The sequence below is a fragment of the Dreissena polymorpha genome, chromosome 1 (assembly GCF_020536995.1).
Source record: "Dreissena polymorpha isolate Duluth1 chromosome 1, UMN_Dpol_1.0, whole genome shotgun sequence".
In the NCBI taxonomy this organism is placed as follows: Eukaryota; Metazoa; Mollusca; class Bivalvia; order Myida; family Dreissenidae; genus Dreissena; species Dreissena polymorpha.
In genome coordinates this window covers 198,750,263-198,822,031 of record NC_068355.1, presented here as the reverse complement: position 1 = coordinate 198,822,031, position 71,769 = coordinate 198,750,263, and the positions used below count along the sequence as shown (strand labels likewise).

Below are 71,769 nucleotides of genomic sequence, written 5' to 3'. Positions count from 1 at the left end.
TAATAAAACTGACTGCGTCATTATAATACCAAGAGATACCGAAATATACTCATGACGCATTGAAAATGCTGCAATGTAAAGTCACTATTCGCAACATATTTGATCGTACCATTTAGATCACCCTGTAAATTAGTTCATGCGGACAATGGTTTATACGCTATGCTTTACCTAAGTGGACATTGGTTCCTTCGTTAATATAACACATGAGATGAGGTGAAGTAAGGGGAGATGAGGGAATGGAAGGAGAGGTCAGGCGAGGGACGTAATTGTAGGGTACGGGTCGGTATGGTATGGTATGGTATGGTATGGTATGGTATGGTATGGTATGGTATGGTATGGTATGGTAGCTCGATTTTTTTTATACAAAAAAGTCGATCTAAAGACGTCTTTGCTTTGCGTTAACACTTTCAAATGATGTCCATTCTTAAATGGCAAAATGTTTTACAATTTAATTTGTTATATGTTACAACAAAATAATAAACAGTATATATAACGCAATAACGCGAACACATTGCAAGATGTACCACAACCCTTTGTATAAACGTTAAAATGAGAGAATGCAATAAACTATACAAGTAAATAAATCCGTGCGTTTCGATTGATAAAAGATAAACACGTGATAACTTTTAGTTAGTTTTAAATTACACTTCATGCACCTAAATAAAATTGTCGGTGTTTAACTCCATGTTTGCAATTAACTCTTTGTAAATATAATTCTTGTTAGTTAATATCTGACGTGATCAACCGTTTGACACACAACTTTTTTTTATAACGAAGCTATTTTTACAAATGCTAATATTTGATGAGAAAACATTCTCGGAGTAGGGTCCTCGGTAAGATTGTAACATACGTCCGTATTTAAATGTATTTGGATGTAATGTGGACATTAATTGTTCACGAAAAACATCCGCGATATTAGTCATAATTGTTTGATTTTTTTGACAATCTTTTTCAACAACAAAAACAAATCAAATCAATGGCGAAAATCTTTAAAAGAATATATTTCTTCTTTATCAAATTCTGTTTTCAAATATCAAGCCTCGCTATGGCTTAGTTCACGACATGTATGAAACAGGGACACTGTAACTGACCCGTCAGAATGCGCAATGAAGCCATTCTGTCGACAAGATTAGGTTACAGGTAGCTTAGTCATAGTTTTAGCTTAGATTTAAGCCAAATTACTTAATATCTGTAACTCCTAAACAAAGCAAAATCAACATCACAGTGAAACACCCCCCCCCCCCCCAAAAAAAAAGGCTATCAAATATGAGAAAAAGTGGAGCGTCGAGCATCTGTAGGCGTGCTCTGGTTCACGAATCATAAGTTATTTTAGCTGTTCCATAAAACCTGAATTAGTGACATCAGTGATGACCGTTCAACGTCCATGTCATGGCTTTGTCAATTGTGGGCGTACAAGTAGTAGTTAAAACAACATATTTTGTAGAATTTTTTTTTTTATATACAATTATTTTGAGAAAGAAAATCCAACAATAACATAAACGCATCTTTAAGATTTGGTCACTTAAACAGGTTTTGTCGTGTAATGGTTGATTTCCTTTCAAGATGGACTTTGGTGCGTTCTTGGATTATGTCTTTTGAACTTCTCAATGTATACTCCTGTATGTTTTACTTTTTTTCTGAGTTGAATCAACTAGCACAGTTGTCCCTTTTGCTAACGTATGCTGCGTTAAACGTTTAAGCATTTTAAGTCATACAACTAATGCATAAAATAAATTTGCTTTACTTAGAGCATATACAGCAAACAAAGTATTCATTAAAACAAATGTTCAAAGCATCAATTGGTTACTTATAAAATTTATTTATCAGATATGATCTGTTCATGCGACATAATACAATATTCGAACCGCTATCCGCTGCATACTTTTCAACATACAATATTCACGTTGTTTGGCAAACACTTTTCCGGATAGTTCTGACAAAGTGAATAGAATGCCGTGTTATTCAGTTCGGTTATATAGGTGGTCCCTATATTATATGCATCCGTCTCGCTGTGGCAGCCCCCAAAGGTATGCCCGATGTCGTCAATGTCGGCAATATCTAAAACCAAAACGGTTATAATTTATTTGGAAATTTCTTTAATATTGACTTTAAATAATATTCTGTTTGAACATTTTAAAGAATTAGAAAAATACTCAAAACAAACGCAATGTAAAAGTGTCTAATTACTAACTAGAACATAACCTTACATTCGTCGACACTTAGTAACATGAATATAAAAAACTTAATTAATTTAATGTAGTAAACCTGAAGGAATGCAACTGCCAACTGTCGCAAAAGGAAGCCAGTTTCCAGAGGCCCCGCAAACAAACGTTGTGTCTTTCGATAGTCCGACTGGGTAAGTGTAGTTAGTTAGGCAATAATACTTGCAGATGTTCGTGTATTCTGTTTCAAAGCCATTGCATACTAAGACACCGTTGGAAATCGAGGGCAGTTGTTTGCAGGGGTAAGCTGCATATAAAGTAAGCATGACAATTATATCAGTTAGCATTACCACACACTATTGATATTTTTACGCTGAATTATAAAGTCACATACGCTTTTTTTTTCAAGATTACAGCAGTCAAAACTTGTTGCTTCAAATCTATAAAAGTTGCTTCATTTTGTTTTAAGTTATATTAAATTAAAAAAGGATTGGATGTCGATGCATTTGACACAATAGCCTCATTAAAAGATATTCAGTGGGGGATAAAACAACGTCTAAAACAATTGAAAGATATATTCAAATGACAACAAATATTAGTTCATGAGATGAAACATAAGATCGGTTTGCAATTGATAAAAAAGACGTACGTTTGATGCGGATAGTGAAAGTGCACTCAGCCGTCAAACCATTCGAAGGCTTTACAGCCGCATACTGCACTGTGTGCACACCCCATGGAAACTCGAAGGAGTTGCTCCGGAAGTTGCTAGTGACAACAACTTCAAATCCGTGCGGATCAAGAAAGACTGGGACTCCCCATGTTTGTACACTGGTCATATTTGACACGAACACTTCTCGATCAACTGGGCAACCCTGCATGACAGGGGGTTGTATATCTGTACAATAAATGATACATCATATGCATCAACAGTTAAATAAATGATAATTTTGAAGCTTAAACATGTTTTTATTAGTAAAATGTGCAGTTTAAACCAATGTTTGCTTGTGTTGTGTGGTTAACAATTTCGTATTTTGAAATTCCAAATAGCCATTGTTAAATAAAAATTACCACCTTCTAAAACAACTTAAATCAATATGTCTATGTGTGAAAGAGATTGTTAATCTTTGGCAATAGACCTCTTTTAAACTACCAAACAATTGCTTGAACCAGCATAGTAAAATGAGATCTCCGTCATACGCATATGTTATAAAGATTAAGCATTTTACCTATTTCGCAGTTCTTCCCAGTCCACCCGGTTTCACAAATGCATTCATAGTCACCAAGCATGTTTACACAGGTGCTGTTGTTTTGACAGTGGCTCCCACTACATGATTCTGCGTCTGAAATACCCAAGTCCTTTACACAACCATAAAGTGAAAACCGATTATCAAATAGACTCCAACAATAGAACCGTTGTGATGACCGTTTTAATTCACGAGCTATTCTACACAGATGACTTATTTAAATTTGAAGATGGTTCAAAAGTCTAGTTGTGTATAGGCTCAGTACAAAGTGCATGATTTATACAAATATATAAATGTTCAACATGCCAGTGATCTAAGCATTTAAAAATTGATGACGAGGCAAGTCAAATACGGTAATAATGAAACTCCAGAACTATGATAAGAAGAGATGTTCTTGTTAACACAGCTTGTTTTATTAAAAATAAGCGATTAGTTGGCTATACACAACAATACAAACAACACTACAACTGTAAGCATAAACAATTATTTAAGATGCGGTCACCGCACTAGATATGTTAAATACATATCAAGATATGTGGGTATATTTATTGTATATAACACGGTTTTAGATTTAATATGTATAAGTATCGCCCAGCCAGGTCATATGGCAGAAGATTGTTTGGTATTATACGTTCAAAGATTAAACACATCCGGTTTGAAAATAAAACAAAATTACTTAAAATACATAAATCCTTAAAACTTATCATAAAACAATATAATTTCCTTACACAAACACTGTGGTAGTTCCCCTGACCACACTCCATATTTTGAGCATGTACGTGTTGCAGAGGTCTGGTCGGTCATGTTGTAGCCTTGATCACAAGTGTACACAACATGGCTGCCGTACTCGAAGTCGCTCCCGGTAAAATTCCCGAAGGAAATCTCACTAGGCTGTCCACAAGTAACAACTGAAATGAGATCTTTGATTAATGTTCATAAAATAAAATCAATGACAAACGCATCAACTTCGAAAAGAGTCCCAATTCAAACGACGGTATTAATTTTCTTAACAACATTAAACCACAACCAAAAACATGCTTCACGGGAATTGAATACAGCTTCAATGTACGATTTGAAAAATTAACACCTCACATCGTTGAAATATGTTAACACTCGAAACAATGAAAGGTAGACTTGATAATAAACATACTTGTTTCACAACACGTTCCAGTGGTCCCATCACTGCAATTGCAGAATGTCTCATTTAAACTATGCTCAACATACGTTCCGCTATTGTAACAAGTCTTGCCACAAGATTCGGAGTCTAAACATTCGTTTGAGGTACAGGGGCATGGTAGCTCGTTCACACATCGTGACACCCGATCCCTCTGTCTGTATCCACCACCACAGGTTGCTGTGCATGATGACCATAAACTCCAGTCGCTGTAATAGCAAAAGCAAATACTGGTTTCAAACAATGCACACCAGGAGTCATCTGCCAATTGATGCGGGGACTAGCAGTAATGTTAACAGAGCCGCGCGATGCATGGTTTGAGTTCGATTTGTAGAATGATATGCTGAGAGAGGATATTGGTAAGTAGAAGTTTAACCAGGAAGTATTTAGACATTGAAGGTACGATATGGGCTTAATTACAACACCTACTTCCACGAACTGGGATTGTAAAAATTTTCAAACACGTCAGAAGTAAAAAAAAAAGGCGCAATCTGAATGGTTAAACACATGGCCAATCAAAGCTCGTCTCGTTTTTATTTCCCATATTTCCGAAGCGATCTGCCACTCTCACATTGAGATGTGATTGACATCTAACAACTGTATTAAATGGTTTCAACCGTACCCGACAATCATTTGAGGTTTAAGACGTCGGCTTAATGCTGGCAATGCTTAAAGCTTTATTGTATTGTGGTTTCATTGTTGGGGTCTGCTCACAAAACGGGGTATGCAGTGTTTAAGTTCATATGCGAAATACTAAATACATATCGATTAAGAATGTAGGTTCGGGTATTAAATACGAAAAAAATCACATTAAAAAATGCATGTGGTATAGTTAACGTTGATAAACGCAGTTACTATGATATTAAACGAGAATGAGGATAAAAAATAAAGATTTCCGATTATCGATTTAATATAGCGATTAATATAAAGTGTATTTGGCTTAAACAGATATGAATGGATTTTGTATGTTGTATTTATAGATGTATTTATAGTTATCCGGAGTAAGGACCGCGCAATTGCAAAATCGGGAAAAGTGAAACTGTGATTGATTGTAATGGAGATAAACAGATCATAGACGAAATACCTGTCGGAGTGACGTGTATGTTGAAGCACGGAAATCAAACGTTCCGATTCACATGTAGTGAAAAATTAGGTACGTTTTGTCACAATAAATATTACTCTTTATGACTTTATAATGATTTTTTGTATTTTAAACAAGAATTTGTTTTTGTGTTTTTCATAAAAAAAATCTACAGATACTTTTTTATTTGGATAGTTTCTGTCTTTCGCCAAAAAACTGTATTGTGATTTTAATATTAAGCTTTGTTTTTGATTATTTTATTATAGTTTAGTTATAAAGTTTGTTAGCCCACTTGGACTTACGACTATATTCGATAATTCTGTAGTTTACGCAATCGTTCGACGACTTGCCCGACATAAGAACTGTTCTTTCTGGGTACAATATGATGCAGTATGGCCCCGACCTTCACCTATATACGAGTTAAATAAACTTCACGAACAAAAAAAAGGAGTATCTTTCAGATCGTCACAGACGCTTTTTTGGCAGTGTTGGGGATGCTATTGGAGGCGCTTTAGGCTCTGCAATGGGCGGTGTTTCCGGATTCTTGGGCTCGGCATTTGGCGGTCTTACTGGAAGCGTTGAAAAGGTTTTTAGAAATTTTGGCGGTGGTATTTCTTCTATCTACTGCCGCATTTTTTGCAAAAGTAAATTGTTAAGTTTTCTTCATTCATCATTTATTAATCTAACTGTGCATTATCGTGCAGCATTCGAGTTCTAAATGACATTTGCTGATCTCTACACGATATTTATAAAATGCGAATTGCTCATAGCGAAATGTCAAACAAAGAATCAGTTTCGAGATTAAGTCACTAAATCTTATGCTGTATACTTGTTTATTTTGAATTAGAATTAAGAAATTACACAAACTATGCATACTACGTATACGCAAATAACATATCACGGTTTAAAAACAGAAACTTCTGTTACTCTATAGCTCAATCGCACATTCTCGGCCCTTTCCGTCAAACATCGGATAAGTACCTCGAAGGAGATAGTATGAATACACATTTCGGAAGCGGTATTGCGGTCTACCTACGCGGGCCTACGCGAATCAAAATTACATAGTAAAAACAAACATGGCCGGTTTTGCGAGTTGTTTACATTTTGCAAAGATGAAAATGGGGATTTTCTATGCTCTGAAGCCAGAGCAAGTACAAACTCTACAGGAATTATGGACGCCATCGTTGTCATTGTTTTTGTTGTTTTAACATTCTTAGAATGGTATCACGTGGGCGGATTACTTTCAACCCGTATTTCTCTCCCGAGTCCGATTATGATAATCTGCGAGGGGTACCGAATGTCTATAGCTATCTTGGGTTATCATTCAGTAAATGTCGTTTAACAAAAGCAAGTGGCATTACGCAAAACGAAATATTGTGTATCAGACAAAAGGTACGCGCAACATCCATCCATACAAACTAAATCGCACTACTTTGTTCGTTCATTTTGGTGAGCTATCGTGAAAGCAGACGATATCATTCTTCCCTTCAGATCTTTTAATTTTAACTCAGTGTGCAATAAATTATTTTGGGGGCATTAATCAAGAAACAAAACACGCGTCGCGTGCTTGATATGAAAGAACATAATTATTCTTAAAACTCTTTGTGTAATGATATGCGTTTAAAATATTAGATGTTTCTCTATTTTTTGCAGTAATTGAGTTATAATCTCCATTTGATTATTTCTCATTTAAAGCATACGACATCAAAATAACAGAAGACAGCCAGTCGGAGATTACGTTTGATAGTGATGTGTCCGAAGCACATTAGTGTACTGGGTGTATACAAAGTCTTCGCTGGCTCTAAACATTGCTAGCGCGGACAAATCATTTGGTATTCTTGTAAATACCTCAACCTCCATTGCCGTGTCACTCTCAGGGTTAGTACTTGCGTGATCCTATTGATGTTCCGTCGTTATATTGTATATTTGCTACAAATGCTCGTTATCGCCATTATTTATAGAACATGTATGGCTAAGGATTTTTGTTTGCTGGCATTCTCACATCGTTTCAAACTAGTAAAACGTTAAACTAGTGTGCATATGGCGTATGTAGTATAAATAAAAGTGTAACAAAATTCAGTTTAAATCGTGAAAATGTTAATATCTTAATGCATGTGATGTATTCTATCTTACTTTCAGAGAGACAGTTTTCAACTCATCAAATAAAATAACAAGCAATTCGTGGGGTTTTGTTGCCTTGGTCCTCAACAGCGCACAACTGACAGTATATTTTAATGGAGAACATCTGTCCACTAAAGCTTTCCGAAATGCAAGAGCAAACGCGATCAAAACAAACGATTATATGACCATAACCGGAGGTACGTTGACCAAATACCTGAATGTTTGTGAATAATAATGTCAAAGCACTTAACCAAGGAATGTTTATAATGTTTTGCATTATGTAAAATACAAAATGGAGAATGACAGTAGTAGTACATTTCGTATGTATGCATGTATGTGGTTATTACAGGTGACATCACATTTCAAAGTGTTAAATTATAGAAGTGTTAAGAATGTGATTAGGCAATTAAATCAGTTAAATTAACGTATAAGACAAATATATATAAATATATTATTATTTATTTATTTGTGAAATCAGACTCTTGATATGATATGTATGTTAATATATAATTATATTGATGATAACTTCATTAAACATATATCTAAATTAAGCATTATGTTGCAGACGGCATGATTACCTCACCATATCTTTTTTCGGGCATTAAGACAGCAGCTGATATAGCCAACATGAAAGAATCCAGCGCATGTTTATTGCATTTCACGTCTTTTCTCTACGACCCAGATTTCTTCTCCAAAGGCACCAACCACACGATGTTGATTTCGTCCAAATGCGACTGTAAGCCAAAACTTTCTTGAGAAAAACAACAACAACACAAACAGCAACAACAACAACAGATATATAATATACAGCCTGTTTTTCTGAAATCAGAAATTAAATCGCAAACTTGAAATAAATCAATCTTCAGATGCCAAAAACGCATCAAGTTCAAAAGCTGTTGTACTTGCTCGTACTTGTCAGTGGTTCGCTTCTTAAGATTCGTTCGGATAGACGCCTAATTGAAAGACATATCCGAAATTTATAGTCATTGTCACATTTATTTTTTTTAGGAGTCGCAGCATTTAAAGATTTTATATGACAGATTTATACACGTGTTAAAATGCAACACATACAAATTTTCATTTAACTACAGCTTAAAGGATTGTTTCCTATGATTCGAAAACCCATAAATTAATACGTCCTATTCCGATAGTTGCTCTTTTTGTTAAAAGAAGTTGTTTGGACTTCCAGCACACGACGAATGTTCCAACAAGCCATGTGGCAACCTTACGTGTGTGAATAAACTGCATGCTTTTGAATGCAAATGCAGGTAATTGAATACATTGTTAGTTTTCAAATAATATTGCATCTAGCTTCAAACCGCTGTGTGGGACAATCAAATTCATTAGTGCATCTTATGTCCAGCCGTTTGGTTTTCATGATTTTTATGCAATACGTAAGACAATAAAGTGAAAATAGCAAATCTAACCAATACATTTGCATATCCTTAATTTGTATTACCATATGTAGGATTCTATTGAATTCGTATATACATGTACATCTTTCAACATTAAGCATCGTTTAGCAACCAGTTTATTGTAACTCAAATTCAAAAATAATACGCCAGATTTGTTTTAATTTATAATATACAATATGCAATATATTAATCTCTTTTTATGCTGGAGCAATACATATAACTAATGGAAGCTCTTTGTTTATGGGTGATTGTTTTTAATGTATTTCAATTACAAACTATATACATGTATTTACCACAGCAACGGATACAGTGGGACGCAATGTGAGGTTGCTCCAGATTACTGTGCCTCAAATGAATGTCAAAATGGAGCCACGTGCACCAACGGGCCAGGCAAATACACGTGCCAATGTACTCACGGATTTTCTGGAGAAATGTGTAACATCAAAGCAAGTAAGAAACGTTACTTTCACGCTCAATCTTTTAAATGTTATTTATTTAATACGAACACAATCGGACTACATTCATATTTGTTAACCATTGTAGTTAATGGACAGTGGTCGGACTGGGGTGTTTGGAGCAAATGTTCGAAGACGTGTGGTGGCGGTAGCAAAACACGCAGGCGTTCCTGCACGCATCCTCCTCGTGACCTGGAGGGGAACGCTTGCTCTGGCAATAACACTGAGTCCGAGAAATGCGCCAAAAATGTTTGCCCAAGAAGGCGTGAATACTGCATTTACAGTTTTATTTCGCTGACATTAACCTGATACTTGCAAAGTATATTTTCGTCCTATATTCATACTTATTTTGTCCGTGTAGAATAAACACCCCGCAAGATAAAGGTCGTGAGGGTATTTAATTTAAAAGACTTACTTGAATGTTTGAAAGTTTTTGGGAAGAAACCCCACTTATGTGCTGGTATAAATAAAGCTGACAAATGAAACATTCTTTCAAATTCACCTGCCGTATCAGCCGTAATTATATTCATGCAACTAAATACAAAATAAATTACTATGACGTTTTTATTGGAATTCGTAAAATGTAAAATACAATTAGCATATATATGCATATATATCAATAGATGGAATAAATATTTCTGACTTTCAGTTAATAAACAGAACTTTTCCGTTTTCCCCAACATTAAAATATTAAGGTCACACGTTTGGGACAAACCATTATTTCGTACGCATTCGGCACTTACTGTGACGTCACTTTCTGAAAATAAATTATTGTAGTATATGGTGTCTCTGAATGATGCCTATATTTAATAGGTAATCACTCATCTACCAGTGCATTGGAGTGTTCAAATAATAAGATTCAAATACGTCGAAGCTAGGTTGAATATCGTTTTTAATTTTTTTCAGAATGCAGATCATTATACCAGACTATTGGGTCATTTTTAAACTGTACTGAAAACTAAGACGGACTTCACGCGTGTGTTTTCAAATGTCAACCAGGTAGTTTATATGTACATATATATAATAATAACATTAATAATATAGTTTAATGGGAACTTCCAGCTTCTTCTTTTGATCAAATTATGATAACCATATGAATACAGAAAGGCTTAAACCTTTTGAGCATACGCTATTTGTGTCAAAGTAAAAATATAACTCATGCATTTGATCTCATACGTGTTTCATAAACATTCATAGGCTTGATATGTAGTCCAATTTAAGACGGCGATTGATGCTTCGAATTTGTGCACTTATGAGGCGTGGAAAAACTGATATCCATGGTAACTGGACTGAAACTAGAATCAATTAAATCGTTTTCCAAAACAAATGAATATTGCTATCGCAACAGGAAGAAAAGAGAAAGAAATGGTGTTAATTAGTGTTTGTTGTTTACAGGATATTTCTTTGCTACTTCTCCACTTGAAACGTACGAGTGCGGTCCAGCGACGAATTATGTGTGGACCCATGAAACGGAAGAAAATCCGCACCCAAGACTCCCGAAATGCGAGAGTAAGTGAAAATGCATACTAATCACAATACGTGTTAGTAAATGTCGACTTTTACTTCATGAGTAACGTCGTAGTATGAGTTTTAAATAGTGTTATCGAAAACATTTCAACATCAAATTGTTTATGTAACTGTCAACATAAAAATGGCATTAAGAAGGGAAAATCAACCTTATTAATTAATGGCAATTACAGATAAAGCCGTACGGGCTGAAACAAAGAAAACTGTTTTTGCAATTGTTATATAGTTTTTACAAATGTTTAAGGGGCAAATCCACCAGAAAGTATGAAGGGACGATCGCAAAGGAAGCAGTCGATGCGATGCGCTTCGAGCGTGTCCACCGTTCACCATCGCATCCGGTTACAGGGAAGGTGCGCTCAGTCGTTGCGAAATTTGCCTTCTTTAAAGATCGTGAGGTGGTGAGGCGTCAGTGGCCGGAGTTGAAAGGTACACCTTACAATGTGTTTGAACAATTTCCTCCTGAGATTCAGGAGAAACGGCGGCGTCTCGTTCCGAAGATGAAGGAAGCCAAGAGGGATGCAAGCGAGCCTGGATTGCGTATGATACGCTGTATATTGATGGTCGACCAGTGAACCAATAGGACTACGCAGGAGATGAACTTTCGATTATTTCCTGGAACATTCACGGGCTAACGAGGGACAAAAAAGAAAGTGCTGAATTTGTTAATATATTAGGTAAAAATGATATTTGTTTTATTTATGAATCTTGGTGTAATTCAAACTCTAACATTGATTTAAACGGTTATATTTCTCATAATTTTTATAGAAAATACCAACATAGAAATGCGAAACGTAGTAGCGGTGGTTTAATATTATACTACAAGGAATACTTAAAAAATGGAATTGAAGTAGTTCAGAGCAGTTACGATACAATCGTCTGGCTTAAGCTTGAGATTTCTTTCACACAGAACAAAACATTTATCTATGTGGTGCATATATTTGGGGTGAAGATTCGCCAATTTATAACATTTTTAACGTCAGCCTTTTTAATGCATTAGAGAATGATATTAATGTGTATAGTAATTTAGGAGCAGTGTATATTTTTGAGAAATATTTACATAAACGCCTTAAATAGTTTTAATAACGAAAAATCGGAACTAAATAGAATTAATCTATGTGAATGTAAATCACATTATAAACAGATAATAAGGAAGAAAAGGAATGCTAACTTTAAGAAGCAAATGCGTGAACATGAACGTATGAAAAACAGTCAGCCAAAGGATTTTTGGAAACACTTCAAATCATTTTCAAGTAAAAACTCTGGAAATATAACGTTAAATGATTTTCGAGATTATTTCATGAATTTAGGGGGAAATTTATTCGATTGTGTTAATGAAGATGCAGAGAATTTCAATATTAACAATGATTTTAATATACCGAATACTGTTTACCCTGAGCTTGATAATCCGATTACCACAGAAGAAATCATTACTGCTGTGAAATCGCTGAAACGTAACAAAGCTTATGGATGTGATAACTTGTTAAACGAGTACTTTATTGAAACTATTGATATTTTATCAGGTCATCTATGTGAGATTTTTAACAAAATTATTGATTCGGGCTTTTTCCCCGAGAAGTGGACAAAGGGAATTATTATTCCATTACATAAAAAAGGTTCAACTACTGACGTTAATAATTACAGGGGCATAACTCTTGTTAGTTACTCTAAAATATTTACTACAGTTTTAAATAAACGTATAGAGCATGTATGTGAACAAAATAATATAATTTCCGACGCCCAATTTGGATTCCGCAAGGGGCGCTCTACAGTTGACGCTATATGTATTCTCTTGTCACTTGTTCAGGATTATTTGTTTGAAAACAAAAGGCTTTACGTTATTTTTGTTGATATGATGAAATGTTTTGATTCAATTTATAGAAATGGTATGTGGCTAAAATTGTATAAGTCTGGAATACAGGGCAAAGTTTTAAGAATTGTTAAGGATATGTATTGTAATGTAAAATCATGAGTTAAATCATGCTCTAACTACTCTGATTATTTTAATTATGTCGTTGGTTTACGTCAAGGGGAGGTAATGTCCCCATTATTGTTTTGCCTATTTGTTGAAGATTTAGAAATGTTCCTTCAACAAGATGTTCAATCTGGTATGCCTATTGATGACATTGTTTTAATTCTTTTGCTTTTTGCCGATGATATGGCGATTATTGGTAAAACACCTAGTGAAGTTCAATATCTTTTAAATAAGCTCTGTCAATATTGTGATTCATGGGGTTTAAATGTAAACATTGAAAAAACGAAAATTATGGTTTTCCGGAAACGTGGAGGCCTTTTAGAATCTGAAAAATGGCGTTATAATGGGCACCAAATTGAAGTAGTTAATTCTTTTCATTACTTAGGTACTGTGTTTAACTATACTGGTAATTTTCACCTCAATCAAGAGCACTTAGTGGGTAAGGCACTTAAAGCTATGAATGTTTTATTAAGTAAGTGTAATAAATTTGATTTAAAACCTAGAACTTATTGCCAATTATTCGATGCCTTTGTTGGATCTACGTTAAATTATGCAGCAGAAACATGGGGATATTCAAAATCGAAAGAAATCGAAAGAGTACACTTAAAATTTTGTAAAAGAATACTTAATGTTAAACCTAATACTTGTAATGCCACAGTTTATGGTGAATTGGGTAGATACCCACTATATGTAAATAGGTACATCCGTATGTTAAATTATTGGTTTAAGCTTATAGCTACAGATAATATTATTTTAAAAAAGGTTTACGAACAAGCACTTGATAACTGTTCGAAAGGTCACCGTAACTGGGTATATAATATTAAGCTGATGTTGGAAAACCATGGTTTTGCTGATGTGTTTAATAACTTTTACAGCATTAACCCTAAAGAATTCGTAAACATTTTTAAACAACGTGTGATTGCCACCTTCAAACAAGAATGGTTTGGTACCCTAGAAAAGAGCTCTGTTTTAGAAATCTATATGCAATTCAAACAAACGCTGGAGTATGAAATATATCTTGATGCTCTTCCAAAAAGTCTAAGATTTTATTTTTGTAGACTGCGCATTTCGGCACATCCATTACGTATTCAGACAGGTAGATATGCAAGAAATAATACACCGAGACAGGAACGACACTGTTTAATTTGTAGCACAAACGATATAGAAGATGAATATCACTTCGTATGTGTGTGCCCAAGATATGAAATAATAAGAAAAAAAATATATCAAACGTAAATACTATATAAGGGCATCAGTATATAAATATTTAGAATTACTTAAATCAAGTAACAGAGCAGAACTTATTGTTTTAACTGATCGATTGCAACAAATGTAATTGTATTACATTAAAATTGTTAACTGTGATTAAATACGCATAATGCAAATAGTAGTTGTATTAATAAAAATTGTTAGCCGCGTCTGTATAAATATATTCTGCAAATTCATATGTATATTCATTACTAGCTCATCTTCACTACAGAGATGGCATTGTCATGTATGTTTACTTCACACCTTTTTCCTTCCTGTTGATTTGTTGTTGTTATTATAATTATATATATTTTTTAATTTTTTTTTATCGGAAATGCGGAAAAGAAAATGTCTTAGCATGTTGACATGTTATTTGTAAATGTATGTGTTTAGACGATGTACTATGTACAAGTCTTGAATAAAATGTCTGTCTGTCTGTCTGTCTGACGATTTGCGATTTCAACGGATGTCCCGTGTTCCAACGCAAACCTGGCGTTAGTTAAGGGGACAATGGACGAACGGCTCCAGTCCGCACAATGTGTGATAAACGGTAGCTGTACACAGAAAATACAGGCCACCTGCGAGCAGTCGTCAAGGAAGCGAAGAGCCACACAGACGATTGGCATAACGATAGTACTGCAGGCCAACCTGCTATTTGATGGATCGGGTCTCAATTTGGATGAAATGATCAATGGGAAGGGTGAGTACTATGGTTTATTTTGTAAATATTTATACATAATATATTTTTAATTGTTATTGTATGCCCTTAATGGAATCTTAATTTTAGTTCGTAATTTCCTTTTGATGACCAGTGATCGGCATGCTCTGCTAAAGTATTGGCAATTCATTCCTGCATTCACTTATAATAGTGTTTATTTGTGATCAAAGTTACTTTTGTCGCAATTTAATCATAATGCATGTCAGTTTTTCTGTCATTCGATAGTTGAGCATCTTGTTAACAGGGTACAGAATCAACGGGGTTTTCAAGGGTTTACACACTGGCTGGACAAAACGTAATCACACCTTAAGAGCTTTATTTTAGCAAATATCTTAAGTTATTGAAATACATTTGCAAAATTCTTTAGTGCATACAAGACAGTTTTTCTTGCAGTTTGTACCGATATCTTAAGGTATAAAAATAAATCCTTGAATACGTCTGAAATCGGTGACAAAATTCCACGTTGACTGAAGCATAACCGTGTATTAAAAATCGAATTTTCAATAAGAACACAATAAAGTAATTCGGATGTATTCTGATGTATTTCACATTGACATAAGCAGAATAGAAATCTATCTTTTATGCACTAGTTGAAATTCTTCAGAAAAATTGTTCAAAAAAATTGTTTGAAATAAAGCATCACTAACTGCCGTGTTTACACCCATTAAAGTTAAAAGGGGGAACCCCATAAAGTCACGGGATCCTGCACCCTGATTAAGTATACCACACACGATGTGTTTGGCACCGCGCAATATGTAAATATCGGCAAATCACAACATGGTTTCCTTTTGAAGTTAGGTATAATATACGTAATTAAGAAGTATGAGATGTGATGATATATTTAATTTTGGTTTGTCACACATTTATATTCACTCATATCTGAAAGTCTGCAAATAGGCTGGACGTGGGCTAATCCGAATTAGCTGTATGTATAATGCATACACGACAGGTTTTCTTTTGCATTCAAACCTGTGTTTGATTTTATGATGGGAACTGTTCAAGTTTCGGTAAATTGACGAAAGTGGAAAAAATAAATTCGGTTTTGCAAATTTTCGTTGAATGCATATTTGCGAGAAAACAGTTATGCTGCACATTAACCATGCTCTAAAATATCCATTACATGCATTTTTGATGATTTGAAAACATGAAAATTATACAGCGTTACAAACGTGAAACGATTTATTATAAGCACGGAGGTGTGTATGGAATCCCAGCTCGTATACAAGAATGAACTAAGCGCTTCGTTAATCCGCTTGTTGGTTCCAAACATGCCTCGAACACAATCTGTGACCGAAAGTGCAAAAATGGAGCAACAAAGTCCAGATGCCAGCGATTTCACTCAAAGTCAATCAATCTTGGCAATCATATTGAATATTTTTAAAGCCTTAGAAGTATCCCTGGATAAGACGACTACAGTGTTATGGCCTAAATACTGATCGCATTACAAAATTTTGCGCGCACTCTGCCGTTACAGTATAATGTAAATATATGCTTTTAATTTCAGAGCCATCTTCAGATTGTATAGGTCTGTTCTTTGTCGTTGCCTACTTAGAAAACACCACACAAACCGTGTTCAACGAGTCAGAATCGATGTTCACGTTTACAATTGGCGGCATCACCTACGTTACTAACAGCACAAGCGTCGCTGTAACTCCATCTGTACAGTGTCCCAGTGGAAAAGTGCCTCTGGAATATTTGTGTGGTAAGAATGATTCAAAGATCCTTATTTCCGTCTGAAAAAAACAACAGTATGGTTTGAATCGTATAAAATAAATCAGAAACACGAAAAGTGAGCATGCTTATTAAATCGATGTTTATTTTTGTGTGGGCATCGCTGAACTAATTCGTGTCAAGGCTCATGTTTCAAGGGGAAACAGTGTAAACCATTCTAATGTACTTTGATGTTGTTTGACAAAGACAATAAATGATAGGGACATTAACTTTAAATAGTCTTTTTTGTGAAAACTTAATTCCGTGTAATCGAGATCAGCCGGTGCTGTGTATACAATGGAACTCGAGACGACACTTTACATCGCAATAGTATTTCTAGCTTTAATGAAATGTCTTCCATATATAACTCGCACATTTTAAGCTTTGACGACACCTCTTGTACATGTACGTTCATTTAGCTGGGTTTGTGCATAATAATTAATATAATGTATGTTTACCATACTGAGGGTTTGTTTTAAAGTGACCGTCCCTGCCGGTTCATACTCCAACAGTGTGGACGCCGTGGTCTGTCCTATAGGGACCTTTAAAGAAAAGCCAGGCCAAATGAGTTGTGCACCGTGTCCTGCTGGTACCACCACTGAAGGCATTGGCTCGGATAATGCAACCGATTGCTCAAGTATGGAATGCAAACTTATTATTAACAACAATATATATGTTAAGTGTAAAATGACATTATAATTATAAAATATATAATGTCAGTGTTGTTGTTTTATCTTAAAAACTCAGCGATTCATTTTTGTTCAACGATTCTGCTCAAATCATCAAATAAAAGACCAAACCAGTATACCAACGTGTTTGAATAGGTTGAATTAGAATCAATGCGATATTATAACTTTGTTTATACAAGCATCAAACGATCTTTTGAAGAAAACTAAACGCCATTGCATGTATAATTGCTATTATATACGTTCTAAATAGCGGAGTTTCAACTTTACAAAACCTCTATTTTGTATATGTGCTGAGTACGCGTTTTGATACACTAAAGTGTCTAATTAAGGGGTTGATAACATTAATTTCAGTAACGGATATTGGCTCTGATACATCGGGCAGTACGCCTGCCAACATGGTACCTAAGCAGCAAAACACTGAGGACAACGGTATTGACATACGTTCACATTACTTAAGTTTATTTTGACTGTTTGTACTTGTTTGTACGAAAGAATAATGCTAAACTATGTATTTACACCCCATGCAAACATGTACTATGCGTTTTATAACAATGAAATTGCGTGTTAATGTGTGCGGTTGACCCATTTTACTGGGTGTTTTACGAGAACAAAACAATTCTAAGTGAATATATAATTAGAACTGTATTAGCCGAAAAACAGGAAATGGAAGAAAGATGTAAATGATTGCATACTTTAATAATAAATTAAATCCCTGGTTGGTTTGACTATTTTGTATTACCTTAGGCCACAACAAATTGATGATGTGTTCTACGGATTTTAGCCAACCAGAAATTGAGCGAGCGAGCGAAATAAAAATAAATTTACTTTTATTCCATTTTTTTAAATCGCAGGCGAGCGAAAAGCGAAAAATAAAAAATATTGTTTATATTAAATGATACTGTATTTTAACAAAGCACATGTATTGGTCTAATTTGAGTGCAAAATAGACTAGTATACATTCTAGTATAATGACTAGTACTATTATATATATATATTTATAACAATAGCAGTGCAACAATAATTTTTGAATAAAATGAATTTTAACAAGCAAATTTGATGAATTGATATCCCCCTCATATATACTTCTGGACACAAAAGTTTTCTGGACGGATAGACAACGCCAACGTGCATCATCCTCTTATCCATATATATATACTCATACCAAGTTTCAATGAAATCCGTCAAAGCACTTCCAAGATATGGCTCCGGACACACACAAAAGCATTTTTTCAAGATACAAAGGGCCATAACTCCGTTATTATCCAATGGTGTACAATGCCATTTTGCGCGCATCATCCTCTTATCCAAATATATACTCATACCAGGTTTCAATGAAATCCGCCAAAGCACTTCCAAGATATGGCTCCGGGCACAAAAAAAGCATTATTTCAGGATACAAAGGGCCATAACTCCGTCATTAACAGATGGTGTACAATGCTATTTGGCGTGCATCATCCTCTTATCCATATATTTATATATACTCATACCAAGTTTCAATGAAATCTACCAAAGCATTTTCATGGCGGGGGATAAAAAAACATACTTTTCCTAGAAACATGAAATCACGAATGACTAGAATCAGCTTAAATCTTAAGGCAAAACACATACAATCTGTAGAAAAGAAGTAAAACTGGTAAGACTGAACACTTATATTTTTAAAGTTAAAGTATTTGCTGTTTAATCCAATCCATGATTTTTCATTTTCAATCACAACATGTCAACACTAATACATCATATGAAAATAATTTTGCTTTGGTGTCATTTTCAAACCAAAACCAAGTAGGAATGGTTGAAGGCCTGAATGAGTTCACTTGACTTTTTTGCTTTTTAACAAACTTCTTCGCGCCCCAAGTTTTTGCCTCTTTTCCAGAATGTCGACAAGACACACAAATTGGTCTATGGAATATTTTAAATACAAATTTGCAACATATGCATCGTTGTCATCTAACAAACTGCCAGGAGTTCCACAGTGGATGCATCCCGATGCAGATGCTGCTGCGAGGAACAAAGCACCGAAATCATCAGTTATGCAATGATTGATTGCAACTGGCGGAAAAATTACGTTTCCATTAACATCTTTCGCGGACACAACGAGGCAGACGGACGCCGCCATTCTTTTACCATAAACCAATCAATATCGGAAAGCGTTATAACAATCTATAGCGTAAAGTACGTAGGCTAAATTAAACTAAATCATTTGACGAATATGTGCGCAGCACAAATTGTTGCTGCGGGCGCAAAATAAAAATTAAAATATTTTTTATTTCGTTCTACGAATTTTAGGTGCGGGAAATCTATTGAACATTTAATCAATTTGTTGTGGCCTTGGTGTACACTTTCCTAAAAAAATGTTTGGCGCCTTAAATTGCGTTTCACACCCGCCTGGTGTTTATACACGTCTATGCCAAATTAGTTTTATTTATAGTTCATCTCAGCCTCAAGGAATGATTAAATACAAGAAATAAAAAAAATTCTAAAGGTTTTTACGAAAGCTTTTCAGCTTGAACACATTAGCCTTATGGCGTATGACACCGTTAGCAACGTTTAATCAAAGCTCTGAAGGCACCACAGTTGTTGAATGTATATAGGAATGAATGCATTTAATATTACAGTCACAGGACATGAACGTAGGCCACTCGAACACCCACGAAAAAATGCAAACACCAATGTAATTCATTTTTCATTGTCTATAGTGGTGTACGCACGAGAACAACTAAAATATCATATACATGCATCAATATACACTACGTAATGAGCGTACATAATTTCTCTTACTTTCAGGTAAAGCCAGTGTTGCTGTAATTGTGGGAATCGTGGCCGCGGTTGTGTTTGCGGCTGTATTGGTCACCGGTTTGCTGGTGTATAATACAAGAGCCAAAATAAGTAAGTCTTAAAACCTGATGTATAAAGGGACTTGTTTACAGTTTGACATAAAGACAATTTTCAAAACCATTGTCATAGATTGAAAATATTGAAAATATATTGTATGCATTACATTAAAACAAGCAAATAAGTATTTTAATGACTCGACTGTATTGACATGAGCAATAAAAAGTCAATAACTATAATCGAGTAAGCAGAATTCCTAGTATTCGAACGAGGTCGAGTTTACGTCGAGTGATCAATTTTTATAATTAAATACGACAAAACTAAGAAACTCAAAGACTGAAACTGCTTAGTAAGTGTACAAAGTGTTTGACAAGACATTAAATTACTTACGAAGGTATCCATTCATGTTTTGTTAAAATGTATTTATGCATCACATATCAATTGTTTTATCTTTCCGATTTGATTAGTTTACTGATATGTTAATGACATTATTTAAGCAAGCACATTTTTTTTTATTTTAGTGTACGCAGGATACGACAAAGTGAGGTCAGTTTGCAGCCATTTCCTCTGTACAACCTGCCTGTCAAAACTGAGAAAATGGAGCCAGCCAAAGACACGTTCATGAACAGATATAATTTCTAAGTGACAAATAGCAACAACTTCGAAGGGATATATATATATTAAGTGATAAACCGACACAAATTATGTGAGTAACAAATACAACGTTTAAGTGATAAACAGAAACAACGTCTGAGTGATAATCTGATCCAACTTCTCAGTCATAAAAATTTGCAATTCTAAATAAAACACGTTAATAAAAAGACGAAACGCAATTTGCTAAAATTGAGAGTGCTTGTAATCGTTGGAAAGTAACACGCTGGTATATGTACCGTTCATGATAATAAGCAATCTCACCGTAACCGACTAAACGAACAAGGTACTGAAACACGCAAAACAGACGTTCTCTCAGTGTTTATGCCTTCGTGGAATGTATATTACTGTAGCCGTCATCTCAAAGATTTTGTTAAGAACTTTGTTTGTCATACATGATTGTTTGTTTAACGAATATATTTATTCGAAATATTTACCATTAAGGTTAGAAAAAAATAAATAAAAAAAATAAAAAATAAAATATATATATATATATATATATATATATATATATATATATATATATATATATATATATATATATATATATATATATATATATCCTAATACATAATGCCAGTAACGCGGTCTTGGTAGTTTTCAGACTATACTAAAGGGGTCAATATTAAAAACGGGGTCTGTATACAACTACGCGTTCTAGGCACCTATAATTACTATGAGGGGGGTGTAGGGGAGGTGATGCAATCAAATGTCACAATAAGGTCTTTTTATCGAAAACCACAATCACGTCTGAAATTGAAATTGTGTATACCTCGCAATTAATGTTGCTATATATATATATATATATATATATATATATATATATATATATATATATATTCACACATATGGCCAGTTACGGGGTCTCTGATTTAGAAATAGGTTATGGGGTTCCCACTTTAAATACATGTATCTCCATACCCTTTTTTATCCGATATAAACACGAATTAAGGTATATAGGGGTACCTACTATTATTATTGTATATAAATACGTCATTTATTTAACGTCTTATACAAGGAAATATATAGCGAACTTATTTGCGAGGTATATACAATTTCAATTTCAGACCTGATTGTGGTTTTCGATTTAAGACCTTATTGTGAGATTTGATTGCATTACCTCCCCTACACCCCCCTCATAGTAATTAAAGGAGCCTAGATTGCGGGGTTGTATATAGACCCCGTTTTTTATATTGACCTCGTAAGTACAGTCTGAAAACTACAGAGACCGCGTAACTGGCACTATGTATTGGTATATATATATATATATATATATATATATATATATATATATATATATATATATATATATATAACAAAATGAGTGTTGTTACCAACCTGTCAAAGAAGACGTTAACTGATGCTCAGATATCCCTGCTGTCGAAGGGACTGAAGTTCATACCGACTAGAAAAACAATAGACAAAGGAAAATTACTTACAGACTTGTCAGCGTGGGAACGCCGTATGCGCTTAAAAGAATATTTCTATTCAGAAGACGCTGAACATAGAACCAGGGAAGATGAGCATCAATACAAAAAGAAGACCTCGACGTGGACTCCAAAGGCTGGCCGCGACAAATGGCAGGACACATATATACAAGCGGTCAAAGACGACATCATTTGCGGATTAAAACGAAAATTTAAATATAATCTAAGCAAATCGGAAGAACAGGCAATCAAAGAATTACTCCACGACGATGACATAGTAATTCGCCCTGCCGACAAGGGGTCGGGGATAGTGATAATGGACAGGGAAGACTATGTCAAGAAGATGAAGTGTGAAATGTCGGACAGTGAGACATACGTCGCGGTGACGGATGATAAAACAAGGATTGTGGAAAACAAAGTGAAGAAAGTGGCCGATACCCTATACAAGAAGGGGTCGATCGACAGTGACCTTAAACGGTATCTCACCAGCGGCGGTGGAACTTCCGGTAAGCTTCAGGGCAACCCGAAGCTTCATAAACCTGGGATGCCTCTCCGCACTATTGTAAACGACCGCAATCACCCAACAGAGATGGCGGAAATAGTGGAGAATGAATTGCGCAATCATGTGACGTCACTTCCGTCGTATTTGAGAGACACATTCGACTTACTAAACAAAATAACACAGCAGCCGTTACCAGACGGTACCATCATATTTTGTTTGGATGAAAAGGCTCTTTACCCCAGCGTACCAAGAGAAGAAGCCCGTGCTGCAGTAATTGAAGCTCTCAATCGGCGAATGCAACCGGAAGTACCAACCAACGACATGATCACAATGATGGACACTGTTCTAAATAACAACACCATTTCATTCAATGGAGACCACTACATGCAAAATGAAGGAACTGCTATAGGATCGCACTTAGGAATGAATTACGCATCGACCTACATGGGAGCCTGGGAGAGGGAGTTATTTTCAAAATCAAATAAACATCCAATAGCCTACTTCCGGTTTGTTGATGATGTTTGGGGCTTGTGGACACATGGTTTGGAGGCTCTAAAGACATTCCATGCGGTTGCAAATGAAATCCATCCACGCATACAGCTAGAGCTCCGCTACTCCACAGAGCAGCTCGAATTCCTAGACACCATGACGTCTATTCGAAAAGGAAGGCTGGTTTCAGACCTATATACCAAACCAACAGATCGGCACCTCTACCTGCACATGGACTCGTCGCATACCGAGTCTACGAAGAAGGCCATTCCGAACGGCTTAGGTGTGAGGCTGAAAAGAATATGTTCGGAAGAGACGGACTACAAAAAACACAGAGATAAAAGAGCAACTACAGAAGCGAGGATACAATGGCCGATTCGTCGAGACAGAGCTGAAGAAAGTTGATAGCAAGAAGCGAGAAAATCTGCTGCATACGAAAGTGCCTTCAAAAAGTACTTCCAGGGTTCCGCTCGTTATCACTTTCTCCAGAGCGCTACCAATGTCGGCCATATCCTACGGAAACACCTGCCAACACTCCACATTTCAGATCATATGAAAAACGTATTTCCAGAACCCCCGTTAGCAGCATTCAGAAAAGACTGCAACCTTCAAGACATATTGGATCATAAAAAGCACAACCGGATGTTTTTCCGAGTTCTTAACAGGAGCGGACCTTGTGGGGCACAGAGGTGCGCAATCTGCCCATACATGATGGAGGCTGAAAAGTTCAGCGACACCACCGGCAAAAGCTACAATGTGCGGAACGAGGTCACCTGCAAATCCACCAATGTAGTCTACGCTGTACACTGCGAACGGTGTAAGACCTTCATATACGTAGGAGAAACGGGAGATACCCTGTACCAGCGACATCTTCTTAACCTGTCCCGGATACGGACTCGACACAACGACCCGGTAGCCGAGCACTTTTACACAAACGGCCACAGCGTCGCAGACTTCCGGGTCATGGGACTCGAAAAATTAAATGGAACCGACGAGTACCGGAAGACCATCGAACAACTTTGGAAGCGCAAACTGAGGACGTTTAAACCATATGGACTAAACACAAAAGACTAAAATTGGCGCGCAATGTAACGTGCGATAATATAACGTCAATTCCGCTAAAGATGATATGCTTATTCACAAATAAACGCCGCTGAAGAAGACCGAGAGGTCGAAAGCTACGGCAAATTTAATAAAAGCGTTTATATATATATATATATATATATATATATATATATATATATATATATATATATATATATATATATATATATATATATATATATATAACAAAGTCTCTATTAGCCTTGCTGTATTTAAACAAAAACGCTGTATTATGTTTTGCCGAAGCTTTCGACCTCACGGTCTTCATCAGCGGCCATTATTTATTTTTTAGATGTTTTGTTATCATATGTTATAACAAAACATCTGAAAATAAATAATGGCCGCTGATGAAGACCGTGAGGTCGAAAGCTTCAGCAAAACATAATACAGCGTTTTTGTTTATATATATATATATATATATATATATATATATATATATATATATATATATATATATATATATATATATATATATTGTGTGTGACAGTAGTAAGAACAATGACAAACGTAAATTTATCCTATGTATTTTGTAACACTAAATGACACTGTATGTAAATGCTTTATTATTATGATATATTCATTCTTTTAATAAAACTTATATTTTTTGCATGTGATATTATTGAGTTATTGAGTATGTTGAGTTTTTGACATCTCGATGTATCTGTCATGATGGCGGTTTGGATTATCAACGTACGTGCGCCCGTGTGTGCGTAAGTCCGATTGGGTCCTAACTGAAACTACTTTAGGCCCTGACCATTTTTCAAATAACTTGCTTTAAATGATCAAAAAGTGGACACATATTACCTGTGTAAAGCTCAAATGACTGATGTGAGCATTCAATACTTGGGGGCCGTCCATAAAGTATGTCACGCTCCAGGTCGGGGGAGGGGGTGTTAGAAAGTGTGACAGTTTGTGACATGGCGGAGGGGTCAGGCCAGTGTGATGCCACACATTTATTTTTAAAAAATATTTCTAATTTATTTATAATTTCTTTAGTAAAATTTAAAATTAATGTTCAAATAATTCGTGAAACATTTGAATTAGTTCTATGTCAAAATAAGTGCGAGTTTGTGACGTACTTTGGGGGGGGTCAAAGATTTTGTGACAGGGGGGAGGGGTTAAAATGGTAAAAAAGCGTGACATACTTTATGGACGGCCCCTTGTTCGCATTATAGCTCATCGTATAGCAATACAGGTTAAAATACTTTGCAAGAAATAGTCGACGATCGTGATTGATTCCAAACTCTGCAAAGTTACCAAGCAAGCATTATACATTTAAAACTTAATTAAATATGGCACTTATACCTTGAAAACGCTGTATAAAAAAAAAAAAAAAATAGATTTAGCGTTGATTTCCCGGTTATAAGTAGGTCAATTTCAGTTGTTAATGCTTCCTAATTAGATTTGTATGGTTTTTCGAAAATAGCATGGTATTATTGTGAGTATTGGTAGGTCGAGGGAGCGTAAATTGCAAAAAAAGACAAGGAGAGAAATCGGAAAAGCGTTTATGAGATTTTAGTGTTAATATGTGGATTTATACATAATGCGTATGCTATTTGTTATTCTATAACAATTTTCTTTGGAAAAAAATTCTTTTTGTTATTCTATTATAATTTTCTTTGAAAATTATTATTTTGTCAAACTTTGCACAAGTTCTGTATGGCCGTTCCATCCCAACAAACGAATGCGTTTTGTGATACATAGTGTTAAATCGGTGTTACTTCTGAATAGTAACTTAATGATTGGCAACCAGAGTAAATTTTTGGCATAATCGCCGACGAGCCTCTTGAAATTTGCGTGGAAAGTCATAATAAACCGAAAGGTAGTCCTGCGCAATGGATGCATGTTCCTCATAGTTCAATATTACCGTATTCCTGAAACCTAACAATAACATGTTTAACTTGGTTTACTTTGTTCGGGTTTATTGGCCCGAGTCGGTATGCTCTAGCGATTCACTTTTGGCGACTTAGTTTTTCGTTTAATCCATTTATGCCTCGTGGTCTGCCCCATCCTGCAAAATTGGATCAATTTATTTCTAAAATTAGGGATGTCTAGTATATTAATTTCTATATTTAGAATATTTCTTGCAGAAATTCCTTTAAGCAAACAGCGCAGACCCATATAAGACGCCGCATCATGCGGCGTCTCATCTGGGTTTACAATGTTTGCCACGGCCTTTTTTTCTAGACGCTAGGCATAAATGGGTTAAGTCAACAATTAGCTGTTTGCAATTTTCGCCAAAGTTTCCAGTAAAGCCTCAAAATAAAAGATTGTATCGCATCCATCTAGCTTAACCAAGTATTGTTGACTACAATTGACAATGTTCATGAAGGTTTGCCTAGTTTTATTTTGGTTTCTCGAGCGCGCTTTTCCGCTCCTTTCCCTCGTCACGACGCTTAACTTTTTCTGCACGGGCATAAAATCAGAACAATATTTTATTAAAAAGTTTGCAATATAAACATAATTTCATATATTTGCAGAGTGACACCAATTTTACTACAGTTACCAAGCACAGCCTATCAGGCCATTTCAACATTAAGAATCCATGTCTAGATTTGAAATAAAATCCCTGAATCCATTACAAAGAACAATATTACCAAAAAACTTAAAACCAGAAGGGACACCAATGCCAGGGCATGGTAGATAGATTTCATCGAACACATGAGTTTAAAGTGGGTTATGTTTCATTATAATACTTTTTCACAAACGTTTACGACTTCTTTATTATTTACACCAGTTATATCACATTCTTTACATAATTATCACAATACAGCGCATTCCGTTTGTCTCACTTTTGTCAAAATGAACATTGTTGCTAGAATATGCCTTAAACCTTAATTACATATACTTTAAATGTTACAAACAACATATCCCAATGCGGCAGAACAACCCAACTAACTGTGATGACAACTCATCATTTCAATATTGTAACAAGAGTTCCGCGGTCGGAGACATATGCCCCCAACAGGCTTTGAACTAGTGACCTAAATTTTAATAGGGGTCACCTACTGTCCAAGGCAAATGCACATGTGAAGAATCAAGCTAATCAGTCAATTCCTTGACGTGTTGATCAGAAACGATTTTCACACTTACTGTGACAGTGACATTAACCTTTGACCTAGTGACCTCAATTTCAATAGGGGCCATCTACTGCCCACGGAAAATGCACATGGGAAGTATCAAGCTGATAGGTCAATTTGTTGACGAGTTATTGATCGGAAATGATTTTCACACTTATTGTGACAGTGACCTTGACCTTTCACCTCAATTTCAATAGGGGTCATCTACTGTCTAAGGCCGATTCACATGTGAAGTATCCAGCTCATTGGTAAATTTGTTCACGAGTTGATCACAAACGATTTTCACACTTAGTGTGACAGTGACCTTGACCTAGTGACCCAACTTTCATTAAGGGTCATCTACCGGTACTGTCTGAGGCCAATGCACATGGGAAGTATCAAACCAATCGGTCCCTCCGTTCACAAGTTTTTGATCAGAAACGAAATGGTTGACCGACAGACATCCAGCAAAACAAAATACCCCCTCTTCTTCGAATTGGGGAATAATAATCCGGAGTTTGTTTAATTTACAATTGATAATAATTACAAACATAACACATATGCGTATTTGTGTCAATTGACCTGTTTAAAACAACAGGTCAATAAATATTTATTGCACTTAAAGATATATATACTTTTACATTCTTATTTACTATCCATGTATACATTTAAAAGTGTAAGCAGGTATATAAACTGAGCAAAATACCCCATGGAAGTGCCTGATATTCCTGAAACTAGACCTTTAACTTACTGGTATATTAATAACCTTCCAATTAGTTAATCATTAAAACATGTCTGGCAAGAACTGCACTATTTAACCGTACTATCTGCCCATAATTTGTCATATTAGGCACAATTGTTTCATCTACAAACCTTACAAAATATCCAGGCAATGCAACAATAAAACATGTTTATTAAATTAAAAAATTTGCAGTTTTGTTATCAAATAAAACTAGCTTTAAAAGTTGCATTGTTTGTCAACACACCAAATGAGACATACAAAATGTTGTATATGAATTGCAAAACAGTTTTGTTCATAAACCTTTTACATCCCTGTTGTCTTTGCTTTTATTTGTAACTTCTCAACTTTATGTTTTAAACATTCTACAAAAATATAACTTTAATTTAGTCCATTTATAATGTTTAATTTTTCCCAATTTCATGGTTTATCGCGCTTTTTTCCCAATTTCACGGTTTGTCGAGCTTATTTTCCCAACTCAAATGGCGCAGGCTGTAACAAATAAAGGCAAACAAAAACTCTGTTAAATTACATAACATATTTCTAAAAAAAATCTGAAAACTTATTTGTTTATTTCATAGAATGTTTAAATTTATATTTAAAAAATGCTTAAAAATCGTTTTCTCTAGCTTCAGAGAATATTTTGCAAATTCAAAAGTAGGACATAGGTTGCAGATGTTTGGTTGTTACATTTACATTTCAATGTCTGGTCTGCAGCCAAGCTCTCCTGTCCCCTTGGAGCGGTGGTACCAGTCTGTTGTCCCCTTGGAGCGGTGGTACCAGTCTGTCGGTGGTCACACATTCGTTGACAACATGCAGGGCGCAGGGGTGCTGGGAGGGCACCTGGATATGACATTCAACATGCAGGATATAAAATAAAATATAATAATATTCACTTCCTAGCATTCGGTTATTGATATGACATGCACATAACCATATCAATGAGATCAAAGATCTAACCTAACAATGAAATGAAGATAAATAACATAAATAATGCTTCACTGGTAATCGAGATATCCGATGTCGAGATAACGAAAGTGGACTGTAGATGAAAATTCAATTAAATGAGTAATCAGTTAGTAAACTTTGGGGACACTCTGTAGTTAACATCATCAAAATATGATTGCAAGGCTCTTAAAGTCAGAATGATAGAGATGATGATAATGACACTCCAGATAAGCAGCATACCATTTCCAACTCAAGGGAACACAACAACAATACAAAAAGAAGTTAGAAACAAAACACAAATCTGCAAAGTTATTCAAAAACATTTAAGTCCATTTTGGATTAATTTTGTTGGGAATGAGGTGACAATAGCTTTATGACCCGTTTTCAGCAAAATTACTGGATATGATGCAAAGCTATGGTCTGTAAACAACAGTTTAGGCAGTTGTGAAAATGTGTTTTTACACGGAAAACATTACCAAACTATCAATTGCATTTTATAATATGTAAATGGGCAAGTATTTTATGACATACATGCAGCCAATGGACCGTATATATAAATAATCAACATTAAACATCTTGCAAGACATCATTTGCCTCTAATTAATATTCACAGGGTGAAATGTTGACTACAAAAGGTCATGAAAAAGGCTTACTATAAGAACATTATGCTCAGGTAAGCAAAATACATGTGTTTGTATACCTGTTTGGAGTTGTTGTTGTTGTTCTCTGTGCTTATTGGGGCCTGAGTGTCAGGTGAAGGCAGGCTGGGGTCCTGAGCATCAGGTGAAGGCAGGCTGGGGTCCTGAGCATCAGGTGAAGGCAGGCTGGGGTCCTGAGTGTTAGGTGAAGGCAGGCATGGGTCCTGAGTGTCAGGTGAAGGCAGACTGGGGTCCTGAGTATTAGGTGAAGGCAGGCTGGGGGCCTGAGTGTCAGGTGAAGGCAGGCTTGGGGCCTGAGTGTCAGGTGAAGGCAGGCTGGGGGCCTGAGTGTCAGGTGAAGGCAGGCTTGGGGCCTGAGTGTCAGGTGAAGGCAGGCTTGGGACCTGAGTGTCAGGTGAAGGCAGGCTTAGGGCCTGAGTGTCAGGTGAAGGCAGGCTTGGGGCCTGAGTGTCATGTGAAGGCAGGCTGGGTGCCTGAGTGTCAGGTGAAGGCAGGCTTGGGGCCTGAGTGTCAGGTGAAGGCAGGCTTGGGGCCTGAGTGTCAGGTGAAGGCAGGCTTGGGACCTGAGTGTCAGGTGAAGGCAGGCTTAGGGCCTGAGTGTCAGGTGAAGGCAGGCTTGGGGCCTGAGTGTCATGTGAAGGCAGGCTGGGTGCCTGAGTGTCAGGTGAAGGCAGGCTTGGGGCCTGAGTGTCAGGTGAAGGCAGGCTGGGTGCCTGAGTGTCAGGTGAAGGCAGGCTTGGGTCCTGAGTGTCAGGTGAAGGCAGGCTTGGGGCCTGAGTGTCAGGTGAAGGCAGGCTGGGGGCCGCAGTGTCACGTAAAGGCAGGCTGGTAGTGTTGGCATTGTTGGTTGCGCTGCTGTCTGATGGCTGGTTCACTTCGCTCTGTGGATCAGTGATGAGTGTTTAGTGAGTGGCGAAAATTAACATTACATAATAAACAGAAACAAAGTAAAACTTCAGATAGTCACAGCATTAAGGCTGCAGGGCTAACAGTGGGACATTTGAGTGACATCATTACCAAGTGGTCAATAATAGTTTCTAAATCCATTTCCATTTGTTTAAAATGGAAATGCAGTGATAATGGGCAATATTTATTCAAATGGTAATTTTTGTGTGGTCATGTACATGATGTTACCTTTTTTCTTTTATAAAAAGGACACACATATGTAATTTATATGGCTATGCATCTTATTTGTCATACTAACCAAAAGTGTGACAATACTAACCAAAAGTGTGACAAATTAACAATACTAACCAAAAGTGGGACAATACTAACCAAAAGTGTGACAATACTTACCAAAAGTGTGACAATACTTTAACCAAAAGTGTTACAATAATAACCAAACCTGTGACAATAATAACCACAAAAATTACAGGCAATGCCAAAAAAATACCCATAAGTGAAATCTTAAGGATGTTTTGGGGAGTATAAAATTAATTAATATTTTGTAATTAATAAATTTACTGGTAAACAGTGTAAATGATGCAAAGACACAGGGATAATAGAACAATACTTTTATCTACAATTCAGCAATTCAAAATGACAAAAAAAAAATAAACTATCAAAAACATAAATGCATGCAAAACAATTCCCCAACTAGAATTGTTTAAACAAAACAATAAACAATAATGAGATTAACATTAATGTGAATTACTATTTTCATCCAATATCAATCTGAAAATGAATGGCATTCATTAGAGATTCCCTAAGCCAGTGAATTAAAATTCTTGCTCATTCTGTGTTTCACTGGAGTTGCAAGCTATTTGGTCAGATCTTATTATGGTATATTCTGACAGTGCATTGTAATTATCAAAGTGATTGATCGCTAAAGGTTAAAAATATCCAAGCTGATTGCGAGACGATGTTAAATGAATTTAGGCTTAACTAATTATTTACTGCCTGCTTGCAGTGATTTTTTTGCCCAAAAGTACAGTCCCTTACAGGCTATTTCCCAATTGCAAACAGTAAAAACAGGCTGTTTCTCAATGGCAAAAAGTAACATTTTTTCCCAAAAAATCTGACCAATATATGTCAAACTTTTCCAATAAACGTAATTTTTGGCTTATTGGGTTTATTATACGGCTATTTAATTCCCTGGCACTTTATAATATAAATTTTAGAATGCAGTTAAAAATGCACTTACACAAAATTGGTATACTGTTATTTATAATCATATTAATAACGTTTAGTTTTGCCAATTGTATGGTCTATAGGCTGTAAAATATAAAGCAAAACAAAATCACTGGCTTGGTCTTATTGTTACATAAACCACATGTTTGCATGTACAGATTATATAATTGCAATGAATAATTGTTATTCTTTAATTTCTATTACATGTGGTAAATACATTAAAAAATATTCTACATAATATTGTAAAGATTTTTTTAATTATATTTTATTACACCATGATAAAATCATTCATTTGAATTGTGATTAGCTAATAGCAGTGACAATTAATTTTGTTATTTCTATATATTTACAATATTATGGTTTAATTATTTTTCAGTATTGAGGTTAATTCCTGAAAAAAGAAAAAAATGACATTATTACAAAGAAATGAAATGCCAAAAATACAATAAATGGACTACGCTCTGTGAAAAAGGGGTTAAATTCATGTGCCTAAAGTGTCATCCCACATAAGCCTGTGCAATCCACACAGGCTTATCAGGGAGGACACTTTCAGCTTTATAATATTTTCTTTTAAAGAAAGTCTTTTTTTAGCAAAAATCCAGTTTAGACCAAACGTTTCGTCCCTTATTAGCCTGTGGGGACTGCACAAGCTACTCTGGGATGACATTTTATCCACATGCATTTAGCCCTCTTTTCAAAGAGCACGGCCTTAATGAATGAATTAAGAATCAAAACTCTTCAAAATGCCTGTATCTGCACAGTACCTTCTTTTTGTGGCAGCCCTTGTAATTGCTGCCAACCTTTTCCTGGCTTTTTTTGTCCCTTTGAACCATAATGTAGTCCTATGTACTCATATTGAGGTAAACTGAAAGTAAAAATCAGTCTAAGACTCTTTCAAATGGTGATTGCTATGAAAATAAAAATGTATCAATTATTCTGTTCTTGAAATACTAGTCACATGGTCCAATGAAAGCTGAACATTTAGCAAAAACATTTGGAACAAAATTGAAATCTTATTACACAGATCTATGGTAAATTGACTTTATTTAACAATATGATAACAATAATTGAACAAAAACATGTATGAAATGAAAAGTGAAAACACCCTGAAAGCATAGGAAAATATCAATCAACGTTTTAAATCATGAAAACATTTTCTAGTATATCAAATTCAAACTTTAGTAGTAAGTTCCTCAGAAACAATCACTTTTTTTCCCTAAAACATTTAATCTTAAAAAGGGCTCTCAGAGTTAGTTTTTTCATAAGTGGACTAACGTTTAACTATTCACCTATAAAATTTAATGTTAAAAAAAATTGCAATTGCAAGGATTCAAGACATTAAACAAGTAGCAGACTAATTTTGAATCACTGGTACTATCCACTTTGTTTGTAACATATCAGTTTCTCTTGGTATATTAACCGATATAGTATGGTATGCTTATTTAATAATTGATCAGATGTCATTGGTCGATGGGCTACTGTTTATTTTACTTATTTTTCTTTACATCATTTGTATAAACATTTCATAATTGTAAGTAGATTGCTAATAGCTGCGGATAAAACTGCTGAAATATATTAAATATACTATAAATAAAAAGTATGAACATTATTTGTGGCTTTTTTCACAAATGCGGCCATGTTGGCTCAGGAGCATATTGTCGCATAATTGATGTATTTCATGTCGCATAATTGGTGTATTTCATGTAATTCCTTGTTCGGTGTAACTGAATACATAATATCTGTCTTCATGAAGAAATGCATAAATGGGCATCATATGTCGTCGTCAAATTAGACGAAAACAAGAGTTCCGCGGTCGGAGATGACCGCATTGAAGCCGGATTTTTGATTTAAATGACAGGAAAGTACCTTTCGTGTTTTTGTCAATGCAATACTTAAATTACTGAAATATTGTTCAAAGGTCAAAATGAAATGTAAGTACTTTTCAAGGCATGAGCAAACCTTGTGTTATGTTTTGAATGCATGCATATACATGAACAACAATAACATTTAAGGTCACATATATGAACTTGAATTGACAATTAGGAAAGTTTGATCTCAATTTTTTTATTAGCAAATTAGTAACATATTGTTTGAAGTTTCCATCAATTTCATTATCAAATGTAAGAAAATAAACTTAGATGAAATAATACTATTTATTGTTTTGCTTTCACATACCTACACAGAAATCCAGACAGCCTTATGATCACTCCAAAAGGTTTCTATCACACAAGTTCTAGCAGATAGATTGGACACATAAATATGATCCAAGCTTGAATGATAGTCTGAGATTCTAGGTCCAAGCATACCAAAGTTATAACAATTTTAACATTTTAACATTGAAGGTCACAGTGACCTTGACCTTCAAATGAATGACATTGAAATGAGCAGTGGTGATCTTCTAGTACTGGCCAACCTTTATGTCAAGTTTGAAGACTCTAGGTACAAGCATACCAAAGTTATAACATGGAATAAGAACTTTAACATTTTTACCTACCAAAGTTATAAGAACTTTAACATTTTTACATTCAAGGTCACAGTGACCTTGACCTTAGAATGAATGACCTTGAAATGACCAGTGGTCATCTAAGTGTGCTTGCAAACCTTCATGTCAAGTTTGAAGACTCTATGTCCAAGCATACCAAAGTTATAACAATTTTAACATTTTAACATTTAAGGTCACAGTGACCTTGACCTTCAAATGAATGACATTGAAATGACCAGTGGTCATCTTCTAGTACTGGCCAATCTTTATTTCAAGTTTGAAGACTCTAGGTACAAGCATACCAAAGTTATAACATGAAATAAGAACTTTAACATTTTAACATTCAAGGTCACAGTGACCTTGACCTTCAAATGAATGACCTTGAAATGTCCAGTGGTTACTTACTAGTTCTGGCCAACCTTCATGTCAAGTTTCAAGACTCTAGGTCCAAGCATACCAAAGTTATAACAACTTTAACATTTTTATATTGAAGGTCACAGTGACCTTCACCTTCAAATGAATGACCTTGAAATGACCAGTGGTCATCTGTTAATCCTGGCCAACCTTCATGTCAAGTTTGAAGACTCTAGGTCCAAGCATACCAAAGTTATACCATGAAATAAGAACTTTAACATTTTTACATTCAAGGTCACAGTGACCTTGACCTTCAAATGAATGTCCTTGAAATGACCAGTGGTTACTAACTAGTTATGGCCAACCTTCATGTCAAGTTTCAAGACTCTAGGTCCAAGCATACCAAAGTTATAACAACTTTAACATTTTTTATATTGAAGGTCACAGTGACCTTGACCTTCAAATGAATGACCTTGAAATGACCAGTGGTCATCTGTTAATCCTGGCCAACCTTCATGTCAAGTTTGAAGACTCTAGGTCCAAGCATACCAAAGTTATACCATGAAATAAGAACTTTAACATTTTCGAGCACGCCGCCACCCCGCCCGCCCGCCCGCCCCCCCGCCCGCCCGACAACATCAATCTATAAGCCGAGATTTTTTCGAAAAAAATCCGGCTAAAAATGCAACAAGTTATGGCCCATGGCTGGGTTCACTAATTTGTTATGTCTATTGTAAGCACATGCAGCACTGTTAATTTGTGTATATTTTCATGTTAAATGACAGGTGCCAGTTAAACAAACGTGGTCTCGCTTAATTATTGGCATATATATGCACAAGATATGTAAGTCACACATAAAGCCATCCCGTATCAGGTAATTCAACTCATGTTAAAGTAATCATCCAGACAGCCGTCACCCAATTTATTTGTCCATTATTGTATAAATTGGCATCTGCGTTGTATGAAGGACAGTCTTACTAAAACGGCCGAACATACAAGTCGCATTATTGCTGGCTTTCGCGGGATGGGCCCATTGCGGGCTTCGCATGTATCTTGTATTTGACAAACATTTTGGAAACGTTGTGTTGTGTTAATAAGCAGAAATAAAACGCAAAGAAATCAGAAATGAACTTTGTTGGTTACTGTGTCTTTTCCACGAACGATACGTAATTACGTGACACAGTACATTTTATGGAGCCGTGTACCATGGATACGACCGAAGTACGATCACAAGTGCGATCACGTGCCGAAAAAATGAAAACATCACAACCACAACGCGACATGAATTCAGGTCAGTTGTTTAAAACAATTATGGCAAACTTGGAGAGGGAATTTCAAAATTTATAAAGTAGAAAATGAAAGTAAAAGGCGTCATGACAACGAAATTTTTAAGAATTGTTTTAAAGAATTTTATGTAGTTAGATGTTAAAAATAATAATGATGATAATAAATTATGTACGAACAAATTTTGCAAATATAAAAATCATGCCAATTTTGCATTTATCGGTACATTTTTATAAATAGCGGTGACTTGAGAATAAAAAGAGATATTTGAGTTTTACATTATTTTTATGAGTTATGGAAATCATTAAATTAAAGGTGTACACACAGAGAGTATTTAAAGAATTTTTATCTATATTTTTGGTATTGTTAGAATATAGGATTATGTACGGACATATGGGTTTTTTTGCTTACCAATACATTTTAAAATGTTGGAATGTTTGTAAATTTTCATTAAATTAAAATGTACGAGGAAAAATAAGAGTTTTTAAAACAGTTTTGTTTATTATTTTAATAAAGAAAATTTGTGGATGATTGAATGATAAAGAAAATTAAAGAGGACGAATAGATAAAATTATTGGAAAATTTAAAAATAGTTTTCCGAATTGTAAAAGAAAGAAAATAGGAAATAAGAAAAATAATGTTGATTGCGAATATGAATAGGGCAGACACAAAAAAAAAATATTATGTAAATATGTATATACGTCATTGTGTTGATGCAAATATATGTAGGATAACGGTAATATTGAAGGTCTTGAGTAATTTTAAGTAAGAATTTAATGCGATCTGACGCGTATAGCGCAGTGAAAATATAACGATATGTACGCATTAAATTTCTAATATAATTGTTTAAGGGTTACAATTATATTTTATGAGCACGGCTGACTGATCAGCGTTCGGACATACCGAGCCCGAGGTTCTGATAACCTTAGCGTCCTCATGAGTAAGAGAATTTATCCCTGTGCCATCGAAGCAAATTACGCTATGGACAGAAGATGCGATGTCGCATAAGAATTATTTGAGTAGATCGATTAGGAGCAAAGACCTGAATTTTGAAGTATATCGATACGTGTTCTTATATTATGAATGCATATATATAAAAGTCTGCCTTGCCATATTTGCGCATTTTTACAAGTGCACAGGTCACACATGTCAATAAATCTATGCCCAACGGCAAAACTTTAGTAGTAACGATGAGGTTTATGAAATCATGATATGAACAGGTACGTCTATCACTACCCATTACTCTAGGGCAATAAAGTGGCGCACGCCTGTCAAAAATTTACTGGCTGCACGCGCGTAAAATGATTATGCCTAAGGCGGTACACAAGTCATATTAAGTAAATGGCTTGTCAGATGTCAAACTGTCATGTACTTATCCGAAGTATGTTTTGAGGAATTGACTAATATTTTTTCGTTGTAAAGAATTTATTTTTTTGAATAAGATATCACAGTAAGTTGTCATGACGATATTTAACAATAACTAAGGGGATATTTATAAATGTTTGCCATGATTTTGAACAACTGATACTTGTATCACCACGACGCAGATAAAAATATCGAGATTTGAAGACAACGCCGAAGAAGAGCGACTTCGCGAGACAACGCCTTCCACAACGAATAGAAGAAACAAACAACATAATTAGAATGGAACATCACGGCGTTTACTCTCAAAGTGAATACCTGGTTCTATCGCTAAAAGAAGACCAACGCCAGAAGATTTCGAAGGACAACAAGTGACGCAACACTGGACACAATACTTGTGACGTTAAACACTATAGAGTAGATGCAGCCGTTCAACTGTTTGACGTGCGTAGATAACGCATTTGGAAGGATACTTCCGAGGCCTAAGACATCAAGGAGAACACTGCTATAGTTAATACCTCGTGAGCATTATGGCCAATAGAAGATCTTAATGTCCCAAGAGAAATGAAGACGCTGGAACCAAGAACAAAAGTACAATCAACAACAACAGAAACAACAATGCGATCACAAAGGTTTTTACAAACGTCACAATTGATAAGCAACGCGGTACGCATCAACACCATATCCAGAGACAATATCACGATGGATTCAACAACAGAAACAACGACGTGATGACGGCTGGTTCAGCGACAAAAACAACAGAAACCACGATGACATATCCAGCCTCGATGTGAACCTTGATACGCAGATGAGTGCAACCGACCACGTGTGATTTGCCTACACAGCTTGGCGATAGATAGAGCTTCTTCACGACAGCAATGGTAGATAACATCACCCATGAATCAACATAGACAGAAAACAACAAACCAAGACATCTACTTGACAGCAACAGGTACATATTCAACCCGGGCAATACCTTCTTCGAATGGACAGCACAGGAGGTCACTAGTCAAACAACGCCTGTAGTGTTACGTGGACAATCGATCAATGTCATTTAACATTGATACATGATATTGTAAGACACTAGTCATTCAGGATTTGATCTTTCTAAAGATTTTAAATCATAAAATATAAAATCTTTCTTTAATGAAAATGAGGTGTGTCGCATAATTGATGTATTTCATGTCGCATAATTGGTGTATTTCATGTATATTCCTTGTTCGGTGTAACTGAATACATAATATCTGTCTTCATGAAGAAATGCATAAATGGGCATCATATGTCGTCGTCAAATTAGACGAAAAAAATGCACCAAGTTATGGCCCATGGCTGGGTTCACTAATTTGTTATGTCTATTGTAAGCACGTGCAGCACTGTTAATTTGTGTATATTTTCATGTTAAATGACAGGTGACAGTTAAACAAACGTGGTCTCGCTTAATTATTGGCATATATGTGCACAAGATATGTAAGTCACACATAAAGCCATCCCGTATCAGGTAATTCAACTCATGTTAAAGTCAATCATCCAGACAGCCGTCACCCAATTTATTTGTCCATTATTGTATAAATTGGCATCTGCGTTGTATGAAGGACAGTCTTACTAAAACGGCCGAACATACAAGTCGCATTATTGCTGGCTTTCGCGGGATGGGCCTATTGCGGGCTTCGCATGTATCTTGTATTTGACAAACATTTTGGAAACGTTGTGTTGTGTTAATAAGCAGAAATAAAACGCAAAGAAATCAGAAATGAACTTTGTTGGTTACTGTGTCTTTTCCACGAACGATACGTAATTACGTGACAATATCTTTTTACCATGGAGGGGTGGTATGAAAAACATTTCCCATAACTTTTTTATTTCATCGACACGGTCTTAACATTTTCGAAAAACAATATTTCATTCATAGTAGATAATGATGAGAACAAAATAAAACACACTTGTGATTATGACCATAAGTCTGCTACTACAGAAAACAAACAAATCACAAACATCAACTTACTGAAATATATGTGAAAACCAAGAAGATGTGAGACCATGGCAAGGGCAAGGAAGCCCAGCACGAAAAAGACTGCCAGCATGGCGAGCCACACCTTGTGGGGGACACTTTGGAGGAAGATTTTAAACTCGGCCTCTCTGAAGTGTTGCATGCCGTCAAGTTCTACAATCATGCAAAGAGATCGATTTTGGGGTACTATTTCGACTGGAAATCAATCTTACAATGAAGTAATTTTATCCAAAGAGAGGTGATTTAGTAAGAGGAAGTGGAAATATTTCTGCAGATTTACAGTTATTACAAATAAGCATTAGAACATTCAACCAATCTGCAAAATTGACAGAATTTTATATAAAAAAAAACAACGTCCTTTGGCAACCTGTTATACAATTCTTCTACTAGTACTTTGATACTAACACGTACTAGGGATGATGAAGAAAATTAGAAATACCAGGCATTGTTTCTCTCTTACAAATAGGATTTATCCCAATAGAAATTAAACAATATTAAACAGATGTGAGCAAAACTTCTGCCACAAAAATTGACAATTTTGATGAAATAAATGAAATTTGCGGTAAACCCCTGAGAAGTATGGCTTGGTTTATTGTTTTCACAGATTAGATCAATATAAATCCTGTCAAACATTACTAAGATATAAAGTATGCATGCAGTCATAACATCTAGACTGTGATAAAAACAGCTTTACCCCGGTATGGCTGCAGAAAGTTCCTGCTAGCTTGATCCATGAAGTAGGTAACAAACTCAGTCACAGCAATGCCAGTTACCATGCCGATGGCAACAACAGCGCTTACAAGTGTTGCTATGAACCATCTGCACAAAAATTGCCACGATTGTATACAAAACTTTAGGCAAACTTAAGCACTGTTGTACACCAATATTTCAATACTTAATAAAACAAGGGCTGTTTGTAAAATATGCATGCACCCCAGATGGGCTGTCAGTTGTAGTGGCAGCCATTGAGTGAAAACGTTAGAAACCATTTTACTGCTTCAGGCCACTGTGACCTTGACCTTTGACCTAGTGTCAGACTTGAAAATCTATCGGGGTCAGCTACCAGTCATGATCAATGTACCTTTGAAGTTTCATGATCCTAGGCCTAAGCGTTCTTGAGTTATCATCCGGAAACCATTTTACTGTTTCGAGTCACTATGACCTTGACCTTTGACCTAGTGACCTGAAAATCAATAGGGGTCATCTGCCAGTCATGATCAATGCACCTATGAAGTTTCATGATCGTAGGCCTAAGCATTGTTGAGTTATCATCTGGAAAACATTTGGTGGACTGACCAACCGACGGACCGCCCAACAAGGGCAAAACAATATACCCCCTCTTCTTCGAAGGGGGGCATAATAAATACATGAACATGAATCCAAAGATTTGTAAGAACCATTTCATGGTTTGTGAATTTTAGTACTAATTTCATTTTTGGTTGTTTTTCTTTACAATTTACATATTTACAAAAACTAAAAGCAATCTAAGTAATTTTATTTTAGTGTTGTATTATATTCTTTCCAGTTTTATTGTTCAAAGAAAATTGTATTTCAGTGAAAGTTTTTGTATTTCTCATTGAGTGAAAGTATAAGACAGGCTGCAACATGTGTCCATAAAATGCATCTGTCTTCCAGGGCATGTTACTTTTCCTGACATTAAATGAAAAAGGTGGCAGAATATTCACAAATGGTTTTCATTGAAATACATTAAACATACCAGGTATATCATAAAGGTACAATTAGGTCCCACAACAAGAGCTGTCAGAGGACAGCGCGCTCGACTATTTGAGTGCTTGAAAGTATAGCGTAAGCCATCATGGGGAAATTGTTAAATTATTCAATAAGGTAAAGGTAATAGTTCAGGTATATTTTCCACAATCTTTAAAACATTTGTAAAGACATAAAACAAACTAATAAGATTTTATTTCAAGTTTGATAGCAATAGCTTGGGTGGGAAGTTTGGACGGTCCTTCAAAAATAAAGTAAATAAATATTAATTTTGTTTGTTTTTTTTAACCATGTTTCAAAGAAAAAAAAAATTTGGATTGGGTACGGGGGGGGGGGTGGGGGGGGGGTGAGAGGGGGGTATAATGCGGGGTGTGGTCATTTATTAGACGATCTTTCAAAAATCAAAAATAAAAAAAAGGGAAAAAAAAATATTTTGGGGGGGGGGGGGGTAGGGGGGGGATGAGAGGGGTATAATGTGGGGTGTGATCATTTATTAGACGATCTTTAAAAAAAAAAAAGGAAAAAAAAATATTAATACATTTTTTTTTGGGGGGGGGGCAGGGATTCTGGGTTGGGGCGTGGGGTATTGTTTGTCAAAGTATTAATAAAATCTGATCATAAATAAAGAAGTTATGGCAATTTAACTAAAATTTATTCTTTTGACCTTGAGTCAAGGTCATTCAAAGGTCAAGGTCAAATTGAAATTGCCAGGTACAGTACCCTCATGATAGTAAGAAAATATTTGAAGTTTGAAAGCAATAGCTTTGATACTTTAGAAGTCAAGTGGATATAAACACAAAATTTAACAAAATATTCAGTTAATAAGACAAAAAAGGGCCATAATTCTTACAAAATGCTTGATACAGTTGTCTGCTCTTGTTTATAGGTTGGGGTCATGTTGGTAAAGAAGTTTGCAAGACATGAAAGCAATATGTCAAGGGACATTGAACATGTTTGAGGTGGTACGCAAACTTTAACATAGAGTTATCAATAATATGCATATTCTAAGTGGAAAAAGGGCCATAATTCTTACAAAATGCTTGATACAGTTGTCTGCTCTTGTTTAAAGGTTGGGGTCATGTTGGTAAACAAGTATGCAAAATATGAAAGCAATATGTCAAGGGACATAGGAAATAATTGGGGTAGTAAGCAAACTTACATTCATTTGCACGCTAATGCTAACGGGAACGCCGACGCCGGGGTGAGTAGGATAGCTTCACTATATATATTTCATATAATAGTCGAGCAAAAAATGACACTTTTTTTCTAAAATAATTAATTATGACTTTGTCCAGCACATATTTTGATGACATAATTATGCACAGATCTATGACCTTTAATCGTTTGTGTTTTTCAAGTGTTTTTCCTAGAAAGAAAACATGCTTTCCTGGCCTTAATAACCTGAATAAATTTAAGAAGTTGTTTTTATAATTTATTAATTTAAACTATTGGTTTGACAGCCTCTTGACAAATTTTTAAGGTGATAAAATACAGTACCAGCACTATTCCCAACTTAGTGAATAAAAACACTGTTTGCATATATTTTTTTATTTATTGAACTTAAGCATAAAACGAAAAAGAAAATTTGAAGTTGACCGTAAATACTCAATTTTTAATTTCATTCATGGTTATTGAACAATTATATTTTCACGAGTGGCATAAACTTTGCTCATACGCTTAAATGCACAAAATAATATGCCCTATCTTTAAAACTTGTATAGCACTTCATGGAGCATTTGAAAATTCTTGTTATCTAAGTACAGTAAAAACTGAAGAGAGTTACTGTCTTAATTATGACCACCTCGTAATTACGACCAACTTGCTAAGATGACCACCCTTTTTCAGTCACACATTTTCCTTCTGTATTTTAATGGTTGTTACACTCACTAATCCGACAAAACTGCTAATCCACTATCACAACTACTTTAAACAGTACCAATAAACGAAATTGCTCTTAATTGACACCCACTAAACATCTTTTGGCACCTTACTTGATTGGGTGTTGTGGTTTGATTGGGTTTTCGTACAAAGGCATTGTGACCCAATTAACAACAATATTTGTTGGCATAGACTGCGATAAGTCAGAATTTGGCCCTTGTTATTTGTTTAATGCCTGGATTCTTGATTGATCAAAAGCTAATATCAATGAGTTTTTGATGGGTTAATTTGTTATTGTTTGGTACACCCTTCGATCTTAAAGAAGGCCAATAATTTAACAATTAGGATCATTGAGAAGCAGGCCCGTAGCCAGAGTTTTGAAAAGGGGGGTGCGAATTTTCCCATGGGGGGGGGGGTGGTGGTCCTCCCCCTAGAAACTTTTGAAAATGAAAAGTAAAATCCTGCATTCTGGTGGCTTTTTATCTGTATTCAGAGACTGGAGTTATAGAGCATTTTTATATGAAAATTCACTTTCATCGACTATACTCAAAGACTTATCAACATGAATATGATATAACATACATGTATTCCCCACTGCCGTTTTTCAATAACCACCTTTTTCGATCAGTCACGGAAATACATTATTTTATACCCGAAGCTAGTATGCGCGCACACACTTTGTTTACATATGCAACAACACATTGATGGAATATAAAATCAACAATAACAATAAAAAATGTCATTATTTATTGGAATCTTAATAAAATTGGTGTATTGTACCATTCCAAAATTCTACCATTCCTACATCAGGCAAATTAAAAGGAAATATTTGACTTTTTTCAAAACAACTGTTTGTCTGCACTATGGATAGTACCCGAGGCCTAGCATTGCTCTAAACGTGCTAATTGTGTATTGTACAACAACACTGATTACCCAAAACTGGGTCTTCTCTTAGCTGCATCAATACTAAACATAAATCAAAATGTTATACTGGTTACTTGTAATTTTTTAAACTATTTTTAACAAATTAGTTATCTTTTTCTAAACAAATTTCAGAATATAACAATTAAGGCTTCATAAAGACCCTATAACCACAAACTACTGGTCCTATCGCCTCAAAGTCCTTATAAATGTATACCAGGACGTTACAGAAAAAATGGACTTATTTTCCCATATGTTCAAGATCCTTCACAGTTAATGAACATTAAACGTTAACGACCACCTGATCATATATGTTATAACGTTTTAAATCCATTATAACAACTGTTTAAGAGTATAGCATATTTCCTAGTGTAAAGCTTGACATAATTAAAACATTGTGGGTAATTCTGTATGTGGAACAGAACAGATGCCATTAGGTTTTGGTAAACTACAAAAACACTACATAAATTTGTAGAAATGATTTGTTTTCTGGCCATACAACAACAAAAAATTATCCTGTCTTGAGCATAGCTGATTTTTTTTTCCTGAAAACCCTTTAGGTGATCCAAAAATGGTTGTACGGGGATATAACAAAATTACAACGCAGTCTGTTGAAAATGCTGTGTACAATGCATTATAGTTATAAATCGTGGTATAATGCAAAATTATTAACCAGTGACTCATTACTCTTCGGCAATAGTCGACGGGTGTCTTTTGATTTCCGTCATTTTCGTAAGCTGGCATAACATTCCGCTTATAAGTATCTAAAATGCACCCTCTTTCCTGTCGGTAGCATATTGAATTCAACATTATTGTAACGCTTAAATACGAAGACTCACTGGATTCCGGGTAAAGATAAATAATCGTTTTTGCGTCAAATAAAGTTGGGTGCATCTTATTGTACAAATTTTTTTTTTCGTCTAAAACATAGGGTGCGAACGCACCCAACGCACCCCCCTGGCTACGGGTATGGTAAGATGGTTTTGTTCATGATGGATCTAAAAATTGCCCTGTGTGCCATATCATTATTCAAAATGGATGCGAGAAATCGGAATGAGTTGTTTTATAAAAAAATATTGATTTAATAAACGCATGTGATGGGAATTCTCAACGGCAGCTGGTCAAAAATACATTCCCATCAAGATGCTCTTCATTGCTTACAGGGGTTTTTTTTAGAAAAAGGGGAAGACGCTGGACGCTGGGTAAAAGGGGAAAATCAAGCACGAAAGAGACATATTTGGGGAAAAAATAAAAACTGTTCATTTAAATGTCTATAACTCGCCTACAGACTTCAGGTTGTTGTTTTTTTAGAAAAAGAGGCATGTCTCTGACCTTTTTGTTCTTAAACACATGAACAAGTATGATACTAAAGTCAAAGTCCTAAATAAAGTTGCAGGGGTAGATCTAATAATGGGAAATGTTTTCAACTGGGGCCGGGGAACGATGTCAATATTGTGATTTCAATTTCATGATGAATGGGTCGACGATCTAGATCTGCTACAGTATTGGAAGGGAAAGGTGCGGTAGCTGCCGATTGTCTACTTTCACTTTCACAATAATCCGACAGTATTAATCGATGTTGATTACATGTACCTCCGAATCCTGCTGGGTTTCAACGGTTTTTGATGATTCTTTCTTAAAAAATGCCTCAACGCAATTTATATTTTCCGAGTCCGAACGTTTTATTTTGTTCGTGTATGAACGCCAATTGTGAGACTTTTTTCTGTTTTAACGTTTATATCTTGGCTTTCACATAACCCGGATGAAAATTCGACTGGTTTCCGGTAATTAATTGACGAAACACCCTTCTCGCGCAAGACCGGAATCCAGTAAAATAGTCACATGATTAATACGATTAGTTGCCCGGTTTCCATGACGTAATTGAAGAGCTATGTATAGAATCACTGGAATTCCCAGATTTGAGTGTTCGTCGGGAGAGAGAGAGAGAGAGCGAGATTGTTGTACATGGTACAAATTGGATAAGTGTCGACTTCCCAATGAAAAAAAAACAACATATCTTTGAGGGTAAAATATAATATTTTAGTGAAAAATTATATTTTTGGAGGGGAAATGGTAGTTTTAGGGGAAAGATTCTGGTAGGGGAAGACGCCGAATATCGGCGTCACTTTCTTAGTAAAAAAAACCCTGGCTTATCCCAGATAAGACGCTTGGGTTTCAACATAGATATGGAACCTTAAGAAGTTGAATGTAGCAGATTGAAAAACAGGTTGTTAAAGTGAAAGGCTTTGCTAGGCGAACAGCAATTGTTGTAAACCAAAAGGATAGTATATATAATGAAAATAATGTGTCTGTTTCACTTCTTGTTTTAAAAGCTTGTTGAATATTTACGTTTTTGTCTTACCTGTCAATCAAATTAATCAAAACTCAGCAATAGGACCATCTTGCTATTAAGACCACTTTTCAAAAGTCCCACAGGTGGTCAAAATAGCGAGGTTTCACTGTACTTTAGTCTAACAGTCTATAACTTCTTAATGAGTTAACTGTTACCTGTAGTTTTTGCCACCAATACAGTTATTCAAGAATTCGCAGTGGTGGTCATATCTGTCGATATATTTATTGCAGATTCTACAGTGCCTTGATTTTACCCCTCTGAAATATAAAATAAATAAAAACATTCAATCAGAGAAATGAAATGTTGCATCTTGCATAATAGAAATTCAATTTTAACAGTGTTTTCATTATTATTCGGAACAACAGATTTTTTTAATAAAGCAACAGATTAGGCTGGAGGTTTAGGGGGCCGCCCTGGTAGGGAGTTCAGGGGCTTTATTTTTATACATGTAATATTGGAATAATATTAATATTATTTAGAATTAAGGCTTTCTTGACAGTTTACACACTCAATGTGTACTAACTTAAATAGGTGTATGCTCCATTAAAAATTAAAACCAGTATTTAAAATTTACTGAAAAACATTTTGAAACATAACGATGGTCCCAATTCAAAATGCCGAACCTACATTTTTTGGCATTTCGCGATTTTGATACTGTGCAAAGCGGGAAATCAATGCGCATATACCACCAAAATAACTAACTAGTTAACCAATCGCAACAGCTCCAAAAAGTCATGTGATGTAATGACGAACCGCAATTGATTGAAGTCAAAATGACGAAGCTACAAAAAAATGTAACTTCGGCATTTTGCGTGCTAATTAATGCATAAAAGTATCAATATAGCCATGTATTTTTAAGGAAAATTGACGAAACATAAACTTTTGCTGATATAATAATTTAATGATGTACATTTTATAGCATTGATGAACGCAAAAAGAGATCAAAATAATATAAAATGTTGAGGCCTTAACTTAGTAACTTGTGGCTACAACTCATAGCTTGTTCCTTGAGGTATCAACATAATAAGTTGTTCCTTCAACTTAATAACTTCTGGCCGCAAGTTACTAAGCTGAGACCACAACTTAATTAGTTGTGGAAACAACTTACTAAGTTTGGACGACAACATAGTTTAACCAATCAGATAGGCCGTTTCATCTTTACCGTTTTATCACTGTTAGTACCCTTATACTCGAACTATTGTGTGTTCGGGTTCAAGCGCCGGTTTGAGCACTATCTCTGTAAGCCATGGATCCCGGGATTTAGCCCCTGTTTGAGCACTTGCCTTGTTAGCGACTGGGTTCAGGGTTCCATCCCCGGTCTGAGCACTAGCAACATAAGCGTCGGTTCCCGGTTTCGAGTCCCGAAGCACTCGCTTCATAAGAGAGTGGTCCATGGTTTTGGATTCTAATCCGGGACCCTTCTTGTAAAGGGCGACTGCTCTGACAGGGGCTTGATCCCGGAAAACCATCGCTTACGAGGCGAGTGCTAGATGCCTAAGTTTTCGACGGTCCCTGGGTTCGAATCACGGTAAGAGCACTAGTCCTTAAAGCTAATTTGGAGCTTTCGACGGTCCCGGGGTCCGAATCACTGAACGAGCACTAACCATGAAAGAATCTTTGCGTCTCTAGATCGAGCCTCGGTTTGAAGACTTACCCTATAAGCGAAGGCTTGAATTCCGATGTGTGAACTTGCACCAACAGTGACAGGTCCCGGAATCGAGCCCCAGTCTGAGTACTAGCCCTGAAAGCTATGGAACCCGGGTTCAAGCCTGTGTCTTACCACTTGCCCAGTAAGGGAATGATCCCGGTTGCGACCCTCAGTCTGAGCGTTCGCACCGAAAGCTACGGGTTCACACAGGGACTTGAACCAAACAGCCGTCGCTAACATACCATACTGAGCACTCGCCTTCTAAGCGACCGGTTGCCAAAATAAGCACTAGCTCCGTAAGCAACATTTCCTGGTTTCGAGTCCCAAAATGAGAGCTCGCCTCGCAAGCTATGGGTGTTGGGTTCGAGCGCCGGTCTGAGCACTAGCCATGTAAGCTATAAATCCCGCTTTTTTGGGGTCCGGCGCTAAGACTAGGACTTGGATCAGGGTCCGTTCGCTTAAATGTTAAGTACTTAAACCGGGATTTGATCCCGGGCCCATAGCATACAGGGTGAGTGCTCAGGCAGGGCCTCCAAATCGGGACCCGTAACGTAAGGTGCGAATACTCAGACTAGGGTCCCAGTCGCTTACAGGGAAATTCCTTAGACTGGGGCTAAAACCCAAAGAACCGTCGTTTAAAAGAAGAGCTATCAGGCCTGGATTCGAAACCGGAATCCGTCGCTTATGTGGCTAGTTTTCACACCAGGGTTCAAAACCTGAACCCAGTCGCTAACTTGGCGATTGCTCAGATAGGGGCTCAAATCTGGAATCCATGGCGTACATGGCAAGTGCTCAGACAGGGCTCGAACTGCGGATCTATAGCTAACAGAAATAGTGCTCAGACCGGCGCTCGAACCCGAGCACCTAGTAGTATAAGGGGTAGTAATTGTGATAAAACGGTAAAGATGAAACGGCCAATCTGATTGGTTAAACTTAAAGTAGTGACCTTAACTTAGTTAGTTGGACCCACAAGTTATTTAGTTGAGGCAACAACTTATAAGTTGTGGGAACAAGTTATGAAGTTGTCGCCACAAGTTTCTAAGCTGAGGCCTCGACTTAATAAGTTGTTCCCGCAAATTATTAAGTTGAAGTAATAACTTAAATGAACAAATTACAAAGTTGAGACCACAACTTAATAAGTTTTGGGAACAAGTTATGAAGTTGTAGCCACACGTTATTAAGCTGAGGCCTCAATTTAATAAGTTGTGGGGACAACGTACTTAGTTGTTTCCACAAGTTATTAAGTTAAAGCCACAACTTATGAAGTGGTTCCCAAAACTTTATAAGTTGTTCCCACAAGTTACTAGGTTGAGGCCACAATATAAATAAAGAATTGCGGTTGTCACTTCTGTGCCACCGTGTAAAACAGAAAAAAACACGCATTGCTTTGCTATATTTAATGGAAAACAGTGGAATAATTAATTCTATTGAAACAAAATCCATTACAATTAGCTGTCCAATTTGCCGAAGCATCACATAAATGCAAGTCTAAATGACGAAGATACATTTTACAGCAGATTTATTAACTTAACGTCAAAATAATTTCATACGAACATACTCCATCATGAGGCACTTTTAAAAATGTTAAAAATAATATTTATTTGATTTTGTGTAAGAAATGTTTAACAAAAATACGTCTCCTGAAAACTTGCGTTTTTGTAGGTTCGGCATTTTAAATTGTGACCATCGATAACTTACACATCGACTTGGCATATGTTGCAGTGGGAGTTTTCTATTAAATGTTCATGCTTTGATCAATCAAACTTAATTTTTGGAAATGGTAGCACATTGTTATCAGACGGGTCAATTGTCATTGTAACCAGGTGGACTATCAGGTGAAAGGTCAGCACCAATGCTGGAACTATGTGCGCCGCAGGCTGCCATGAGGTGCGCAGGGTGGGAACAAGGGAGGTAAAGTGGAGAACTCCCAGCAAGACCAGCACCGTCCAGGCTAGCACTTGAAGTTTTGCAAGTGGCAGAGTCCAGCCGTTTTTACGACTAGGCTCATACTGTGCTGCCTCTACATCACTCATCTGAAATATAAACAAGCACATTTGTTAAATAGATATCATATCCCCCTTCAAATAAACTTTGTTTATGGATGGGTGCAAATGCCTTTATGTATGGTAAAATCCTAACCAAATAAGGCATAATTTATCAAAATTTGTAACATTTGACCTCAGTGTGTTACCTTGACCCTAGAGACCTGAGTCTTACATGTGACAAACAGGCCGATGAATAGGAGAAAAATTGTAGATAGATATAACTGAACCCTTTGATGCATAGTAAAGTAATTGCTAAATTAAGAATAATTGATCAAATTTGTGATCTTCTACCTCAATGGGTGATGTAATTTGCCTCTAGGGTTATGGTTCTAGCATTTGATTTGGCCCCCAGATGATTGAGAACCTTTAATGTATGGTAAAATCCTAACAAAATAAGTCATATTGAATCAAAGTTTGTAATATTTGACCTCAGTGTGTGACCTTGACCCTTGAGACCTCAGTCCTACCTGTGACACACAGATAAAGGAGAAAAATTGTAGAAAGTAATTGCAGAATCCCTTGATGCGTAGCAGTGTCTATTCTCAACCGCCTGTTTGCTTAATTCGCGCATTTTTCTATAGATTGGGCACATTTTCAAGCATGTGTGCGAGAAAATTCGCGAACTCAGTATCCTTATATTTATCTTTAAAACTGCAAAAATTCTGCTTCTCATATTTTTGACAGGAACACCAGAAGTGGAAGGGAATTAAGTCTGTGATACCCTGGTCAATAATATTTAAAGAATTGTGTCAAAAAGGACACATGGGTTAATAAAAAAACTATTTAGACAAGACTATTGCCAAGCAATAAAATTCCCCTCACCGGCTCCACCATTGTCAGAAATTCCACCACTGTCAAAATATTTTTTTTATTTGTTGCCATAGGCTAGCAACCAGAATTTTTGACGTAGGAACAAAATGAAATGACATGCATAATGTCCATATTGCCATCTATCCATGTTCCAAGTTTCATGAAAAAATAGTAAGAACTTTTAAAGTTATCACAGGTTCCAAAAAAAACACCATTTTCAGCAGTATTTCTAGTCTATTTGTTGCCATAGCAACCAGAATTTTTGACGTAGGAACAAAATGAAATGACATGCATAATGTCCATATTGCCATCTATCCATGTTTCAAGTTTCATGAAAAAATATTAAGAAATTTTAAAGTTATCGCAGGATCCAGTAAAAAAACACCATTTTCAGCAGTATTTCTAGTCTATTTGTTGCCAGAGCAACCAGAAATGTTGACGTAGGAGCAAAATGAAATGACGTGCATAATGTCCATATTGCCATCTATCCATGTTCCAAGTTTCATGAAAAAATATTAAGAACTTTTAAAGTTATCACAGGATCCAGAAAAGTGTGACGGACAGACTGATAGACAGACGGAGCGCAAACCATAAGGGTGAAACCGGTAGGGGACTAAAAATCAGGGGATGAAACTCAATGTTTACAAACAGATTTATAACCAAATTTTATATATATATTTTTTTAAACGATACAGAAATACCATGTGATAGTGATATGACTTTTATTTGAGCATATCTTTCCTTAGTCAATATAAATTGCCGCCTTAGAGTCTTTTGATGATTTTTGCTTCTGGCAGACTCTTATAAATTGCCGCCTTAGAGTCTTTTGATGATTTTTGCTTTGGCAGACTCTTGGCGTCAATAGTCCACTCTATCTTTTTAATAGCGAGAGTTCCGACACGAATTTCGGTCGCATCACTCCTGAATTTAAATACACACATATTTGTGACTATTATGAAAGAACGTTGCCTAAATAGTATTTATTGAGCAAAATATATCGAAATTTACCTGTTAATAAACTTTATTTCGAGTTTGTTTCATCCAATATAAATCCTTGTATAGTAAAGGTTCATGTTATCTCCCTTGGTGGAGGTTAAATTCAACTATGTTTGTAACTGAGTTTGAACAAAAAAAGTGTGCAATATGCACAAAACAGTAAGAAATGAAATTTGAAATAATTATCATAAGAAGAAGAAGAAGCAAAAGAATAATTATAACTATTATAACTCAAAATATAAGAATCAACAGTAACAAAATACCCCAAAAGTAAAAGGTACGAAATAGCTATGGTACGAAATAGGAACAACAACAACAATGCCAAAATGGTTGCCTTTGAGAAAATGATCGTTCAATGTCTTACTCCTATAAATATGAGGTCGATTTACGGGGTAGCTTACGTCTAATTATTTGGACTATCAATGTCTATGATTTCGAATGAAATTCAGGTAATTTTTGTGATCTTAGTTTATATTTGTCAAACAACGGGTAGATTTTAGATATATACACTTGTTAATACTGTAATTCCCACAATAGTATTGTATTTATTTTTCGTTATGGTTTTTACAGACTGGAGTTTCAGCGTTCAGATTTATTCTGAACGCGAATTATTTCAGCTAATCTTTCCTATCAAATTCAATTTATTCAGTTGTCATTTATATAAAAAAAAAATTATGAATAAATTAAATTCTCCTAAAGATTAATCAAAAGCAACATACTGTTTAAATGTGAATATATTCAGAATTATTGACGATTAGTTACACAGCATATGCAGCATTTGTCTGAAAATTTGTAGGCTTTGTGTTCCCAAACAAAACAAAACCAAGTGCACCTGCTTTGAACGAAACAAAACATGAATGATGTAATTAGGTTCAGACATACCTTAGCAGGTTAGGTCCCTAAAACCCCCATGATCCACGAGCTGTACCGCTTCATTTCACACACGTAGGCACAGAAAATTGCGAAATATATCGGAGAGCTGCTTCCTTGTCATGCAAGAGGAGCTATTTGAATCCAAGGTGATTCTAAACTTCCGGTAAAATCATTCCGCCGACGGACCACCGCACACACAAACACAAACATAAAAAATACAATTTAACATATTTAACTCATAAATATTCTGCTTTATTACTTTAAAAACTCTTTTTTCTTAATCAGAATCAATATATTGTTTGGCAGTTGCCATTTGCGTTTTATTGTTTTGAACTATTTTAAAGACCTTTATATGTGCAAATGTTCTTGATATTGACGTCACACTCTATAAATAGAATATATGCAGTACATGTCAAGGGAGAAAAATGTATATTAACCTCGTAGTTAGAACATTTTCTTACCTCCCTTGATTTTCATTTTTCTCCATAGTTTATACACAAATGCCGCCACAGGATCGCACGCCATGATATGTTTGGGGTGTTTGGTTTACGATTTAATATAAATCTTATAAACATGTAAAGTAAAACACGTTCAATTTGAAAACCTCGCTCCAGTCTCGGATCCCGGCGAATAACAACTAGGTAATAGTCACCTGACCGGCCATTTGGGGTTTTCTCCGGGTATTACGAATTCACAGCACAAAAAAGTGAATACCTTTCTGTGCGCACTTAACAGCTGGAAATCGCAGCTAGGAATCAACATTCGTTCTAACTTTCGTGAGTTGAGTAAGTGATTTAAATATGAAAGCAATCAAACGCGGCGGTTCCACACATAATGCAGCCTTAGACGCCCGGCTTAGACGCTTTACATTTCGAAATACACACCGAAATATGTTACGTATGGTGGTTAAACATGTTAAACCCATTTATGCCTAGCGTCTAGAAAAAAGGCCTTGGCAAACAGCTTAGACCTAGATGAGACGCCGCATGATGCGGCGTCTCATCTGGGTCTGCGCTGTTTGCGTAAAGGAATTTCTGTAAGAAATATTCTAAATTTATAAATAAATATACTAGACATCCCTAATTTTGGAAATAAATTGATCCAATTTAGAAGGATGGGAGAGTCCACTAGGCATAAATGGGTTAAGCCTATAAGGTCGACCATCTGCTGTCCGGTTAGCGCAGTGGTTGGTACACGCGGCTGTCACGTCGATGAATCCCTACTCCCCGCGCATGTGCATTTGGTTAGCGTCTCAATATTGGGCAGGCGGCTAGCGATGTTGGGATACACTCCTGGTCCCACACCGTGACGCCCCAGCGAAGAAACATAGGCGGATTCAGGGGGGGGGGGACGCGGCTTACGCCCCCCCCCCCCCCACATAAAATCGCCAAAGTAAAGCCAATTCATATTATGTTTCACACTTAACTAGCTCTAAATCACATATTTAAACTAGTCAAAGCCTTCAAAATCACTTCAAAATCACTTAAATCGTTGAGCTTCCGGGAGCTTCGCCCCCTGGACCCCTAAACTATAAACTATGCACTTGTTTGGCATTATAAGAAGGTACTTTGATGAAAGTATGTAAGGCGTGACATGCTCGAGAAGTGGTTTTCAAAGCCTATCATTAAAATCGTGAAGTTCCGGGGGGCTTTACCCCCCCCCCCCACCCTGCACCCCCTAAACGATAAACTATGCACTTTTTTGGCATTATAAGAAGGTACTTTGATGAAAGTATATAAGGCGTGACATGCTCGAGAAGTGGTTGTCAAAGCCTTCAAAATCACTAAAATCGTGGAGCTTAAGGGGGGCTTCGCCCCCCTGGACCCCCTCGCAGGACCCCCAGCAAATCTTTAAATATCCCGCCCCCCCCCCCCCCCCCCCCCCAACCAGAAATCCTGGAACCGCCCCTGAGAAAGACCTCATAAACTTCGAAAAACATACAAAGTATTATGACATACAATATTAAATAAATTCAAGTTCATCATAGCATTTTAAAAAGTACACGTATGAATTATTTGCGTTTTTACGTAAACTTATAGTTTTCCTTTTGAAACTTGCTATCATACCTAACGTTGAGGTCAATATCTGGGATGTTTAACAGCGATCAGTTCTCTTGGACGTTTTAAGCATCTGGTTATTAAACTAATCTTACATTTGACGTTATGGCATTAATAAATCATCGCGACAGCTCTCACACGACGTTTGCTGTATTCGCTATGCATTTTTTAATATGTACAACAATATTCTGTCATTCAATATGGCGCTTCTATTCACTATACATGTAGCATGTACTGAAACCTTCTGTTTTAACAGTATATAATCGGTGCAAATAACTAGTGTCTGCGAATAGAGCTGTTTTTACATAACATTGTGTGTGTGCGTTGTGTCTGTAATGTAAGCGTGTAATTGGATTTGACTTAAACCTGCAACCATGGCTAGTGCTCGCAGGTAAGTGTAACATAGGCACTGCATGCGTATGCTGGCTTACTATCATTTATGTTAACTGAGCATTTGAAGTAAATAGTCCAGTGATTTTACGTCATACCTGGTTCGAAACGTCAGATACACGTTGCCACTAGTGCAAGCATTATTTTATGTTTTTGGGAAACGTCTGTTTGCGAGTACCCTACCCTGTGCCTTTCTATCCGTCAGAATCTGGATCCTGCGATAACCCAAAAAGTTCCAACGCTAGGTTGTTGAAACTTCTTACGTGGATACCCCGGTAGATTGTTCATGCACGCTATTCGATTTTTTTTCGTCGGACAACAATTATGGTTGCCAATGAAAAACTAAATCTGCATCCTGCAAGAACTCATAAAATACGTATTGCAGGCTGATCAAACTTGATATTTGGATAGAGTGCCATATAACTTCCTGAGACAAAAATTGTGGTTGCGGTTACAGATGGGGTTACAAAAATAATTAACTCATTACGTAGCCACAGAGCCATATGAGGAAATGCAGGTGTTGTCGTGAGACAAAAAAAAACACATTCGCGTAGGCGATAATCGAATTTGTTTCGATATACTGGGATATACATAATTCGCATATCAACGCGATAACATGTCAAGCATTCGTCGGTGCAGCGCGCATCAGACTGTCCGATATCATGAGCAGTTGTCACCTTGTATATATAACGTAATTCGAATATTTACATTGTATGTTTTAAATTTCTATTTTCGAACTATTGTCACCGGCCGGTCTCAGGCGGGTCTTGAATTATTTTTTATGTACTCTGAATATCTTGTTCATAGATGTTTCTTGTTACATTAACTTTCTCATATGGCGTGTTTTAGGCTGACGTTCTGCGTGTTGGCGACCCTAACAATCACCGCGACACAGTTACAACAAAGAGGAGAGGACGAGCAGGTTACATTCCACGATATACATTGGCTCTAAATCAAACAGCGACGCTCACATTTACTCGGAATCCGGCCTCAGAACGTGGGTACAACAGGAGAGTAGACCGCCTTACGTGCGCGTGGAACCATGGGAAGGCGAATCTCACAAACGTTTGGATCAAGGCACCCCAGGAAATACGGTATTCACGAATGCGGTGCTCTATTGACGGAACCCATCGATCGCGATGCCTCTGCAAATCCTTCAACATTTCAGTAAATCCGTAGAGAGTTTGTAAGCATGTCTATTCAAGCGTTTCGATGTTGGAGTTCTTTCCAATGTGACAAATCTCGAAGCTCTTGATCTGTCACATAGCTGGCTCGAGTCTATTCAAAGAAGAGGATTGGACGGTCTGGCAAATCTTAAGTACTTTTCCTTCAGCGATAACAAGATCAAAATCCTGACTGCCAGTCTTTTTTGTGAGTCCACTGTCCTCGCCTACGTGGTCCTGAGGTTCGGACGCCTTTCGGTGTAAACACGAGCTGCCCGTCCGAGTGATAGAGCTGCGGACCAACAGCGTGGCTGTTTATATACATGTAGGGTAGGTAGGTTTTATATATTGTTCAGCATATTTCGCATTTTTTTAAAGGGCAATTTAATGCGATTTAGCGAAGATTGATTCATCCAAAAATTTACAGAAACCTACATTCACAGCCCATTTGGAAATGTGAGAACCTTTAAAGGTTGTGGAATGGTGGAGTTTTTTTAATGCAATTCGATGAGTTTTGCCTGTGTGGCGATCAAATTTAATCGCTAACGACATTTAACTATTGCTTACAACATATACTATCTGCTGCATGCACAAAAATGACTTCTTGTCGATCTAATAGATAATTTTGCATTTTATCGATCAAAAGAGATCGAGCCCATGCTTATGATAGGAGGTGGCGTCAATGCACGTTGTATGAATTAAAAGTCGTATGGCAATGACATGATAACACGATGTACATTTGATAGATGATGTCTTATGTTTAAGTCAATTTACAAATATAAATATAAGTCCTGTAAACATAATATGTGGAAACCATACATAAAATATGTCACTTTAAAGTTTAAAGTAGCTATAGATCTGCATTGGCGCCACCTACTATTCTTAGCGCCACCTCCTTGGCATTGGCTCCAACTCATTTTGAGCTATAAGGTCGACTAGAAGCCGATGTTTTTATCCCCACGCTTTTTGAAAAAAAGGTGGGGATATTGTGGTTATCTCCGCCGTCCGTCCGTCTGTCTGTCTGTCCGTCCGTCCTGGCCACTATCTCCTCCTACACTAAAAGCACTAGAACCTTGAAACTTACACACATGGTAGCTATGAGCATATGTGCGACCCTGCACTATTTGGAATTTTGATCTGACCCCTGGGTCAAAAGTTATAGCGGTTGGGGTGGGGCCGCGTCAGAAATTATCACTCATTTTTTTAGGTTATTTTACATTTACTTCTTTATTTCTACACCGATTCACTTCAAATTGATACTGGACCTCTCTTATGACAATACGGTCAATCTCAACCATGCATGGCCCCATTCCCAACCCTGGGGCGCCCCGCCCACATAGGCCCCACCCACCAAAAATTTCCATTTACTATAATTTTTTCATTTTTACACGGATTCACTTCAAATTGATACTGAACTTTTGTTATGACATTAGGGTCAATCTCAACTACCGGTATGCATGGCCCCAATCCCAACCCTGGGGCGCCCGCCCACATAGGCCACACCCACCAAAAAATTCCATTTACTATAATTTTTTCATTTCTACACGGATTCACTTCAAATTGATACTGAACTTCTCTTATGACATTAGGGTCAATCTCAACTATGCATGGCCCCATAACCAACCCTGGGGCCCCGCCCACATAGACCACACCCACCCAAAATTGCCTTTACTATAATTTGTTCATTTCTACACCGATTCACTTCAAATTGATATTGAACTTCTCTTATGACAATACAGTCAATCTCAACTATGCATGGCCCCATTACCAACCCTGGGGCGCCCCGCCCACATAGACCACACCCACCCAAAATTGCCTTTTACTATAATTTCTTCATTTCTACACCGATTCACTTCAAATTGATACTGAACCTCTCTTATGACAATACGGTCAATCTCAACTATGCATGGCCCCATTACCAACCCTGGGGCCCCGCCCACATAGACCACACCCGCCCAAAATTGCCTTTTACTATAATTTCTTCATTTCTTCACCGATTCACTTCAAATTGATACTGAACTTCTCTTATGACAATACGGTCAATCTCAACTATGCATGGCACAATTACCAACCCTGGGGCGCCCTGCCCACATATGTCACACCCACCCAAAATTGCCTTTTACTATAACTTCTTCATTTCTACACCAATTCACTTCTAATTGATGATGAACTTCTCTTATGACAATACGGTCAATCTCAGCTATGCATGGCCCCATTACCAACCCTGGGGCACACCTAGGTCAAACATTCGGCGTGGGGATACGCGTCGGCCTCTGCCGCGCCATTTCTAGTTGTGCATGCATTAATATGTACATGTTCAAAGAGATCGTTTTATGTAATAAGCGATTTAATTGGCTTGGAAAGTGCTCTTCACACTGACAAAATATCAAGATTAGCTTTTACAAACTCTATTATCCCATACTTTTAAAGGTCGTCACGTTTCCAAATGGGCTGCGATTGTATGTTTCTGTACATCGGTTGATGCATTAATCTTTTCTGATGTTGAAAAAGCAACAACATATAAAACCTAGTCACCCTGTAACATTATCCGTGATATTTATAAACATCCGGTCAACTCGGAAGTAGCATTGGCTCATTATCCCCACGCTTTTTGAAAAAAAGGTGGGGATATTGTGGTTATCTCCGCCGTCCGTCCGTCTGTCTGTCTGTCCGTCCTGGCCACTATCTCCTCCTACACTAAAAGCACTAGAACCTTGAAACTTACACACATGGTAGCTATGAGCATATGTGCGACCCTGCACTATTTGGAATTTTGATCTGACCCCTGGGTCAAAAGTTATAGCGGTTGGGGTGGGGCCGCGTCAGAAATTATCACTCATTTTTTTAGGTTATTTTACATTTACTTCTTTATTTCTACACCGATTCACTTCAAATTGATACTGGACCTCTCTTATGACAATACGGTCAATCTCAACCATGCATGGCCCCATTCCCAACCCTGGGGCGCCCCGCCCACATAGGCCACACCCACCAAAAATTTCCATTTACTATAATTTTTTCATTTCTACACGGATTCACTTCAAATTGATACTGAACTTCTCTTATGACATTAGGGTCAATCTCAACTATGCATGGCCCCATAACCAACCCTGGGGCCCCGCCCACATAGACCACACCCACCCAAAATTGCCTTTACTATAATTTCTTCATTTCTACACCGATTCACTTCAAATTGATATTGAACTTCTCTTATGACAAAACAGTCAATCTCAACTATGCATGGCCCCATTACCAACCCTGGGGCGCCCCGCCCACATAGACCACACCCACCCAAAATTGCCTTTTACTATAATTTCTTCATTTCTACACCGATTCACTTCAAATTGATACTGAACCTCTCTTATGACAATACGGTCAATCTCAACTATGCATGGCCCCATTACCAACCCTGGGGCCCCGCCCACATAGACCACGCCCACCCAAAATTGCCTTTTACTATAACTTCTTCATTTCTACACCAATTCACTTCTAATTGATGATGAACTTCTCTTATGACAATACGGTCAATCTCAGCTATGCATGGCCCCATTACCAACCCTGGGGCACACCTAGGTCAAACATTCGGCGTGGGGATACGCGTCGGTCTCTGCCGCGCCATTTCTAGTTTAGGTTATTATCCCCACGCTTTTTGAAAAAAAGGTGGGGATATTGTGGTTTATCTCCGCCGTCCGTCCGTCTGTCCGTCCGTCCGTCCGTCCTGGCCACTATCTCCTCCTACACTAAAAGCACTAGAACCTTGAAACTTACACACATGGTAGCTATGAGCATATGTGCGACCCTGCACTATTTGGAATTTTGATCTGACCCCTGGGTCAAAAGTTATAGCGGTTGGGGTGGGGCCGCGTCAGAAATTATCACTCATTTTTTTAGGTTATTTTACATTTACTTCTTTATTTCTACACCGATTCACTTCAAATTGATACTGGACCTCTCTTATGACAATACGGTCAATCTCAACCATGCATGGCCCCATTCCCAACCCTGGGGCCCCCCGCCCACATAGGCCACACCCACCAAAAATTTCCATTTACTATAATTTTTTCATTTCTACACGGATTCACTTCAAATTGATACTGAACTTTTGTTATGACATTAGGGTCAATCTCAACTATGCATGGCCCCAATCCCAACCCTGGGGCGCCCGCCCACATAGGCCACACCCACCAAAAAATTCCCATTTACTATAATTTTTTCATTTCTACACGGATTCACTTCAAATTGATACTGAACTTCTCTTATGACATTAGGGTCAATCTCAACTATGCATGGCCCCATAACCAACCCTGGGGCCCCGCCCACATAGACCACACCCACCCAAAATTGCCTTTACTATAATTTCTTCATTTCTACACCGATTCACTTCAAATTGATATTGAACTTCTCTTATGACAATACAGTCAATCTCAACTATGCATGGCCCCATTACCAACCCTGGGGCGCCCCGCCCACATAGACCACACCCACCCAAAATTGCCTTTTACTATAATTTCTTCATTTCTACACCGATTCACTTCAAATTGATACTGAACCTCTCTTATGACAATACGGTCAATCTCAACTATGCATGGCCCCATTACCAACCCTGGGGCCCCGCCCACATAGACCACACCCGCCCGAAATTGCCTTTTACTATAATTTCTTCATTTCTACACCGATTCACTTCAAATTGATACTGAACTTCTCTTATGACAATACGGTCAATCTCAACTATGCATGGCACAATTACCAACCCTGGGGCGCCCTGCCCACATATGTCAGATCCACCCAAAATTGCCTTTTACTATAACTTCTTCATTTCTACACCAATTCACTTCTAATTGATGATGAACTTCTATTATGACAATACGGTCAATCTCAGCTATGCATGGCCCCATTACCAACCCTGGGGCACACCTAGGTCAAACATTCGGCGTGGGGATACGCGTCGGCCTCTGCCGCGCCATTTCTAGTTTTACATTAACTTCTTCATTTCTACAATGAATTACTTCAAATTTATACTGAACATCTCTTATGACAATACGGTCAATCTCAACTATGCATGGCCCCATTACCAACCCTGGGGCGCCCCTGTGTCAAACATGCGGCGTGGGGATACGCGTCGGCCTCTGCCGCGCCATTTCTAGTTTATTAATACATCTAACAAGAAATATCTTTAAAAAAGATATACGGCGTCGATTGTGGTTGGAGTTTATGGAAGGTAAAGATTTAAATGAATGAGATCAAGGATAGCTTATATCTTTTTCTGTGCAGTTTTTAGCTGCATCAAACGCAGTACGGGATGTTACGCGGAGTTTTCGCGGCTTATTTTACATTATTACATATTGCTGGTCATAAACCTATAGATACAAAACAGAAAACCAAAGTCAACCGGCCACACGCGAAGTCTCCGTACATATTTTAAATATGTATACGCGCGTTCTTCGAACAAACCTGTTTGAGTGGTTTATCGGGCATTGCTACGTGTATTTGATTCGATTATTAACAGTATCGAGAATCATCGCGCTCATACTTAATACATTAGTCAATATGCTGCAATAATACATTAGTAAATATGATGGAATAATTCTTGTTAATTAATTAAAAATAATATTTATCATGGTATTGTTAACAAGAAATATCTTTAAAAAAGATATACGGCGTTGATTGTGGTCGATGTTTATGAACGATCAAAAGTTATCTCTATGAGATAAAAAGTAGCGGATGCCTTTTTTCTGCGCAGTTCTTAGCTACATCACAAGCAAATCAATTACGGGGTGTTGCGCCAGATTTCGTGGCTTATTTTGCTTTATGTGATATTTTTACTCAGATGTCTATATTTTAGGGATGGCAACGAATACCGATATTGGTATTCGGATATTCGGTCATCCTTCCGAACGAATATTCGGATATTCGGTCAACATCTGTTAGAAAAAATTCAACTTTGTTTACCGTACCATTACTCCATGAATTCTACTTTCGTTTTTACCGGAAGTTCCCCGGAAGTGACTAAATATTGACACAGCATTGCCGTCGCAAATTGTTAAAATTGAACGACGAAAACTGTTTTTAAACTTTTAATATTGTACATCAACAATAGAACGAGAAACATAATATTTACATGACGACAAAACAATTACATAACAAAACAGTTAGATCTATAAATAATTTAAGCTGAACTTAAACGTAGTATTTACATAGCGAACACGTGCTTTAATATTGTACATCAACAATAGAACGAGAAACATTATATTTACATGACGACAAAATAATTACATGACAAAACAGTTAGATCTATAAATAATTTAAACTGAACTTAAACGTATTATTTACATAGCGAACACATGCAAATAAAACATCGTTGCCACATTTAAAAGTCACTCGGATCGGCGTCACTGGGCACATGAACATTGTTCTTATTTAAAAACACGATTGCGTCGACCAGATCACTGGAGAGTCTATTTCTCCGCAATAGCACATGTAAGCCGTTCACTTTCGGAAACACACTTTCTTAGGAGTACTCAAAAACGATGACATTGACGACTGTTTCTTAGAGTCCCCAGCATCATTCGAAGATGCAGAAGATGGATGTTTGTTACTAATATGATTGAGAAGATTGGACGTCGTACCGGCCTGGATGTACGTAAGATTAACTCCACACAAGTTACACGTTGCCGACTTCTTATCGGATGATCTCGTGAAATACTTCCAAGCAGCGGAAGGTGTAGGTGGCATTTTGATTGGACAGAGATTTACTTTATGCGTGTAGCAATGATAATACAAATGTATTTTCAATTAAATGAGGGCGAAATACCAAAAACATTTCTTTAAATATAATACCTGATTGAATATTGAGTAATTAATTAAAGTTTGGACCATACGATACGCAGATACTCATTAGAGGTTGAGTAAATTATTTTCTAAAAGCTTTTGGACAACGTGATTATAACCATACGATCTTTTTTGTTTTTCACACCAAGTCGGCACTGCCGTTACTTATTTAATCGTTGATCATGTTAAATGTAATTCGAGTTATTAGATCAAGACGGGTCGGTGTTTAAATTTCCATACGGTCTTATTTGTTTTTTACACCAAGTCGGCTTTTCCTTTACTCATTTAATCTTTGATAATTTTAAATGTAATTCGAGTCATTGGATCAAGTGCAGGTCGGTGTTTTGATTGCCGATGCGATTTGAACCTATCATAATTTTGACACATAGTGACTGTCTTTGTTCGGCAATTAGCGGGATTTATGACCGGTATACTGTCATCACCATAGCGACGAATTATCCGGACTAAACAATATGACACGAGGAACAACTTTTTTACAATGTTTGAAGCAAATTTCACGAATACAAAGTCTTTGAAATTACTCGATGTTATTTGATTTTTTTCTTCCGAATATTCGATTCGGAAAATAGTATCCGAATATTCGGATATTCGGATATTCGTTGACATCCCTACTATATTTACAGAAAAGAAAAACACAAGAAACATGAAAATAAACGAGTGCATATAGGTCAGCCGGCAATACTCGAATCTTATTTAATTGCATAATTATAGTATAGTGAATTATTGTGCTCATGCTTAATAAACTGGTCAAAATGGATAAATATTTCTAATTAATTTTATCAAAATTGGTCCTTATCATGCAAATGTTGAAAACATATTAAAAATCGATGATTGGCATACCACAATAATATTGCCGAATATCTTTATTTAGTATCTTTCTGATCAAAACAGACTTCAAGTGCACAAAGTTTACGAGACGGCGTTTATATAAAGATTTCTGCAACTGACCGCAAACTGACCTTGATACCTTGCGGATTGGAATGCAATGCATTAAAGTTAGGTAACAATTCTGCTGCTGAAACGACGGCTTGTTTACGCCAACTGTACTCGACCAAGGCAACAGCTGTGCCTAAAATATTGATAAAGCGACTAAACGAACTATTTACTCCATCAGACAAAAATAGCATAGATTCCAATTTTGTCCTTCAATGAAAAGGTCGCAACCCCTTCTGCGAACTCCGGTGATGAACTGTATATAAACTCTGACTTTCGCGGGTTGAAATGCAATGCAAGTAAGTACTAAATATGAGAATATAGCCTTTAGTATAAACGCTTTTGCGCTGGTAATTCTCTGAAAATAAAAGGTGAACGCACAAACTGTATTTATGTCGAAAATTGATTGTAAAACTGTTCTATCTATTGAGCCTTTTCATTAGAGATAAAATTGTTTCATGCAGTAAAACAGTGTTACAAAGACGCGGATATGTTTCCAATGTTCTGGTGTTATACTCAAATCAGCCAATGGAATAAATGAAGTGTATTCATTCGTACCTAGCCGCGGGAAATTTTATTTGCATATTATTGGATACTTACAAAGGTCAAGTCAGGGTGAAAAGCTGGCTTAATACAGCTTACGCCGAAAAACACATTAAGAATCTATTATTGACATGCCATAAAATAATATCGCTGGATATCTTCATTACACATCTTTCTGGTGGTAAAGAAAATTCCAGTTCACCTAGTTCACGCTATAGCGATTTTATTATATAACTTTTATGTTACTGACCGCGAACTCCGAACAGCACATAAGGTCTGACCTGTATATAAACTCTGACATTCAAACCGCGAACTGACCCCTTATACCTCGCGGGTTGAAATGCAATACATTAAAGTGAGGCATCGCTTCCACTGCTCTTTATACTTTTACATATAACATGTTGACAGGAATATGGAAGTCAGTACTAAATATGAGAACATGGCGTTTAAGTACACAACGTTCTCGCGTTGAAAATCCTCTGAAAATAAAAGGTGCACGCACAAACTGTATTGATGTCGAGATTGAGTATAAAACTGTTCTATCTATTAAGCCTTTTTATTAGAGATAAAACTGTTTCATGCTGAACACGCAGTCAAACAGTGTTACAAAGACGCGGACATGTTTCCAATGTTCTAGTGGTATTATCAAATCAGCCAATGCAGTCAATGAAGTGTATTCATCTGTACTTGGCCGCAGGAAGTTTTATATGAATTCTATTTGACGCTAACAAAGGTCAGGCTAAGGTGAAAAGCTGGCGTATACAGCTAACGCCGAAAAAAAGAGTTGGCGCCCTTGATTCACGGCCGGGAAATCATGGCCCATGTTGACAACGTTGTTATTGCAGCAAAAAAACAATGCCACACACGTTTCACGCCAATCACAATCAAATAACTTCGTTTTTCGGAAAGAGCGAAAACCTGCTTCCGGATTTTGAAAAATTGTTTACATGGATCTGTCGCATAACGCTATAGACGATATGTCACCGGTTGTATTCCGAGCTCTCTTCAATCTTAACCGACCTCAACCTTGAAAGCAATGCCATACATCTCGAAATAACGTCAAAAACGCTTTCTAATGCGGTCAGGCTGAAAATACTAAACGTCGCCTACAATTTAATTAGATTATCCGGGGGCATGTTCAGTCCCTGTCTCCTTTCCGAACCTAGAAATGTTGAACATGTACCATAACGCATTGACATACGTACACTGTCAGCGGACAATTAAACGGGTCCCAAATACGCATAGAAAACGATCATCCAAAGACATTAATGACTTGCAGCTACTCGCGGAAGTGAATTTAGAAAATAATAAAATCGAGACGTTTCCACCGTTGCTTAGCGGTGCGTGGACTAAATACCGTCTGCTGCGCAATCCCGTCATGTGAGCGTGTAACAAGACGTGGCTTGCGGAAGCAATGGGAACCGTGGGGAATGCAAAGGTTTATGTGGCGAACTTCGAAATTCCACAATGTAAAATTTACACGGAAACGGGAACATTCTCAACGCATAACTTGAAACGTAGCCAGTTCATCTGCCCGGAAACAGAAGCTTGTGATCCCGGTGCCCGTGCTACAAGCTGACACATGGCGGCAACGTGCACGTGGCGATGTTTCGGAACCAGCTGAGCGAGGTACCGGAACTCCTGCCAACCACCGACCAGGCAATATTCCTTGATGGGAACCACTTCCACTCACTCTCTGCATTACGAGCAGTACAAGGATTCACCAACATCAGTGCCAGAGAGCTGTATATGAACAGGAGTCCATCTCTTAGCTGTCGCAAAACGTGTTAAAGTCTTTTAAAAGTCTGGAAATTCTGCACCTGGCAAAAATGTTATTGCCGTGCTGCCATCTGGAGTGTTCGGCCACCTGTCGCTTCTCACACAGGTGTATCTGCAAGATAACGTTCTACACACTGCGCAGCCCAACGTCTTTACGGGGCTGCTCATGATGAATGAACTGGACCTCAGCAACAACCGCCTGGCGGTACTGAGCGCGGCTACGGTACGGGAATTAGGAATGTTACCAGCCATGTAGTATATCTTTCTCGGCGACATCCCATGGCTGTGCGACTGTACGAACATGTCCTTCAAAGACTTTGTAGACCGCGTTCAGTTCAAGATACGAGATCGCTGGAGGCTGGGATGCGCAAATATGCTCGAGATAACAAGAGTATCGCGGGCTAAGTTTGAGTGTCATTTAGACAACACAGAGGCGTTCGAGTATAAGCGCAAATCTCGCATTTTCATAGGCACCATTGTGGCCGCTTGCATCTTGTTGGCGCTGGTGGTGGCCGGCATTTTCTTCCGGCAAGAGCTGCTGTCGCTGCTGTTTGCCGTGACTGGCTGTCATATTCCCGGAAAACAGATATTCCGGTAAACATTTCAATGTCTTGGTGAATTTCGATCCAAGCGAGGAAACATGTTCGACATAAACGGGCACCATACTGTTGCCTTTGATGAAAAATAATTCATTCAGCATACAGACATACTGCGACGTTATACGAGATATCGAGGTGACGAAGAAACTGATAGAACACAGTCGGTGTCGTATATTCGTGGTTTATAACGCTTTTTTCTTCCAATGTACATTTAGTTCAAGTACTTTTGGCTGTTCAAATGCATCAAAAACGTGAAAAACTACACAAAATAATCCTGCTCATACACGAAAATATTGACCTGACTGCGCTTGAACCGGAAGCGATATCATGCATGCGCAAAGGGAACTACATCGCCACTAGATCGAGGCTGTCGCGGGAGCGGTTGTTGTATGAACTTCCGGACCCAATGCCAAAATTTAAACTAGCGACATAGTTATGCTTGTGACACACTACCTCTTCACACTATTGCGGAAAGTTGTTTTAAAATGCGAGATTAACTATGAAGTATATAGTTAATCTTGCATTTTAAGATTTTAGCTTTATAATTCCCACATTAAGTTTTACCGTTCACATGTGCGTGTTACATTTACCTTAGTGGGCTTGGTGCGTGTTTCACGTGAAACGCCGTCTAAAACAGATCAGTTGTTGATATTTTATAATTGCTTCATAAGTTATGAAATAACCGTCAGATTCAACTGTATTATTCCACTGTGTCAGATCATAACATTTACAAGTAGTTTGTACGGTAGTATTTATTATATCCCGCACCCTATCAAAAGTGAATTAACGAATACTCGATTGATTTACCAATGAACTCTCTCCATCTGTCTGCCAGTCTTTCCGTTCGTAGTTCTCCTACATTCAAACGTTCATGCATTTCTCCATATTATAAAGCACATTTTTATCAACCTTTCAAACAAATACAAACAGTTATACCCATTTGTCAACTTAAAATTCATGTAACATAATTATTATTACAGACGTCATAAGTACCATGCGCTATACCAGTATACACGTATTGGGTGTTTAACATCGTATGTTTTGAAAACATGCTTTCATGACAACTAAAAAAAATATATTTGTACTTGCAAAATGTTCACTAATCGTTATGTTTATATATTTTTTACAAAAGGAAACATGGCATTTCTATATAAACATTTAATCAAAGTTGTGACTGCAAATGCGTAGAACACATGTGAAACATTAATTTGTTTTTGTCAAAAGGAATAAGGTTCAAAATGGAAATTATGTAAAACATTTTTTATTACTGACATAGTTTAATCATTTGTTTTACAATAAAAGAAAACATACATTATGAATTTAGTCATAATTAATTTAAATGACAAAAGAATGACTTGCTTCATTTATTAAAAAAAACACTCATCAAGCTATTTTGTCCTTATATTCTCCTATTATCTATGCCGCATAAAACACATACCTGACTATGCACATAACCATATCAAATACATTTCCTTGTGCAATATTTGGTATGACTTGTAATAATAAATGTGCATCTAATTTGTGGAAAGGGTACGTTGATTTCTAATTCGAGATACAAATCAATGTGTTGCTCTTTTATGTAAACTGAAACTTTACACACCGCTTTCTTGAACACGGCACAACTAAAAAAATCGAAACTGGAAATGTATAACAATATATCCCAAAACGTTTTAGACTACTGTCATCTTTGTAGCACAAAACATTTTGCAATGTTCGGCGCATTTAAATAACCGGACCGTATATTCAATTGCTGAAAAACATGGCTATCGAATTGGCCTAAATTCAGCCCAAACTGATTGCAGCAAAAATTCCTTTTTCGAGATCCACCCTTCCGTTAAAGAGTTGTTGATTATACAAGTGTCATTGTAACAGAAAAACAAGTAAAGGGTCATATTTCTCCCAAAACTGATCTAAGCCAAATTCCTTCCTTTTGAGATCATCTACTCATTAAGGTCATTAAAATGTGAAGTTTGAGAGAGACCCACCCAGTTAATAAAGAGAATTTGAAATCATAATCTTCGGGACGGAAGGATTTGTGCAATCCTTAAGTGAACTTATTTATATGATCAAATTTCGTCACCTGACATGGACTTTGAAGCTTAATCTATCAACAAATATATAATTTGAGGAAAATGTGTTTATTATTTGATTTATCACATTTATTGTATTATTACTAAATGTAATAACCCCATGGTGTCACATGTGGCATAATTTATTAAATGCTGCATATATCCAGTATAAATGCATTGAATATACCGAAACACGATGTGAAATTTGGCTGTTGAAATAAATAATTTGGATTAATGAAGGCCTGTAGCTGAACTAAAAAAAATCTACTGCATTAAAACACACACAACATAGTAATATAATGATTCAAACAACGTTGTAATTGTTATTCAAAGTGAACAACAGAATGTTGTTAGTACAATAGGCCTACTAATCTGAACTGTGTGCGACAAATTCAATACCATATAATCGCAGTGAGAGTAGTTTTTAAAATCTACTAGCCTTCCGGCACAATCATTTAACACAGTCGAACGTGACATTCCGCATGGCAATTGCACATGCAAAACATATAAAAATACACCGCATGACATTTGACGAACTATAAATAATTAATAATTACAAAAGCACCAACGAAAACCATTAAAACCCCGAAACTCCACAATCGCCAGTGCAACGTTCTGAAACTAGTGCGTAGGCTTTACCCAATCTCCATGCCGAATTGTCGTTCTTTGCTCTCGTGAATGTAATTTAACCGTCGTGCAAGAGATTGCTGCTTTACCCCCTTCCCAACCCACCTGCATGTCACCGGTACTGCCAAAGCCACGCTATAAAACACGAAGATATCCATGTACAAATGGCGAAGGCAAAAAATCAGCTGCACAATATTCTAACAATCCAGGAACATACTAAGAGCTTAATAAAAAAGCGATATGTATGCTTTGAGAAAGTTATGATGTATTTTTGTGAAGTTCCATACAGTTTGCGAAAAATGGACTTGGACTGCAATGGTCCAACAACAAAAGTTATTTGCAATTTACTGTTATATTACAAAATTGAATATATTGACTTCTTTTTTCCTACAAGAAATATACATTTCTGCGTGTACATCCATTCTGGTAATTCATAAAACTTGTGTCGAGATTGGTAAAACAATCCTTTCTTCCTCTGATTTAGGTAGGGAAGTTGTCAGTTACTGTCATCAGTATGTGCACTTAGTACAGGTAAACCAGCTAAGTCAGGAGATGTTAACTAACCAGTGTTTTGTCCCTTATTTTTGGAAAAAAATTGTAATCTTTTGGATTGGGAAAACTGCTTTTTTTCGACTCAAATTGTGAAATATTAATGTTGTTTATCACATACTCAAATTTAGACGAAGGGTATTTCTAACATTACCTTTGCTAAAGTTTAATACATAACAGCATGATAGGAGGATGTACTGAACATACGGACTTATAAAAAAAGACACTTTCTATTTGAAATTTTAAGGCAGTCATTTAGAAAAATATAGGCTTTTTGTGTTTTGGAAGGGGCCTTAAAGGGATCTTTTCACTGTTTGGTATATTGACAAATTTGAAAAAGTTGTTTCGCAAATTTTCGGTTTAGTTATGATATTTGTGAAACAGTATTATTGAACATTTGCCATGGTCTAATATAGCCATTATATGCATCTTTTGACGATTTAAAAACCTAAAAAATATATAGTGTTGCAACGCGAAACGATTGAATAATTTGGAGAGTTCGGTTGTTGTCGTTTAAATTTGTGAAACTACGAAGATTGCTTATATAACGTAAAAATACACATCTTATGTATGCTTGGCAGGATAGCTCAGTGGGCTAATGCGTTTTTACCTGAGGATTCCGGGGCTCACTGGTTCGAGCCCTGCTGCGGGCTACTTGTTTTTCCTTTTTTAAATTTTATTTTTGATTTTTTACTGGAGCTTTTAAAATGTAATGTTTACATTTATCAATGTAAAGCATTTAATGACAAACTTCAAAACATGCCATGTGAAAAGGCCCCTTTAATTTTACTCAAAAATGCTGACCAACGTGATATATATCAAACACAGTGAAAAACATAACAAACAAATACACACACTAAGAAATAAGGAGTCAACTACAGTCAAGACAATGACAGTCCAAATTTTAATAAGCGTTGTTTTTACCTTAAATGGATTGGTAGCGTGCCCATTTAGCTAGGGGTATTATATGACAAAGGGGGTATCATATGCAGATTCTTTTTTGTTATAAAATGTTAATCCGTTACTTTGATCGAAATGCTAAATTATATTATGTTCAATCTTGTGTTGATGAAAATAGCACGGATTATTTTGTTTAATGTCTCTTATTAAGTCAATTTATGTCTATATTTAGTTTTTTAAAGCTTCATTAATTGGGAGTGGAATTTTCAAGTCTTTATAGGGGAAAAAATTAATACCTTTGAAAAGTAGGTTGGGCCGAATTTTTGCACCAAATTAGGAGAAACAATTCACTGACATACCATAACAATTATCAATCATGCCTCAGCATTTTACATGTTTATATCTGTTGTACAAATGCTGCGCACTTTTTATATGTTTTTTTACGAACAAAACACAACTCTTAAACCTACTAGTTTCTAAAATATATGAGCCGCGCTCTGTGAAAACGGGACTTAA

The 71,769-nt window shown here is 36.7% G+C and overlaps 6 protein-coding genes across 55 annotated transcripts in view; 3 read left to right on the top strand and 3 right to left on the bottom strand.

Annotated features, from left to right (window-relative positions):
* Positions 1–1,541: 1,541 nt before the first annotated feature.
* On the bottom strand, positions 1,542–9,603 carry LOC127864542 (fibropellin-3-like). Its single transcript, XM_052404213.1, has 8 exons — positions 9,491–9,603; positions 8,361–8,516; positions 4,557–4,789; positions 4,135–4,314; positions 3,389–3,502; positions 2,812–3,057; positions 2,266–2,469; positions 1,542–2,058 (listed from the first exon to the last, which is right to left on the bottom strand). Exons 2-8 carry the CDS (start codon positions 8,366–8,368, stop codon positions 1,886–1,888), a joined length of 1,158 nt encoding a protein of 385 aa, XP_052260173.1. The 5' UTR covers positions 8,369–8,516; positions 9,491–9,603; the 3' UTR covers positions 1,542–1,885.
* A 5,247-nt stretch (positions 9,604–14,850) lies between these two features.
* On the top strand, positions 14,851–20,970 carry LOC127865770 (uncharacterized). Its single transcript, XM_052405726.1, has 6 exons — positions 14,851–15,099; positions 16,622–16,819; positions 17,309–17,464; positions 17,868–17,945; positions 20,298–20,399; positions 20,867–20,970. Exons 1-6 carry the CDS (start codon positions 14,910–14,912, stop codon positions 20,968–20,970), a joined length of 828 nt encoding a protein of 275 aa, XP_052261686.1. The 5' UTR covers positions 14,851–14,909.
* LOC127864543 (uncharacterized) lies at positions 15,417–53,095 on the bottom strand. Of its 50 annotated transcripts, none has more exons than XM_052404266.1 (11): positions 52,805–53,095; positions 49,770–50,104; positions 46,579–46,680; positions 40,238–40,362; positions 39,538–39,696; positions 32,818–32,918; positions 30,408–30,804; positions 30,228–30,287; positions 30,168–30,197; positions 29,965–30,107; positions 28,141–29,159 (listed from the first exon to the last, which is right to left on the bottom strand). In XM_052404266.1, exons 6-11 carry the CDS (start codon positions 32,884–32,886, stop codon positions 29,016–29,018), a joined length of 843 nt encoding a protein of 280 aa, XP_052260226.1. In that variant the 5' UTR covers positions 32,887–32,918; positions 39,538–39,696; positions 40,238–40,362; positions 46,579–46,680; positions 49,770–50,104; positions 52,805–53,095; the 3' UTR covers positions 28,141–29,015. The 50 variants fall into 50 exon arrangements, with proteins under 50 accessions (XP_052260180.1, XP_052260177.1, XP_052260226.1 ...); XM_052404244.1 differs by having other exon boundaries at positions 30,318–30,804; positions 52,805–53,094; XM_052404243.1 differs by having other exon boundaries at positions 30,168–30,227; positions 30,258–30,287; positions 30,318–30,804; positions 52,805–53,094.
* On the top strand, positions 22,317–23,819 carry LOC127865763 (uncharacterized). Its single transcript, XM_052405715.1, has one exon. It carries the CDS (start codon positions 22,317–22,319, stop codon positions 23,817–23,819), a length of 1,503 nt encoding a protein of 500 aa, XP_052261675.1.
* A 9,910-nt stretch (positions 53,096–63,005) lies between the features above and the next one.
* On the top strand, positions 63,006–66,765 carry LOC127865754 (tsukushi-like). The gene is made up of 3 exons (XM_052405702.1): positions 63,006–63,041; positions 66,306–66,440; positions 66,535–66,765. Exons 1-3 carry the CDS (start codon positions 63,006–63,008, stop codon positions 66,763–66,765), a joined length of 402 nt encoding a protein of 133 aa, XP_052261662.1.
* Positions 66,766–69,304: 2,539 nt separating this feature from the next.
* LOC127864541 (heat shock 70 kDa protein 12A-like) overlaps positions 69,305–71,769 on the bottom strand; it is a 14,062-nt gene continuing 11,597 nt past the window's right edge. Inside the window, exon 7 of the mRNA XM_052404212.1 lies at positions 69,305–71,769. This exon is cut by the window's right edge and continues 1,275 nt beyond it. The gene's annotated coding sequence lies outside the window, so the exon portion shown is untranslated.

Coding starts and splice junctions, on each gene's coding strand:
- LOC127865754 (XM_052405702.1), top strand. CDS start 63,006: ATGATTGAGAAGATTGGACGTCGTACCGGCCTGGAT. Junction 63,042..66,305: donor GACGTCGTACCGGCCTGGAT/GTACGTAAGATT, acceptor CCGTGCTACAAG/CTGACACATGGCGGCAACGT. Junction 66,441..66,534: donor CACTCTCTGCATTACGAGCA/GTACAAGGATTC, acceptor GTCTTTTAAAAG/TCTGGAAATTCTGCACCTGG.
- LOC127864543 (XM_052404217.1), bottom strand. CDS start 32,886: ATGGTTCAAAGGGACAAAAAAAGCCAGGAAAAGGTTGGCAGCAATTAC. Junction 30,805..32,817: donor AGGGCTGCCACAAAAAGAAG/GTACTGTGCAGA, acceptor ACTGATCCACAG/AGCGAAGTGAACCAGCCATC. Junction 29,160..29,964: donor ACAACAACAACTCCAAACAG/GTATACAAACAC, acceptor TGTCATATCCAG/GTGCCCTCCCAGCACCCCTG.
- LOC127864542 (XM_052404213.1), bottom strand. Junction 4,315..4,556: donor TGGAACGTGTTGTGAAACAA/GTATGTTTATTA, acceptor ATCTCATTTCAG/TTGTTACTTGTGGACAGCCT. Junction 3,058..3,388: donor TGGGAAGAACTGCGAAATAG/GTAAAATGCTTA, acceptor TTTATTGTACAG/ATATACAACCCCCTGTCATG.
- LOC127865763 (XM_052405715.1), top strand. CDS start 22,317: ATGAGTGTTGTTACCAACCTGTCAAAGAAGACGTTAACTGATGCTCAG.
- LOC127865770 (XM_052405726.1), top strand. CDS start 14,910: ATGGACGAACGGCTCCAGTCCGCACAATGTGTGATAAACGGTAGCTGT. Junction 16,820..17,308: donor GCCTCTGGAATATTTGTGTG/GTAAGAATGATT, acceptor TTTGTTTTAAAG/TGACCGTCCCTGCCGGTTCA. Junction 17,465..17,867: donor TAATGCAACCGATTGCTCAA/GTATGGAATGCA, acceptor CATTAATTTCAG/TAACGGATATTGGCTCTGAT.